General features: G+C 37.1%; 2 protein-coding genes across 2 annotated transcripts in view; one reads left to right on the top strand and one right to left on the bottom strand.

Annotated features, from left to right (window-relative positions):
- Nucleotides 1-19,239: 19,239 nt before the first annotated feature.
- Nucleotides 19,240-52,807, bottom strand: AGL (amylo-alpha-1,6-glucosidase and 4-alpha-glucanotransferase; the record flags this gene model as incomplete). Its single annotated transcript, XM_079535674.1, has 33 exons — nucleotides 19,240-19,357; nucleotides 20,418-20,551; nucleotides 20,638-20,725; nucleotides 21,258-21,355; nucleotides 21,998-22,209; nucleotides 24,107-24,219; nucleotides 25,659-25,794; nucleotides 26,174-26,285; nucleotides 26,669-26,894; nucleotides 28,117-28,219; nucleotides 30,042-30,217; nucleotides 31,297-31,430; nucleotides 32,217-32,353; nucleotides 33,171-33,301; nucleotides 33,568-33,702; nucleotides 33,829-33,941; nucleotides 34,050-34,174; nucleotides 34,873-35,023; nucleotides 35,102-35,254; nucleotides 35,554-35,655; nucleotides 36,170-36,333; nucleotides 37,404-37,527; nucleotides 38,522-38,709; nucleotides 41,827-41,966; nucleotides 42,520-42,617; nucleotides 42,709-42,811; nucleotides 42,964-43,084; nucleotides 43,530-43,641; nucleotides 43,886-44,067; nucleotides 48,668-48,871; nucleotides 49,321-49,487; nucleotides 50,328-50,538; nucleotides 52,726-52,807. 33 exons carry the CDS (start codon nucleotides 52,805-52,807, stop codon nucleotides 19,240-19,242), a joined length of 4,593 nt encoding a protein of 1,530 aa, XP_079391800.1.
- A 13,238-nt stretch (nucleotides 52,808-66,045) lies between these two features.
- Nucleotides 66,046-72,089, top strand: part of FRRS1 (ferric chelate reductase 1) — a gene marked incomplete at both ends in the record, with an annotated part of 10,329 nt that continues 4,285 nt past the window's right edge. Inside the window, 7 exons of the mRNA XM_079535629.1 lie at nucleotides 66,046-66,241; nucleotides 66,463-66,599; nucleotides 67,429-67,523; nucleotides 68,144-68,294; nucleotides 69,151-69,330; nucleotides 70,279-70,377; nucleotides 71,697-71,844. Coding sequence (XP_079391755.1) covers nucleotides 66,046-66,241; nucleotides 66,463-66,599; nucleotides 67,429-67,523; nucleotides 68,144-68,294; nucleotides 69,151-69,330; nucleotides 70,279-70,377; nucleotides 71,697-71,844 — 1,006 coding nt within the window. The remainder of the gene's footprint in view (nucleotides 66,242-66,462; nucleotides 66,600-67,428; nucleotides 67,524-68,143; nucleotides 68,295-69,150; nucleotides 69,331-70,278; nucleotides 70,378-71,696; nucleotides 71,845-72,089) is intronic.

Genomic DNA, 72,089 nt, shown 5'->3' with positions numbered 1-72,089 from the left:
GGATGTAGTCTACCTTGATTTCAGCAAGGCATTTGATACTGTCCCCCACGACATCCTTATAACAAAGCTGAGGAAGTGTGGGATAGATGAGTGGACAGTGAGGTGGGTTGAGAACTGGCTGACTGGCAGAGCGCAGAGGGTCGTTGTTGGTGGTGCAGAGTCCGGTTGGAGGCCTGTAACTAGCGGTGTTCCTCAGGGGTCTGTGCTGGGTCCGGTCTTGTTCAACATCTTCATCAATGACCTTGATGAGGGGATAATGGCCACCCTCAGCAAGTTTGCTGATGATACGAAGTTGGGAGGATTGGCTGACACGCCTGAAGGCTGTGTTGCCATTCAGCAAGACCTGGATAGGCTGGAGAGCTGGGCAGAAAAAAACCGGATGAGGTTTAACAAAAGCAAGTGTAGAGTCTTGCATCTGGGGAGGAATAATTGCATGCACCGGTACAGGTTGGGAGATGACCTGCTGGAGGGGAGCTCTGCAGAGAGGGACCTGGGTGTCCTGGTGGATGACAGGTTGGCCATGAGCCAGCAGTGTGCCCTTGTAGCCAAAAAGGCCAATGGCTTACTGGGGTGCATTAAAAAGAGCGTGGCCAGCAGGTCGAGGGAGGTGATCCCCTCTACTCTGCCCTGGTGAGGCCTCATCTGGAGTACTGCGTCCAGTTCTGGGCTCCCCAGTACAAAAAAGACAAGGATCTCTTGGAAAGAGTCCAGCGGAGGGCCACGAAGATGGTGAAGGGCCTGGAGCATCTCTCCTATGAGGAAAGGCTGAGTGAACTGGGTCTGTTCAGCCTTGGGAAGAGAAGACTGAGAGGGGACCTGATCCAGGTCTATAAATATCTAAGGTGTGGGGGGCAGAATGGCGAGGCCAGACTGTTTTCAGTGGTGAGTGGAGACAGGACAAGGGGAAACGGCTGGAAACTGCAGCATAGGAAGTTCTGCACAAACATGCGCAAGAACTTCTTTACAGTGAGGGTGACGGAGCACTGGAACAGGCTGCCCAGGGAGGTGGTGGAGTCTCCTTCTCTGGAGATGTTCAAGACCTGCCTGGATGCCTACCTGTGCGACCTGGTGTAGGGAACCTGCTTTGGCAGGGGGGTTGGACTCGATGATCTCTGGAGGTCCCTTCCAACCCCTACAATTCTGTGATTCTGTGATTCTGTCTTCCATGAATTTAGAATCTGCAGCTCTGAAGTGAAATCATATCATACAAGCTCCAAACATTCGCTTCCAGCACAAGGAATGCACCAACAATGATGTATAAACAGACATCACTAACAGATTTGTACAAGCCTAGAGCTGCTTACTACGATAACAGACATTTTGAACTGAGAATGAGCCCTGCTTTTGACTCAGTAGGCAGTGCCTGTCATCAGGGCCTACCAATCAGCACAGAAAAATGTGAGCTTGGCATGACTGAGGTTGCATTTCCACAGCTGGAGTGGAAAAACCAGAATGGGCAAGGTGGAGACTATTAAATTCTGGCCTATTTCTTCTACTGAAATTCTCAAAGAAGGATTTTACAGGGATGAGGTAGCATACAATTAGCATGTAAAAATAGTAAAAATACATAACTCTTCTCAAAAAATGTTAGGAAGGAGAATGCGTATGACAAGTTTCACGAATTTGGATTTCATAAAACTTGGGAAAATGTGAAGAGGCATCTAAGAAACTAAAGAAAAAGTTGATTTTGCCCTAAATCTTGCTCTTGACATTCATATCCAGCTATAAGAGTGGAGGAGAGGATACAATATTGTATACGCTGCCCAGCTCATTCTCACACTCTCCAGTTGGTTCTCTTTCCTAATTGCAATTATAAGAACTTAGTAAGAGTATACCATACCTTGTTGCTACAGAAACTACTATGCCAGCACTGTAGAACTCTTATAATGCATAAACTCTATGACTTGCTCAAATGTATAAAACAACTTAAATATGAAAAATAAAAGATGAAAATTGGAGCTGGTGAAGCAAGTAATCTTCAAGTCCTCCAGTGGACTGAGTCCCAGGAATGAGAACTGTAAGCAGCAAGGAATTTCCAGTTTAGTATTTTTAAAGCTTCAAGACTGTGTGACCAAAACAGCACTACAAGATTGAGAATTCTACTGTCTTCAAATACAACTCTTTCGCATTCACCTTTCAGTACAACAAGCAGGTCTCTGAAAATCATCAACTTTCCATCTTTCTCCCAGTGCAAAGCCTCAATGCAGACAGTTGCAAAGGCAAATCATACGTAACAATATGATTGTTGACCTAACTGCTGTTTGAATGAAGCTTACTCCTTTTGTCCTGCAATCACACTGAGTGTTCAGTAGGTAACCATAGGAAAGTAATAATATCACATTACAAAAATTAAATTTAATTGTTAATCATATTTGTGATGTAAGTTAATAAAAATTTTAAAGTAGGAAAATTAATATTCTTTACAATTCACATATATAACAAATCTGAAAAGGTGATGTTTGTGTGGTTAGCCGCAAGCTATTTAAAGTTTTGCATGTTTATAATTTATACTTTAGAAGTGTTCAAATGACTTTTATTTGCAAAGCGCTGCTTTGTTGGAAGGGTGCAACCCGAAATCCAATGGCTGACCCTGACCTGGTGGTGGTGATGAGTTGGAGCCCTAGGGAACTGGGATGTCCCTTAAATTATTATGATGCTGGCTGAGACATCACAAGATTTTATGACCTCTTAGTTAAGGTAAACTTTGTCCTCATTCCCTCAGCACAGAAACATAGCATTAGTATATACACTTTCCCCAGTATACTGTAGCAGACTTATGCAAATAAACTGGAATGGAAAAAAAAAACAATCAACCAGAAAATTCAAATTAATTTGGTGGCTTTTGCAAAATAAATAAATTTTAAAAGAAGTATTTTAAGAAACACAGTATTGTCAGTTCTCATAATTCAACAGTGAATCTCTTTAGGCTGAGAAGTGATTGCATAAGAATATCAACTTTCGTCTTTTAATTCTAGTTATATAAAAAGAAATAGAAAATTTTATCTGTTTTTTAAAGACTGAGGACAGAAACTACTGTTTTTAAGCCTCGTATATTTTCAAGGCTAAATTTGCAATCCTTGACATCACCTCATTGCTTTTGCTTTGCAAGCAAAAGAGTCGACTCTCCTGCTGCAAAACCCGCTCGCAATAGATAGGAGACCGGGCAAAAATGTAATTGTGGAAATGACAACCTGAACAACTTCTAAGTGGCTGAGAGAACTCTTTCAAACAACTATGTAGTAATTTCCTATATTTGTTACTATATTTAAGAAATGCAAACAATGGTAAATTAGAGAAATGTTTTCTGTGTGCCGCTAGCACAGAAAGAACATGTTCAAACATTTCCAAGCACAAACATTTAGGTAGATTCTTATTTTAATCAGTCTTTTTAATTCTTTCTGAAATGTGAGCAATATCAGACCCAGATTCTGTACACAGGATGCAGTATAGCTGAGCTAGACATTTTTTACCATGGTACAAAGTCTGGAATACAGAGCTACTGTGAGTTGTTATTGCAACATGGGAGCAGGTTTAACCCTTCTGCTCCTGAAGAAATAATGGTCCAGTACAATCCTGATTTTCTACTAAAGCAAACAGGAATGGTGGAAAACATTTTAGTGTCTAAAATCAGAAAAAGGACAAAAAGATGGGAGGCACATAAAAATAACATCTATGTAAGACTCAGTCTTCAGTATTTAACAACTACAGCAACCTAGAAACTAAAACCCTAGTGGCATTCTGATTCCAAAACGTCACAGCACATTTATTCTGACTCTACACGTAGGTGGAAGGGGGAGGGATTCAGTAGGGAGGGATTTGTGAGAGGGAGTGCTTTGTGTTGAAAACAGGATATGGCGAAACAGCTTCATTAGGCTTACCCTATAATTAACTTTAGGAGCACATTGGGCAGCACCCTAAGGACACTGATATCTACTCTTTCCTGGCTTTGTGCTCCAGAAGCTCCCACTGAACTATTATAATTCTAGACCACAAACTTTTCCAAGCCCTTCAAGGTCAATAAAGCAAGTTATTCACTGCATTGCAGAGTTCTAGACCAAAGTATTCATCTTGAATTGGACTACTGTGGACTTTATAACACACCTTGGTAACCTGAATTACTTCCCAACTAATGACCTATCACCTATTAATATTATTTTGGAGTTTAGGATAGGAAAAAATGAACAATTGGTTTGCTTGATACGTGGAAAACCAGTGAAACCTACCAATTTATAGTGTTAATGAAGAATAAAAATTAAAAGCATGACATATACTCTAAGATGGTCTAATGTAATTTCAGTTAGGAAGACTGGAAATCACTAATAACCTGTAGAGAAGTTCAGTAAAAAGCAACACTGGTATTAGAACAAAGATTAGAAGCAAATTTAAAGGTACAGAATCTTCAGATACCTCTTATTTTTCCCCAGTAAAAGAGTTAGTAAAAAATAATTAAAGGTTAAACAATGTGAGAGAAAGTGCATTAATAACTGATGGTGTCCTTTTTCCGGTACTCAAAACCAGGTTCCAAAAATGAAGCTTGGGAACAAGTAGCAGCAATGCCACTGCTAGTACTGAAACAGTGATGACACTTCCAACTTGTAAGCACATCAAAGTGGGACACAGTATTGTGATAATGAGAGGGCATCCGCCTCAATCTGTCTGTCAGTCTACATGAAGGACCCTTCTATGCTCACAATTAATGGAACAGGAGAGGTGTGGATAAACTTTCACATGCAAAGACTATTTACTGATGTGGTCTGGGAAACAAGAAGTTAGGTGTGACAGGCTTGAGCAATGCCTGTTACCATTTCTGCAGATAGCTTGCTGCACTGAAATCAGTCCTGTGATGCATATTTCCAAGGGCTTGATTGGGTGGAGTTGCATTGTAACTCATTTTCAACTTTGTACCCAAACTATTTTTGCAGTTCCAAAAGCAGTTTTATCCAAAGCAGCTGACAGTTATATGACAGGAAATGTATTTTTAAAAAAATGATGAGGAAGAACACAAATGGCACAGGAAGAGCCAAGTTACAGTGCAAATGCTGTGCTTATTCTCTGTTGATCGTCTACGATAAGTGTGCTGCATACCAATGCCTGCACATGATGAGATTGGTAGCTGTCAATAACAATCTGCACTTGTTTCTTCTGAAGCAGCAGAAGAAAAAACTGGCTGGCTCAACCAACTCAGTTATACAGTTGAAGATTTCTGAAAGACCTGGAACTAGAACTATTTCTTGAGCGTAAGCTATTTCAAACTTTCACATTTAGACGTGAGTGCATCTCAGATAGCTAAGATTTGTTATTGCTGACAGTCAGTACTTTCCTCACACCCTTAACCTGTGATAGCTGTAGTCTGTGCAAGGGAGCATTACTGCATAAGCAATCATACGACCCTGACACTAACACCAATTTTACGTACTTTCAAAACAAATGTACAAAATCAACAGTCAGGAAATGCAATTTCTACCTGAATCTTCACTAAGCTTTTCAAAGTCATATAGAATTCAAATTTGCAGAACTTTTTACAGTGACTATTGTTGGATTACTCCTAGATTTTCTGACATTTCTGAGATTACATAATCTGACTTTATTTCACCATTTTAATACATGATAATCAGTATGATGGATCTTACCACAGAAATGCAGCAATTAGAACCACAGAAGAAAAGAATAACAAAACAAAACATGTTCCTTACGGCCTTTTTTCTCAGAGGTGTTCGATTCTCACTGTACTGAATGTATTTTCAGAAAAAAAATAAAAATAAAACCCAAACCATTGACAACAAAGTAGTGAAAAAAAGATAGCAACCAGAAAAGACATGGTTGTGTTTTTAAGATTTTGGAAACACTACCATCATGAGTCTGGTTATTTTTGAGAAATAAATTACATATCCCAACTTCACTGTCTTCAAAAAAGAGATCTGTATTCACACTTTGCATAAATGTGCATGAGTTCAGATTTTTTCAAAGTCTGGAAGTTGCTTCATTAATTGGTCTGAAGCTCACTTGGGTGACTTCTTGAAGTGAAAAATTTCTGTTTCATATTTCTTTGAAGAAGGCTATTGATAAATTACAGCGAGGGGGTACCATGGAGATGTTACACGTATCTATTGGGCTGTGCTTCCACTAGAATGATTATTTTAAAGAATTTTAAATTTCATGGGATAATGAATTAACATTTTCAACATTAACGTTTTGTTTAGATTCTTTAAGTCAGCAACAATAAGAAGAAATCTTTTAAGTAAATAAAAATGACATGTGCTATTATGACTAGCTTACGCTGAGGACAAGAAAACCTGGGGGCTTTCACATACTACCTTAATACAAATACATTAGTGTTCAGATTCGGACTTGCAAGGCATAAGACAACCCAAAAAATAATCTGTTTAGTTACAGACTTTCTCAGTAGAATCAGCTGCTCTTTGTTGTTTAATGTTTAAGGGTCTCCTACTAATATGCCAGAACTGGGATGCAAGTCAACCAGTTAATCAGTCTAGAGAGTTCCACATGTATTTTTTGACTGCTTACCAAGATTTACCATGATCTTCCATTCAGTCCACATAGCAGAGAGAAGTCATCACAAGATGTGCTCTAATGATGCTGTATAATTAGGATTGCATGGAGTTTTCACTTTCAAGGGCAGAAGCAGGTGAAGTTCCACCCCTTCATTAAGGGAATACCAACACAACAATTTCTATTCAGAATTCTTAACATATTTTTTCACAATGAATTTGAAATCTCTCTACCAGAAGGAAAAAAGTAACCTACTCACTACAGTCAGTTCCCCAAGATTGGAACAGTCTTCTATTTTGTTTTAAAATACTAAGCAAAGATGGAATCATAACTGAAATAAATAAAAAAGTGAAACATGCATGACAAGTCAAGCACAGATTCATTTTGCTTAGAAATTCCTGTAGGACATTCTATCCTGGAATAAAATGAAACCTCTTATTTACTTCACTTATTTACTTAATTAATGTAAAAAATATATAGTATTTATTATTATTACTAATTAATAATACTATTATTATTACAGTAAATATAAAAATATTTAGTGCACCTATTTTTATTTTTTTTTTTAATTCCTATAGCAATAGGTAGTAGTGGAGCAACAGATGGAAGTATTACAGAATCACAGAATAATTCAGATGGCAAAGGATTGCAGGCAATTAGTAACCCAACGCCATGTACATCTGTTGGATTACAGGTGTGAAGTCATATCTCACATAACCTTGCTAAGGGTTATATCTAGTTGGTGCCAAAAACCTTCAAGGATAGAGACTGTGCAACCTCTTTGAGAAAACTCTTCCAGTACCTGCATACGTCTCTTTATTTTAGGAGAACTCTGCTTATTTTCTGGAAGTTATATACATACATACAGAACTTTTTTTTCTTGAAATTAGCCTCAGAATTTTGACTCAGAAAATGATTGCTTCTTCTGAGATTGGAAAACAGGAAAGAATACAAGAAACGTATAACATAATACAAGAAAAGTATAACATGAAACGTGAGCTTGACTGTGATGTTTTGAAGACATCTTTGAAGTTTGAAAATGAATAATTACATTGCACTGGAGTACTAACTAAAGGCTGAAACATCTAAATTTAATCAAATTGGAATTAAATGCTAGCAAAATATAGGCTTCATCTATTAGGCATGCAGAGTTGATTTACACTTTTCTCTATATTTCAGTGGTACATGACATTTTGTTTTGATACAAATGTTTTATCACTCTTGCAGTACTATTTAGACAAAGAGACAGCTGGGTTCATGTATTTCATATAAAGATGTTAATAATAAGGTAGTTCCTAAACCTTACTTTCAAGTGCTATATTTTTGCTTTGAGTTTGGATCCAATGTTATCCTGGGTTTTAAAATAACATTCAAGCCTAATTGTATGCCTAATGCCTACAGCATTTAACTTTTATCATACAAGTTAGCCTTGTCTTTTTCTCAAACAACATGCTTAACTTGATGGCACTAATTTATCTCTGTATGCTTGAGGCACTAATGGTTACGATTTTATAGGTCTAGGGAAAAACTGCTGATAGAGAGAGGAGGCAAGAGCATTCCTTGCTTTATTTAGTACAGTTACACTTTCAGACACACGCGTACTTACCAATCTGCAATTGTCTGATTGGGATATAGTCTGTTAATGCCTACCAATATTATCCCAAGCCCGCCCATCACTTCATCGTCATAACAAAAGCATCTAACTTCTGTTAGTCATTCTCACTGAACGGCAATCAATACATATCATACAACCTGTTTTGGAGGACAGAGCCTGTTTACAGGAAAGCACAACTCATAGGGAAACTTCCTGTGAAACTGAGGAAGCTTGTGAGGAAGGTATGTATAAAACAGCCCTTTTGCAAGAGTGGTGAAATGTACATGCTCTGTACATCGGATAAATACAGCCGTCCTTAAAAGTTTTCAGAAATAGACAAGTAAAACATTTCACACTAGCAGCACTTGCTCTCATATATCCTTCATAAAAATTGTTTGAATTCAGAGTTTACTTTATTACAAACATCTAACAAGTTAACCAAGGTAAAGACTGTGGTTTAGTGTTGTTGGCTTATTTTCTGTTTGTTTGTTTGTAAGTGGCCACTCTTCTTCCATCCAATTGTCCCCTTGTCTCTTGCTATCACTTGCTATGCCTAAACATATGATTATCACCTTCTGGAGGCAGACACAAGGTATTTTGTCTTTGAAGCACAATGAATCCTAATTAGGTATAATCAATAGTAATTACAGTTATGTAATGGAAAACAAGATGAGGAAAAGGAAACAGCTGACATCATAACAATTACTTTGTTTTATGACTGGTAGGGAAAAGTGTGAGAAGCCGGCCACTCATGGAAGCAAATGCCTATTTATTTGGCTTTCCAGTGGAGTAGAAAAAGCAAAGTTCAAGTGTATTAAGTGTCACTAAACATGATTTATAACTTTAGTGTTTACAAGCTCTGAAGTGAAGCTACGCTTTCTCTTCACCTGAGGTACAAGCAAGTACCTCCCTGAGTTTGCTGCTGTAATCTCTTTGGTATGCAGCAATTACCACTTACGTGTCAGATTGGAAGTGTTGCATTCCTCTGCTAATAATCCTCTCCTCTATTTAGCCAGAGGACAGGGAGGAGAAGGAGGTGACTCCAATGGAAAGAACAGTCAGAGCCACCCAGCGTTCCAGTGGAAGAGTGAAGAAGCACCAGGTGTTAACCTCTCTGAGTATGACTTAAAAGCTCTCCACATAGAGTGTAAAAGCCTTCTACACCCATGAGATGCAAGACTAATTGCTGAAAAATTGAATGGAGCTCCATGACACGCTTTATGTTTATACAAAGCACAAAATTTGGCATTCCCAGAAACATTGCACAATGCTGTCTTGCTAACACAAATCAGTTTTTTTTTATTTTGTTTTCTGACAGGCTCACATTTAAATGCTACACACCCGAAAGGTAATTACATGCTACAGCTATTTTTTGCTTTACAGACCATGGAGAAGTCATGCTAAGTCTGTATAATGGTATCAGCAAACACACACAGGTATGCATTTATGCATACATATAAATACATACATACATTTGCTAGTATGTATCATCACAATACTAGCATTTCAGAAAATCAATAAATAAAAACATGTTTTATCTACGTAGCTAAGGATAAAAGAATTTCAAAATAGATCAGTAGTTTAAAGGAAAATAAATTAATGTACAGGTAGAAGTTTAAGTTATTTTAAGATTCTTAAGTTAATAGACAACTGCGTTGTTCTGAACGAGATGGCAGAGCTGGGCAACCTTCATATTTGATCTTCCTAGTCCAGTTAAAACAAGACAATACATGGAAATCTCATCTTCTTAGTTGCTGTTCAGCAGCCTTATGCAATCTTCAAGACCAAGCAAAACTGCTTTTAGTTCTCTAATTTGATGACTATATTTAAATCACTATTAAAAAAAAACAACCCTGTCAAAGCTATGTTTTCTCCACTGTCTTTACTACTGTTGGCTCATATTCTGTTCTTATGCTAACAAAGAAGTACTCACGTTAATTTTAAAAAGCTTGTTTAAAATAAGCTCTCTCTATTGCACAAATTCCTGCACTTGCTGCAACTTGTAGAGTTATATAAATGCTAAACACAGCATTGTGAAGACCTAGAAATACCAGACTCAGTTCTGAATAGGTATAAGAGATGCTGCAGAACATGGTGTCAAGGAAGACTAGATGATCTTAAAGGTCCCTTCCAATCCGAACCATTCTATGATTCTATGAATACTGATTAGTTAATTGTTCCACAGAAAACCTGCTGACCATGGAGGCTGATGGTACAGGGTTTCAGACAGCTATGCTAGATCTGTGGTGTGTCAGCTTATAACAAAAATCAGCATAATAAGTAAGTGTGGGGAAAGTTGGCCACTCCAGGTTTTAGATCCTCTTCCAGAACTGTCTTGTGTTTTTGCTCTGCAATAATAATCTACTGTCCAGCCTTCTCCAGGCCATCAGATCACTGCAATCAGGTAAAGGTTTAGCTCGAAAGGACTTGGAAATCAACTTTGTGTTCTCCCGGTCTGATGTTCCATCTATTAAACAGACTCTTTAGAGAATGATTTTTTTTTTTTTTTTTTTTTTTTTTTTTGCAGTGAGTTTGAATGCAAGTGTATGATGTGGCATACGCAGCCTAACTGATATCCTAAATGATGGTTACAGTGCCACACTATGTTGAGTACAAGGTGTAATTGCACAATCATCCTTATGAAGAAGTATTCATCTAAGCTAGTATTTCAAAGACTTTCATGCTTAGTATGAGTTTGTTGAACAAAAGGATAGCATCCTTTTAGGAACTGTAACAAGAAAGAGTAAAATAAACATTCTTCATATGTCTTTTAAATAGGTTTAAGAAGTGAAAATATTTGAGAGAGTCCATTAATGGTCAGATATCTAAGGACCTCCTATTAGTGATTTACCATCCTACAGCGATTCACAGATTGAGAATTTCTGCAAAAACTCAACTATTAACTATAGCTCCATACTCCTGCCTCTGTTTGTATAACCTATGCATAAATATGCCTGCTTGAAAGGCTTAAACCATGTCCAGATCCGCAGTGTGTGATATTAATTACATACTTGAAACTAGGTCACTGCCTACAGCTTTCAACAACAATTCAAACTAAGTACGAATAAAAGGATAAAAGAAATGAATAATGGGATCTGAAAAGGTAAAGAGGAAAACATTTAATAAAGGTGTCTCAAGTCAGAAAGAAACAATGGAGTAGTCTTGTAGTTAGGTAAGCCACAGGATTCAGCTTTGGAGCCATTCACTCAACTTTATATCTGTGGTCACAAATTTCAGGCTTCAGCTTTAATTTATGAGGGTTTTTTTTTGTTTGTTTGTTCGTTTTAAAGATTTCCAACCATTCCTCCATCAATGTGAAATCAAAAGAGCCAAGATGAGCTCATTGCTTCCAGTAATATCAATATAATAATTATTATTATTATTTGCTTCAGAAAACATAAACCTGTTGTCTACCGACATAAATTATGGAATTATCTTTAAAAAAAAAATTATTCCAGCCACACTGAAGTGAAATATAAATTTCATACACCAGCCCCTTACATGCCAGAAATTATCTACTGAATGCAGCAGGACAAATAACATCACAAAGTCATCTGATGAGCGTTTGAGTACTTCATCAGATACTGCCATCCAACAATCAAGAGACAGACCTGTTCTGGACCTTTAGAAAACTATGTGACATTTCACAACTCAGCCAGATTGTGTCCCAGAGTCTGATCAGCTGTACGGACATGACAGGATACAAGAGCAAAGCAGCTGTAAATTCTAAGAGAGCAAGAGTTAGTTCTATAGAGTTGGTTAAGTCATTAACTATAGGCAATGATCTAAAGACATCCACAAGTAGACCTCAAGACCTACTGCAAAGCAAAACGTGAGATTGGGCATGGTGTAAACTGCTGCGTAATCTTGCTGTCCACCTGCCAGGGATTACACGTGAGGCACATGCAGAGGGTGTACCCAAGGTCTCAGCACTTCTTATGATAATCCTGCTAATAGCACAGATATAAGTAACTCCTGATGAGTATAGCTCATAGAAGAATATACTGGTGTTACTGATACGTTGTTGGGCATGATCTGAGCAGGCAGAATTGAAACTGTACAGGAAATCAAATCTTGACATTCTGTTTTTAAATGTTTGAGTTCTGCTGAACTTAACACTGTATGTTACCTACAAACTCATTAATATGAGGTACAACATGACAACAAAAGCAAAACATTTGCTGTTAATTATACCACTGGCAACAGAAGCAGCAATATTTAGAGATCCCAACCAGGAGCAGCAAGAGTGATAGTTCTTTGCTTAGACTACATCTTTTTGGCCAAGCAGCAGTTTGGCTAGCAGTATTATTTTAGTCACCAGAAAAGGATTACTGATTAACTGAGAGGGACAGTGAAAATGATGGAGATGTAGAACCGAATCAAAACTGCTCCCAAAGAAGTACTTTAACCAGCTAGCACAGCTGCCACACACTTCCAGATGTCCTGAGGACACCAGAAGTTTTCAGGGTGCAACAGCCACAGTTTTCCAAGAAAGAAAACTTATGCTGCAGAGACGCTTTAACGTATTGTGCAAGCATCTCTTCAGGTAATTTATGTCAAAACATAAGTTAACCTTAACTAATGAAAATAAACTAGTGTTAGCGGTATGTACTAATTACTGTCACAGCTACTTAGCATTTCAAAGCTTTCTCTGAGTTTCATACCAAATTTATAATGTAATGTAACATACAGTAAAGCATTGATACTAAAAAATGCTTACAATGTTGTATCCATCACTTCTATTTTTTCCCCCTCATGTTTGAAAGCACGTACACCAAACGTTGAAAGAGTATATTTATTACCATCAAGTATATAATCATAAATGAAACATAAAGTTAATTCTGAACATTCTCTAAGACAAAAGTTACTATTATTGTAATTAGTATTGTGAGTCACTTTTGTGTATGACATTAAAAGACCCTAAAATGGGAAGTTCAAGCACATGAAACCCTAGGGTTTGACGTAGCACTTATGTCTTCACATAGTTCAATGATTTCGGGGAGAAATTCATAGGAGTAAATTTACTATAACGAAGGGTGAAGTGAAGGGTAGATAAATTGAGAGTCCAATAAAATATCACAGTGAACTAACTGAAGAGCTTGAAATAGAGCTTAGAAAATAATACAGTTTTGACCACATTCAGATGGAAAATGTTTTTTTCAGCCTCTACAGCTCCTTTTCTCCTGAACTTCCAACAGGAAAGTACTTATTTTTCAAGGATGAAAACTGTTTTACAATTGAAGCAAGTTTGGAAATGCACCTAGATTATAATGACTTTAGCATAAGTAAAACCAGAAAAAGAAACCGTAACTTATTTTCTAACCATACTAAAAAATATAATTAAAGTTTAAAAATTGTTGAAAAAAGTTTCTTTGCAAGGTTTTCTCATAAGCTGTAACCCAAGCCCCATCTTTTTGTATTCAGATGCCTCATGTCAGAATTCATCTCTACAAATCCCCCCCCCCAAAAAAACCCCTCAACAATAACAAAGCAATATTAAAGAGATTATTTCAAAGAAACATTAAAACAAGTCAAGCAACATCAGCTCAACAGTTTCAGTGAGACTACACAACGAACGAGGAGCTAAATATGAAATGCTAATTTACTTGCCAAAATCATTCTAATGAAAGCCTTTTGAGCATGAAACTAACTAAAAGCAGAGTTCTTATCTATTAGAAACCGCTAAGCATTTTCATTCATACAACATGAATGTGACAATCCAAAATGCTACCACACAGTTAAAAACACAAGTACTGTGGAAGATAAAATGCCCTTTTATTTTCAAGGCACCTATGATACGATAAGCCATTGCGGTAATCCTGCTAAACAACAGGCTGCAAAACGCTGCCACACAGGACACCAGGTTTGCCTCCTTCCTGCTTCCTCCATTTGAAACACTCTGGAGCTAAGCCAACATCCTCCTGATCCCTCCTTGCTATTTTCATTGGCCTTTCTCTTGTATCCTGCCCCTAACCATCACCTCATCTCTCTCTATCCAGAAGGATTTGCTGACCATCAAGCAAAAGGCCGCTCTGCAGAGAAGCAGTCCAGATTAAAACAGAGGTTCCACCTCACAAGAGATTTTAACAAATCCCTTTCAATTAGCAATTCTGCACCTCTCCTTCCCAACAGAAACAACGAAAAATTAAGTGCTTCATAATTTGAACTCAGGCACCAAAAGTGGAACACAACAGACACCCCAATTAAATGGGGCCTTTTATGCTAAATGAAGAAAGAGAGAAGAGGAGAAAGAAGAAATGGAGTTCTGAATTTCCACATCACAGCAACTTTCAGTTTAGAGCAGTTAATTCACCACAGATACAAAATATGCATCAAAATTTGAGGTTTAATTGCCTGCCTCAAAGCTTCAGCTGCCAGACTAAAACCCTTCTTTTTTTGAATGTTTTTAACTTTTAACCTTCTCTAGTCAACCTTCCAGCAGAAACAACAAAACTTCCCAACAACAGCAGAGCAAAACTTTTAACACTTACACCTCATTACCAACTAACTTTTAATATTCTTACAGAGAATGTTTTTTCCAATTTGATAAATGCACAGTATGAAATCTTTTGGGAACACATCAGAATACACCATCTGTTCGTTAGACTCCCCAGAGGAACTGACCTTCCTCTTCATGGAAGGAAAAACCAGCTGTGCAGGCCTACTTTAAAGAACCTACCATGACAATGCACCTGATCACAATGCAGGCTCCAAGCCTGGAGCAAACAGTAGCTTGTAGTCTTAATACTTTTGTTTTCTACTGTAAGCACTGTTTGTAAAGGTGCCTAAAGCCAAAATCATACAAAAGTCAATCTGCAATAACTCATGAGCTGAATGCCATAAAAAAAAATCTGCATAGCAAAATACTTAGGTTAGAATTACCACTGTTATTATGAAAGATCTTCAATGTATAATTATTTTCAGGTTTCATATTAAGTATGTTTATATATAAACAAAACATCTAAGAAGACACATGAATGTAAGCAATTATAGAATAATTTGATGAACTACAGAGCAAACAAATTAAACGTGTAATGTATGTCTGGCTTTAAAACCAAGCATTTCCCACTCTGTAAACAAATTCATGGACTTAATGACAAAACAAATAAGCAATTTCCTGATCTTTTTAAACCAAAACCTCTTCAATCAATACTTTAAAACATCAAATCAAAGACGTAAACCTTTTCTCATCCCCTATATAGAAATTTATTACTGAAACATTTTCTAAGCATCTAAAAATTACGATAATCTTGAACTGGGGGAGTAGGAACAGAGACATCAGACATTACATTACAGACAGGCATACATGGCTGTACAGAAGCATGGAGTCTTTCTCAGATGAAGAGCTGGAGAACTGAATTGCACAAGACTTCACAATGGAGTGCTGCAAACTGGCACCACCTTCTGATATCAAGCAGGAAATATTATTTTTTCAGCTATGATAAAATTTCATGTAATTCTTAATATATACACCATTCCCAATTTTCTATTGAGATTTACTTCCAGCCAGCCCGAAGTTTTAGTCTCTAGGTTACCATATTTTCAAGAGAGATGGTTTCTAAAATGTCACCCACAACACTGAAGCCATTCATCAAAATCTCCAAAATTTATTTATCAACTTCTTTAAAAATCACATTTATTCCAAGATGTTTTTAGAACGATACTATAAAGCATTTTGACAACTGTTAAGCTACTAATGCCCTTTGACCCACTATTCCTGCTAAAGCAATACAATCTCATTATTTTCATACACTTCAGAGTGTTATGGTAGGAGCCATAAGTCCTCCTCCTAAGCCCCCTATTTCATACCTATCTTTCACTATATGTTATTAAAGCAGATGCCCCTCTCCATACATAGGCTGCACGTAGGGCTCTTACATTAAATAGATCTTGTCTGTAATTTCATAGTACAAAAAAAACTTTCCCAGTGTACCCTTCAAAAGAGCAGTATATAACAAGACCCAATCTCTCCTCCTATAGAAGATAAATAATTTTATCAAAACATCAAATCTACATTTCGCGTAAAAAAAAAAAAAAAAAAGGAATGGATTTGTATTGTCTGGATAGGAAGTGATAGTAGGCACTCTTTTACCTATAGTGCTACATTCCATGCAAATGAATCACACTACTCAGAAAGGCATACGATTGTATAGAAGTGCATTTCTTTTTCGAAGAAGCCTATAGATAGCAGCAGTCCAGAAGGTTCCAATAGAACTAGAATATAAAACGTCAGATCCAGACACACCCCTGAAGCTCTGCTTTGAGTCACAGCTGTGCCTACAGTCTGTGGAGAAATTGTAAACAACTGCTTCAGAAATGCAGGTTGAAAAGCACGGGGTGTATTTTCGTGGAAGCTCGGCAGTGTGAAACGGACCTTGCCCACAGCTGTGCCGTTGCACAAGAGCTGACAAGCTGCAGCCTTGCTTACTAAGAACCTCTGTGAAACACAGACCGCACGGTAAATCTCACGGACCAGAAGCAGCAGTCTACGCTGCCGCGTTAACCAACAGGTACGTAAGCTCCAACGTTTGCACATCAAGCCAAATATTCACAGGCAAAAGCAAAAACCAGAGCACTTCCAACACACCACGCTCCCGCACACCGCGGCCCCGCCAGTCGCCCCTGCTGAGGCAGCTGAGCCTCCCCGCGGCCGGACGGGGCGGTGCGAGCCACGGAACGCCGGCCAGGAATGACGTTTCCGCAGCGACTTACCGCACGGCCGCTCTAAGAGGGGGATACGGGTGCGTGCCGCCCGGAGTTTTAGCGCTTACCGCCCGCCCGCCGCCGGCTCCGAGGCGCTGGCATGGCTGCCCTGCCGCCGCCGAGGCAGGAGGCGGGCAGCCGTGCCCCAGCTCGCGCTCGTGCTCCCGCGCTTCCCGCCCTCACCGGCCCCTTGGAAAGCATCGCTAGTGATGGAAATGGTGCACAGAGAGCTAACGCCTGACTGTGCTGCGCTACAACAGCTGTTAGTCAGTCGATGGGTGGAAAAAGGAAAAAGACAAACGCTCAGACATAATCTTAACTCTTCTTCTGTTGCTGCTATACATTAATTTTCCCTCATATTAAAGCACTTTTCTATGACTAGAGCTATATTTATCAGTGCAAAAACAATATAATAAACAAGAATATATCCTGCATGTATCTACATACGCAGGTAATTTTATCTTTTAAAATATTATTATTACATTAGAAAATGAACTAGCAGAGGCAAATAGACACTCTTTCAGGAGAGGAATTTGCACTGCAGTGAAGTTTCCTGTAGCAGCATAGGGACATTCTGATGAGCAAGTTCCCAACACAGAGAGTTACTGAGAACGTATGTAAGCTGACATCTTGCAGATTGCTTTTCAGTCACAGCTCTTCAGATGCACTTCTCATTTTTAAGCATATCCATCAGATAAGAACAATTTATTGTGCCAGAGAAGCTAAAAAACATACCTTGATGTAACAAAGGAAATATTACCTGGGAAAACTGCAAATTCTAGTGACATAGTAAGAAATAAACCTCAATATGATTAACAAGAATTTTGTGAAGATCACTTTTTTGTGTGTGTAAGAGGCAAAGAGGCATATAAAACATTTCTCATAATCCGTTCCTGACATTTTAGTAATTTTTTTCATCAACAGACAGCTATCATGCATTATGCCAATAAAAGTCTCCTGTACCATGCATCGCAGCAGCTCAACACCTGAGATGTAATATACTCCATCTTCAATCATAATTTCAAGTACTGAACACTTTGGCAAGGGAGCTCGTAAGTTTATTAACCTTTCAAAGTGCAAATATAGCCACTCTTACAGTTCATTTGTCTTCAGTCTAACTTGCCCTTAAACCCATCTGGAACATCTCCCTGATGAAGGCAGCACACCTGTACTCTACTTCAGACAGCATAAACAAACTTAAAACACGGATAAAATATTTTCCTATAATAGTTTGTTTCAATTACATCCTGTGCATATTTTATTTTCAGAATGTTGTTCAACAGCAAGAAATACATCATCAATTTTGCTCTTTCCCTTTATCATAAAAGAAGCAGTGTAACCTTCTGCCTGTTTTTGTCATTAATCACCAGAGAGATGGTAATTTCTGCTGCACTTCTGCCAGACACCCCCTCAGACTGGGAACAATGAACAGAAGTCAGTAAGGGTGTCAAAATAATTAATAACGTATGTGTGTTGCAACTTGTTTGGGAATAGCTTATAGTGAACAACTACATACAGTTAGCTTGCTTATTCTTACTGGTGACATTTAAAGAGGTCTAGAAATCTCATTTTCTCCAGGGGTAGGTTAATATCTTTTCCTACTGACCTTAACTCCACTTGCTTCAGAGCCAGGATTTTACTAAGAATCAAGGACTGAAGTGACCATGTATCTTCAGTAACAGAAGATATATAGCCATCTTCGACATGCAGGCAGTGCATTTTATGCACATGCATGTTTCTTATGTTCTTATAGTGAAAAACAGATTTAAATTAAGAAATGTTGAAATGTTTGCTGCTTGGCCCACAGCATATAAATCAATTTATCAGTGGATTATCACAGGATACCTCATCACTGCTCAAGAGTTAACTCAAGAATAGTTTAAGATTTTTAAAATATATATTTAACTGCAAAAGTTCACATATGTAAACTTCTTTCTGTAGTTGCATGATGGAGCGTTCAACTGAACACGTTCAAAAAGCCCATCCGTAATGCAACTGAACAGACAAAGTAGTCTGTCTTTATTAATGTACGGTGCCGTAGCTCAATGCATACCAAATTCAGAAAGGTTCGTCTTTAAGCGTGCATTTGCAAACATCCATTTAATCTTAAACAGACAAAGAAAAAAAACAAAAACAAAACATGAGCCCTCTTCCTCATACATTCAGCTCAGTGAAGAACCACTCCAGTTTGCTACGTGTAAGATTTTGATTTGACAAGTCTAAAAATCATAGCTACCTAAAGTAAGTTTGTGCATAATTAGTCAGCATAGGAGCCAGTGACTATCAGCATTTTTTCTAGTCCAGATGCAGTTTAAGTGATAGTGCAAGCAGGACATTTCTGTTGCTATGTAAGCAAAATGTTCGTTTATGCCCCGTGATGAGAAGACCACAGAAGTTTCATGGAAAAAAAAAAAATCAATCAAAATAAACTTCTACAAGTCATAAAGAATTTCAAGGATAACACTAATCGACCAGGCCTGAGTTTCACAGCTAAAAGGACAATACTGCCCATTTTCATTGGTCAGTTCTGGGAGCCCTTTCCAGGATGATCTGATAAAAGAAAGAAAAACAAACAAACAAACAAACAAAACCAAGAGTATTGTTGTTAGATTACACACTGAAATGAACATTACATTGTAAAAGTTTTAAGAATAGTATTTCAGTAGGAAACTTAAACAATACCTGTATTCCTACAGTCACGGTATGTTATTTAATAACTAAGCTCCAACTCAATTACTTCTGCTGCAGAAAATTGCAGATTTCTGTGAGAATGTAGATTCTCTGACAATAATACCTGAAGTTATGCTACTAGAATGATACTCCTGTTTCCCATTCAGTAGCTTGAAGTACCAGTTTGAAGAACCTATGTTATCTTTGAGATAACAAATTAACTGGATTACCTATCCAGTTTCAAACTATACTTGAAACTTGATGATGGTGCTAAAAAGTGGTGAAGGTTGGAAGATAGTGTGAAACCATAAACCTTCCTCCTCCCCACAGATTTGTTTATGTACAAATCCCTTTTCTTCCTTACATGATTAGCTAGACAAACCCTTCCATCATAGACTACTGAATCCAATTGATTGTACCCCTCTTAGGGGTACAAATGAATGCATGTTTGAAGTACTACCAAACAGATTATATGGAAGGGTTATCAAGGGGAAGACTTTTGTTTTTGTCTCAAATTCTTAAGAATTAACAATATAATAGAAAAAGCAATTTGTTTATTTTAAGAAGGAAACCTCAAAATGCAAAGGAACATTTCTGTTGTGAATTCCTCTGTCTTCTTGGAACACCAATATTATTAAGTTTTTGAAGTGGACAGACTAACATATTAGATATTCCACAAAATTAGTTTTCTCTAGTCTTCACGTGAGTAAATATTATTAATTCCAAGTATCTATGAACAGCACTAGATCTCAATTGTACTTTAAACCTGACTTGAGATCTGCAATAGGATTCATAGTGGCCAACTTTGTATGTAGAAAACAGATGCTATTTATGTTATAGTCTTTGATGTAGTAAAAATAAGTAGTATATTACTGTACGTGCAATCAGGTAGTAGATACCACCAGTCACTGAATATTTTGAATCTTAGATGGTATTTTACCTTTCAAGGTGAACATAGTGGCGAGAAAGGACGTTCTTTATCATAACCACAGTTTTTGCATATATCTCTGGACCAATCAACTTTGAGAAGTACAATTTGGCACGAAGAAAATATCCAATCGGCCACACCCATTCCTAAGCAAAGATAGGAGATGATTATTATGGCTGTCAGTTCCAAGGAATGTCAGCACTTATTTTGAAATTCAAGAAACAGCTCTTACAGGCCCTTGGTGATAATTAAAACCTCTGGCTACGTTATAGTTGTCATTGTCAAGAGCATTATCATATACTCCGCAGTACACCATATCACTGCAAGAAAAACAAACAAACATAAGCAAAACATTAACAGAAATAGTGTACACTATGCATAGCAGAAATGAGCCAAAAATTTTTCATGGGATTTACATTTAATAGGGGTTTGGTCAGCAGGTCCCAAAATTCTACATTTTGCATAACAATAGAATTCCAAATACTATTCCAAATACTGTACTAACTAGGGGGAAAATTGTTAAAATTTTCAGATGACTTCTATAATTTCACTCCTATGTTTTTATTCAAATTGTAGTGCTATGCACTGTATGATACTGAATTTGCATTTTGATGCCTACTCGTATATTTTGTGATAACAAATTTGAATTGCTTGCTACATGGCATCCAAAAACACCTGGAAATTGTCTACATAAATAAGATCAACTGCATGGAGTTTTAGAACAGTAAAATACTCATTTCTTGAGTATTTATTGCAGCCTTATTTCACAACTATATACAGGGATTTTAACAAAACATAACTCCCCAGATGATAATTTCTACTGCCACTTATTCTTATGTTTGTTATACTTACTCTGGATCTAAAGTTTTCATGCCCAATGGACCAAGTAGTTTTTCCTCTGCTATCCTCAGAGCTTTCCAAGCTCTCTCAGGTGTGAACAACTCAGGGGCCTAATAAAACAGAGATTTACTGAACTCTGCATATGTACGCACACAAGACTATGCATATGAATGTTGAGGATGACAAAAACCTCTCATATTACTGAGTGAAAATACAATTACACTTCCAGAAACTAGAGACAGAGTAACCAAGAGAAAAGCTATAAGTTACTTTGGGTTTTATTATCTATTTTAAGTAGACTTGAAAAACATTTTTATAAAAATAAACAATCCATGCATTTTAGCTAATCTGAGGGGAATTCATTAGCAGGGGGTTGGATTTGATAATCTCCAGAGGTCCCTTCCAATCCCTGCAATTCTTGATTCCTTGAGTCTGTGACTCCCCTCCCCCCGATCTAACCTAAAACAGATAACCTGAACTCTCTGAAAATACCAAACTCTGCAAATTTATCCCAGTGATAAATTTCAACAGCAGTTTCATATAGGTAAGTTCTGGCAAAGTTACACTTTTATCAGATATTCTAATATGGGCCAATATTAAAAGCAAAGACAAGAAAAAACACTTTCAAAATTTCTTCTAAGCAATATTTATTCCTGATATAGTGCCATGCAGCTGAGTCTTATAATACATGTTTAGTTCAAGAATAAAATAATGTTACGGGTAAATGCTTCTTACTCACTACTCTTACTTACCACGACCATTGCTATGGTAAAATTTGGCCTGAGTTGGTAATCACACCATGGACTTGAAGCTCCATAGCTGTCTTTATAAATCCCACGTTTGTGAACTAGATTTGGATGTTTTTCATTTTGATCTGCAGGGTTCTCAGAGACAAAGAAGAGTCTTTCAAAGTGTCCTTGAATTTTTCTGTTCCATTCATCATATGTGATGGTCTCCTCCCTTCCTGCAAAATATTACACAAAGATTTTCTTCAAACCCCCAACAGATGCTTATGGCCAGCTCTGCTTACTACTGTTTTACTTAATATATTCCTAACACAAGCAAGGCCATAGAAGCACTGCAAAAAAAACTGAAATTGAATTATGCTGCAGATCAACTCTGTCACCTGCACAATTTCTTAGAACACAGCTTTTCCTCACTTCTTTTAACTAGCCAAAAATGAACAGTATGAGTTATTATGAACTATAGTAAATATTTAATTGACTAAGTCTAAAGTTTACGTTCAACATTTTCAGCATGATAACATGCCATCTTTTCTGTAGTAGCTTGTATACATACTCTAGGAGACTACAAAAGGAATGTCAAATCATCGGTACAAGTGTCCCTTTTAAAAGCTCTCGCCTTCTGAATTCCTGGCACTTAATGTAAGAGGAGCACACCTTGTCACCTCTCTCCACCTGGTGGTTCTCCATGTCAGGTGCATAAGCTCATAAAAGAAGCTCACTGTAGTTTCAAACAAGACAAGAAAGGTGTCTAGAAAACACCAGACAGCAACTGCTTGCAGGAACACTGAGACAGTATCTCCTTATTTAAGCACAAGTAAGTTTCTTTTTCAGTAGACCAGCACCACATAGCACAGGTGGATTGCACTGTAAGACACCAATGCAGAAGTTCCGTATCTAATTCTTAATTTTAAGTTAACATAGCCATCCAGAAATATTGTGTTTGCAACACAGATAACAGAAACAAACACAGAGTTCAAACAAACAATAAAATGGTTTAGTATGGGAAAGTAAAGAAAGTATGATTATCACTACTTCTACTACATTTTAATAAAAACTAACACTAGTATTAGGAAACTGAGATGTACATTTATTTTTGAAAAATTTAAATTCCTCTTACTTTTTCAGATGTTAGCCTGCAGACCTATGCTAGGAATATCCTTCCAATTGAGATACACGTACATCTTAGATAAACAGTATATCAAAAAGGACAATACTACCAAAACTGTGATATGGTATGCCAGAGGACAAAGGCAAGCAAAACAACCACAACTAGAAACTCCAGTGCTAAGCCTGCTATTATGAGCCAATAGATTGTAAGTCAGTTTTAAAATGGATTAATCAGTTAATGAATGAAATTTAAACTTAAAGAAAATGAAAGACAGTAGGGAACACACAAGCATCAAATTCAATCTAGAAAAATCACTTACAATTCTGGGATAATAGGAAGAAGTCTGTATCTACACTTCATAATAATGCTTCACGCTGAACCCTGAATTGTCTTTCAGATTTTAAGATATTTTGAAGTGACAGGTAAGTTCATGACCTTAGAATCTGGATGTATAGGAGAAAGCCCTGTACTCACATTTTCTAATATAGAATAAGAGAACCATTCAATGAAATGTTTTCAAGATTAACTTTGACTGAATGGTAGAACAGCTTTAGAAATCATTTATATTCACCTGAGCCCCATAAACTCACTGAAGTAACTCAGATCAGAGCAGCATCCCTATGAAACAGAGGGGACATCTAAAGATACTTAGGTCTTGTGCCATTTTAGTTCTCTTCCTTGTAATGAATGATGTGCACCATTACGATACATAATGATCACATCACCAATATCCATTTGAGAAACATGGTTTAGGCTCATTCTTTCAAAATTCTTTTGAAATCCACACCATATTATATGCAATAAAACATTTCATACATTGATCCAATAATCGACTCCTAGTAATTTTAGTAACAAAAGAGGTGACTTATACAAAATACTTTACTCAAGTTTGTTTTTTCCCTTTCATGAATAGTTTTGATAATCATTCCTGATGTAATATGGCCACCAGCTCATATGACTTATTTTCATACTCCCATAATAGATTCATGACATCTGTTCAATTTTACCGTATTTTTTTATGGTGACGCCATGGAACGGATATTCATTTTTCCTAGACAAATCCAGCAACCAGCGAACAGCCGACTTGCACAAGCCAACAATCTCCACAGCAGAGCCATCTCTAAAACAATGTTTTGAAAGTCCAAGAATTACTTTAAGAAGGCTATTTAATATACAGATTTTTTCCAGTTACTTGCAGAACTTTAAGCACCTTATTTAAGTAGTGTATTTTTTCCCCCACTGGTTCTGCACATTGTTTTTTATTTAAAAAAAAAAATGTATTTTTTATTTTGCCTCAAAACTGCATACCACATGTATGAAGAACTGGCATGTGCATCCCCATCATCATCTCCAGACATTTTCTAGTACATTATGATATTTTAACACAATTTTTTCATCACATTTTCCTTGCTATTACTTAAAGACTTCCAAGAATCTGATAACCTAAACTAACTTTGATTAGTAAGTAGTCACAAGCCATTCACAGCATCATTCACTTTCAGTTTTCTCCTACTAGCTTGGAATACATATTTAATGAAGAGGGCTAGAAGGGAGAAAAAAAACATAAAAACTACAATTTAGAGGAAGACAAAGTGTACAATATGATAATCTAAAAGGAAAATTGTACTTCCAATCCAGTCCCTCTTACTACAGCCACAGCCTGTAGTAAAGCATAAACCTGAATGCTGAAAACTGGTCTATGCAAATAAGCAAAGTAAATGCTTGCATTGAAGATATTATGTATTAATAAAATGAAACTTAATACAAATATTAGGTGAAATTGCAAGTCTGCAAAAATACTGCACTAAGCTTGCAAAAAAATGTCATTAATAAACACAAAGGCATGCATTAGAAATATACTAATAGTCGCTAAGACTACCACAAGAGCTTGTGCTTTTACTTCAACACTGTTACCATGAAGAACTGTTTCCCAGAGGAAACCTAACATAGATTCTTTATGAAAAAAGACAATGACACTTTACTGCTTTTAACCCAAGACAAAAGTTTACAAATCACACAAGCAAAAAAAAAAAAAAAAAAAAGCCAGAAACAGGGAAACAGCAGCACTAGACTGCTTTAAATCTGTCTGTTTGGATATATAATTTGCATACCACATACTTGCACACCACACTGCCACACTATTTCTCCCTATCTTATAATCTTATATAGACTTTTGCCATCAGTATAAAGCAAGAAAATCACAGGGTTTGTTTCACTAATCACGTCATATCCATAGAGTTGGTTACAGAAGAGCTTGATTTCTAAATATTTTACCCTTCATTTTAAACTTTAAATATTGCAGATATTCTTATATTTTAAAAAATAAATATTTAAACCAATTGTCAAAAGTATCTCCTGTAACAAGAGGTCATACATCATCAGTCCAGATAACAAATATTTCAACAATCTACTATTGCAAGTATTCAAGTTTTCCTAAATTGTTTTACTACTTGTCGTTCAAAGTTTACTCTTTACAAGGAGTGAAGTCCATGCTAGGAGATGAGCACTGCCCCCACTCAAAAAAAAAAAAAAAAAAAGCAAGAAGGCTGGGTTTTGTACCTTGGAGTAGCAGGGATTCCTTTGTTGCGAGCTCTGTCGCTCTCTCCCATTTTATCCATCCAAGTGCCGCAATTGAAGCGGTTGCCTCCAAAGACAAAGCCAGTTTCACGGTCAACACCTGCTATTATATTAAAACCTGCCAAGCAAAAATATCACGTGTGAAACCTATATGCTAAGAAAACACAAAACCCCAAGTGTCTGCCCCAGCACAAAGATCCTACAAAAACAAAAACCCTGCAGAAAAGAGAGATCGGAGGTGGGTTTTCACAGGCAGCTGCACTTTTTGCGTGAACCTCTAAAATAATTTATCACAATTGCTGAAAGCAAACAAGCACTTTCTAAGCATTAAGTGCACTTATAGTAATACTAGAAATTAAGAAATTTCCATTAAGAAAACCATCACTTTTTCAAAAGTAAACTCAATAGCTTAATGTAAAATAATCAGATGCAATATTCATAGTTTGAACTGCATAGCAAGCGTGCTATATATATACTTTTTTTTTTTTTTTTTTTACCTTCATCTCTCATGTTTTGATCTATTTGTGGACCAGCATTTCTTTCTCTGAAACTTATGCCTTCCATGTGTCGTTGCATTGCCTCCTGTATTACTTCATAGAGTGGCTGATCCTAAATTGGTTGGCATAGAGAAAGGTAAGATCAACAGACCTAGTAAAAAGGCTCTATATAATGTGCAAACAGTAGCAATTCTTAGCTTCTATGATACTTAAGGAGAACAGCATCTAGATTTTCAGCAGCATCTTTATCAATATGATACACTTAAAATAATTTTTAGAATTGTGCAATTATTAACATTAAATTCTTTTCAAAACTGAAAGGAAATAAAAATGTAGAATATATTTTTTCCATACTCCCACCTCACATCTGTCTAATCGAGTAATGCAAACGTAGTGGAAAGTATCCAAGACATAATTCTTGCGGATAGATAAGCTATAATCTTTCATAAAAATTACAGCTGTGTTACAGACTTTAAAATCAGAAGTCATCTTTACCACAGTGCCTGCAGGCTGAGGAGAAGAATCATCTCTTGGGTACATCCTAGAAACGGGACACCTGAGAATGTCTAATCCATTTGGAACAATCTTACAGTAGTCCTGGATACACTGAAGCCACCACCACACAGCATCACGGCAGTTGTATCTGGCATGTGTTCCTTGGCCAAGCAGGTTAGGAATGAGACCATGTCTTAAAGTCCCACCAAATGCTAGAATTATGTTTCTTAAAAGAAGAGAACAATCTTAAGTTACTTCCAGGCAATTAGTGGACCAAAGATTAATTACAAAGCATACAAGTTTATCTCAATAGCAAAGTTGAAGAGAAAAACAGTATCTTAAAGACGAATTTGTAGCTTCCAACAAAATGTTTCGGCATGACTTCATTTAGTATATACTTCATTAACAATAAAAAAAAAAATCATTACTTTAGAAACTTCCCAATACTTTTTTTTTTTTTTTTTTTTTTTTTTTTTAAGATGAAATATGTAACTCCTAATATGGTAAAGGTAATTTCCTTTTTCATGGGTTTGACTCCTTTGATGTCACAGGGAAAGGTTTCAAATGACATTTGTTGTTTTTTATTGTCATTTATTATCTTTATATCAATTCAGGTGGAAGTGGGAAGTAAGGGAGAGCAGGATCAAATGGGAAATTCCTATTAAAATACAAAGAGGAACCAGAAACTGAGGTTTTGAGAAGTTTTTATGCTTTGCATAAAAGATGAACTCCATCTGGCTTTAAATTACAAGATAAACATACTTGAAGACTACAGATGTAACTGCAGACGGGCAGTATTAGTTGATCAAGTGTACTGCAGCATAAATACATGCTAATTTAAACCAACTAAATTCTATATCCATATCCCGTGGAGTGCTGCACCCAAATTAAAAAGATTAATGCAAGATTAATGAAAATTGTCAGCTCAGTAAGTCTGGCTTATATCTGACTCATTTATCAGGTTAAACATTTGCATGTCACACACAGATATCAGATAATAACAATCCACAGTTAGCTGATTTCCAGTATTAGACTAGATTAGCAGTCACCAAACAAAAAATTATGAGAGGAAATAGTATCTTTCTGATCAAAATGGAAATCCCTTGCTACTTCAAATTTTTAAATAAGTTACTGCTCAGCAACAATACTTGAAATAATCTCGTGGTTTAAGGACAAGCGGTAGTGTTATGGGTTAGAATTGCCTTATCTATATTGAGCATCAGCTGAAATACCAGTGCTCAGAATGCAGAACAAAGCAATATAGAGTATTTTTCATTTCATTTACAAAGAACTCACAAATCCACCTGGGGCCACAGAAATTTTATACAGTACATCAACTGTTTCTAACAGCTTCCATGTTCTCTAGGGTTTTGAGAGCGTGTCTTTTTCCTAAACACCTGCAAAACTATTTCTATCAGCAGAAAGAACTAAGCACCAGATGCTCTTACCTTGCTTCTATATAACGTCCCGTAAGTAACATTAGGCCTCTAAGTGCAATAAAGGTGTCCCTTCCCCAAGAACGGAAGATTCCAGAAGAGAAGTGAGGTAAACCTAATAAGAAATGCTGTTAATCTCATTTACGGATGGGACAAAAATCTCCAGCAGACATGTCTAACACGTATACAGAAAACAGAAGTAAAAATATATCCGTGTGCAACTGTAGATTTTTCCTAGAATTGTTCTAAGAAGAGTTTGTTGTATTCTACAGCTTTAAAATCATGCAATAGACTATCGTAATTGATAACAGTCACATTCAGTTGCTGTTTTTTATTTTGTTTACACACTGCATAGTATAACCAAATGCCATCTTTTAATTAAAATAATGCCACCACAAAAAAAAAAAAGCCATAACCAGAAAAGGAACAAACAAAAAGCTAGAACAGTGACATGATATATAATGCTTTGTTGGCAAGAGTTTACGTTCAAAAGCCATGTCACTTCAGTAGTATAAAGGGAATGACTAGAGAGCTATGAATTTCTTCAGCCTAGAAATACTCTCAGTCACTATAAAAGGAATCCTGCTTCTCTTTTGGAGCGATTCCTAGAACTACATTTTACAGCAGACATTATGACATAACTTTATGCTTTAACTGTAAAATTTCTTTTCTTAATTGCAACAGTTAAAGTACATTTTTTGTCTTTTCTTCTATTTGTTAGCTTTCCCAATCTAACAAACAAGAAATGCATTATGGTGGTAAAGGTTCAAAACAATAGCCTGCTGTACATGCTTGTTTAAACAAAACTGTGGCTTCTGTCACTAGATCACCTACTGTATTTGCTAATGCTCCAATACAGCCTCTGCACATCTGTAATTTTACAGAATATGGCAACAGCAGCTTGAGAACAATGATCCATTTACTAGTTAAAAGTATCACAGGCTCAAATATGTGATGAGAATATTTAAGACCAAGTCCGTCTGTATAATTAATCTCTGTGATTAAATTAAGTGAGCTGTGCTTGTCTGTGCTTCCAGGCAACACTAAAACAGCCAAATGGAATGTTACTCGAAACCAGAAACTAAAAGCAGTACAATTCTATGGAAAAGACATACAGCAGAAAGAGCAGGAAAGGAAACCCAGCCAGCCAGGGGCCATGGAACCTGCAGATGCTAAAAGTTTCTATGGTTTTTAAAAAAAAAAAAAAAAAAAAAAAAAAAAAAAAAAAAAAAAAAAAAAGGAGTGGGCCAATTTGGAGAAAAAAATTAAAAGCCACTAAACACAGTAAATAATACTTCTGGCACAGCAAAGTGCCCACTTCCAAGACATGCTGGCAGAACATTTGGAGAAATAAAATGCATCTACTGACTGCTTTTATGGTCTTTCCTAAGCAACTATTGTTGCCCCTTTTGGAGAGAGCTCAAGACCAGAGATTCTTTTGGTCCATTAATAGCTCTCATGTCACTCCTAAAAACTTGTAAGCAGTAAATCTACGCTTGCTATTCATTACAACTCAGTTCTTAAATTAACATTTTAAAACAAACTAGAACCTATTATGGGAAGCATTATTATCCCAATCAAGTCTTTTGGACAGAAAGAAAACATGCTTGTGGATCTCCGTAAATGGAAAAACTGGATAAGTTAAAAGTGTTTTAACAAAATACTGAGAAGCTTTTTTTTCCCCCTGAGAGCAAAAGTAAAATGGTTATCCCCCAGAAGTACTGCTAGACAAAACTCCATTCTTTTTAAACAGAGAAACATTCAACTTAAAGGCAAGTTAAAACACAGGGGAAGAGTAAGGACAAAAACAACATTTGAAATACAGCTTCTGGTATTTAGATCCCAAAGGTAGTGAAAGCAACTCCGATAGTTTCGAAATAAATATAACTGTTCTATAAGAACTTATTTTTCTTGATGTAAATGTTGTTCTCACTTACCAGCTGCTAAAGTAACACAGCACTGTTCTTTCTTATTTGTAATCTCATTCAGCCTATAGGGAACATCATGTAAGGAAGGAGACAGATCTGGCAGACACGCATATTTTCCTATCCCACACATCTGGATTGAGCCCAGGGAAAGGTGTTTAACAAATGTTGATCCATTCTGCACAAAGCTGTAATACAATATAATCAAATTAAGAAATATGTGCATACCAAAATATCAGTGCCCTTTTTTCATTTGCAGAAAAGTAAAACAAAGGTTATTTTGTTTTAATAATACACAATACTATAAAGTGACAGAATCAATTAGTGGATTATGCATTAACTTTGCACATAAGATTTAATTTTTAATTTACTTTTTTTTCCAAAATAGCTGTCCAAAGTTAGCCTTAAATATTTAACTTATTAATGCAAATGGGAGTGTTTACACGTTGAATACTTTTAGGGAAAGGCACAGCAAAGTGAAATTGGTTTAATTTATTTGATGCCTACATATTGATCTCAGACCGCAAAATAGGAGAGAATATTTTTAAAAAGCATTTTTAAAGACCTCTGCATCTGTATATATATCTGTATATATATCTGTATATATATATATATATATATATATATATATATATATATATATATATATATATATATTCTTCTCACATAATAGAATCCTAAGTCATTAACTCATTTAGCATTTTGGCTAATATAACACAGCCTGCAATCCTGACTTTTTTCATAAAATACACAGTGTTTTCCACATGGTATCACAGCAATACCAAATCCAACATCATTACTTTTCATGAAACTATTTGTTGAGAATATTCACACCTAGAATAGAGCTGTCATTAAATTGATCTTCCTTCCTTTTCCAGGAAAGGGCACTGATAATTTCCAGAACTAAGGGCAAAAGAAACATTGAACAAAGCACCAGAAGAAATGCAATCTCTTTCTCCCAGAAAGCACTGCAGCTTCACTAAAAGCAGCACCAAGATAACCTCTGCAATGCTTCAGAAAATGCTTGTTATAAGGTTTTATCCTCCAACAGTACAATGCCAGCAATAGTTATAAATCCAAATCCAGGATAGAAATAGCAATTAAACCTTCCAAACCATCGCAGCTAAAAGACTGATTTGATTTTCACTACCATATTGCCATCTTCCATTGGATAGCACAAATACAAAAACAACATTTAAATGTCATTCTTCAACAGATCAAACATAAAAGTTGCAATATCTCTACATCACTGACATGCCAAGCATACCTAGACATCTGATGCCATCCCACATCCAGAAGAGTTGTGTATGCACCCACTAAAATGGCATCAAAGTAACATGGAATAAGGTAACGTGGAATTTTCTTCAAATACACAAACATGGCCTTCAACCATTTACCAACCTATTAAAATATAACACTGTTAGAAGTTGACAACACTGGAGTTCAAAAACAGTGCTTATAGGATATATTTGGTTAAAGCATTTATTAGATTTTTAACAGATATGAGAATGCTACAGTCTTTCTTACTACATTAATTACCTGAGTTACCCAAATAAAATCTTGTGAAATGAATAAAGCAATTCTCTTGTAGGAAAGTAAAGATGTTTTGTAATGTGGGTATGCAGGTAACTTGAACCTCAGTGCTTGATGGGGCAAATCTTACTATAACTGCATCATAATCATGTATGCCTCAGTAGTATTTAGAGCCCTTTCTGAAAGAACTCGCTTAAAAAGATGGCTACTTCATTTTTATTTGATGGGAAGTAATTAACAGGGAAGGAGGCTTTCAAGCTTTTATGTACGAGCTAAAAAAAAAAAACTCTCCATGCCCTACATATATTCTCCAGCTCTCTTTTGTAATGTATTCTTAAATAAGTTCAGTGCAAAGTAAGAAAACCACATTATTGTCTTAGTCTCCCAGAAGAAACTGCCTAGAGAAGTAATATTTTATCGACAGACTGAATCTGAAGGGCAGGTTGGATCTGGCCCTGGGCTGCCTAGTCTAATATTAAATGTGGAGGCTGGCAGCTCTGCCTGTGGCAGGGGAGTTGGAGTTTGATGATCCTCGAGGTCCCTCCCAACCCAAGGCATTCTATGATTCTATGAACTTGTTAACAGTAATAATGAAAAACAAAGCAAAACAGTCATTTGAAACACTGAAATCATGAAATATATCTTTTCACTCACTTCTGCACAGGCTCCTGCACGTGAAATCAGACGATTACTGACATAATCAATCATCCAGTCTCCAGATCTTAAATTATTACATAATGGATGTCCCAAATCATTCTTTGGTCTAATGTCTGCCATTACTGACATTAACCCTGAAGAGATAAATCCAACACAGTATTATAGGACATATAAATAACACAAACAGAAATTATGTTTCCAAGAGGAAAAGTTACAAAGCAACAGATAACATTAATTGGCTTTAACTACAATACTTCTCTTGATCTGCAGAGAGAGTTAGGATACAACTCATTTGCTGTTTCCTCAGAGTATATCCTACACAGTCACAAAAACCCCCATGGAATAAATGTTGCTTGATGAAATTCATGCCTGATAAATGACTGACACTCCTTAGTTATCCAGTAGTGCCTCTGGTTTAATAAATGACTTCTCATATTAGTTTCACATACATTATATGCATTTGCTGTTTGTTTTAAATGCCAGAGACTGGTGTTTAAAACATGTTGAAATTAATTTTTTAGTCAGAGGATGGTGAGGCACTGGCACAGGTTGCCCAGAGAAACTGGATGCCCCACCACACCTTGGGGTGGGTTCAAAGCCAAGTTGGATGGGGCCCTGGGCAGACTTATCTGATGGGTGGCAGCCTTGCTCATGGCAAGGAGGGTTGGAACCAGATGATCTTTCAAGTCCATTCTAATCCAAGCTAATCTATGCTAATTTTGTGATTAATTTTGAATTCTAGAATACTGGGAAAAAGTTGTAGTTCAATTATGTTTCTACAATTTGATTCCCAGGGTTAAAACACTGATTAACATGATGAAGCAGAAAGCACTTATTTTTTGTCTAAGTAGTAGCACTAGCCATTAAATAGTATTAAAGAATGATCTAGAGGGAGGAGCTCTATTTTATCCATTTCCCTGACAGAAAAAAATAGAATTCTGAAACTATTACCTTGGAGACCTGCATACTTCAGGGATGACCAGTTTGGTATATTGTAACAACCTCCACCATCTTCTTGTTCTTCTGACTCACACCTATACAGCACTTGATTTAAGTCAGCCAAAGTTAGTTTAGATGCAATTCTGGAAAAGCAGAAACAAACAACAAAACACAACACACTCCACATTAGGAAGTCTACTTTAAGTCACAGTTGCACAGAACAACAATGAAAGAGCCTGGAAACCTTTTAAGTATCAATTCTGTTCAGTATTATACATATGAAAAGAAAATCTCAGTTTTATAACAATCCAAAAATCCAACGATAAAAACAGCAACAAATCCTTTCTTTAAATTTTCAGACATTTTTGCCTCACTGTAGTTCTCATTTAGAAACCCAAAGAATACTTACGAAGAAAATAATGTTTTTAATATAGGTGCTGAATGATCATCAGGAAGACTCCCAGATTTAAAGTGAGGACTGAACTGAATCAGATGATTGCGAAGTACACCAACAGCTTCTTGTGCCTTTGGATCAAGACTAACTCTGAAATATGAATGTATAATTTACAGAATGAAGTACTTATCATAACCATTTCCCAAATCTCAAAAACAAAGAATCCTAGTATTCTATTTTAACTAGTACAGCCATTTAGCAATTAGTAAAACATACCTGAATACTATTACACTTCCTGGTGTTAAATTTTCAAATTCTATTTCTTGAACAAATTCATTTGGCCCTTTTATGGCAGTTCCAGCTTGCTTTATAATTTTACTGTCTTTAATCTTAGAAAAGAAAACATATTCACAACTGAAAATCAATGTCTTTTTTTTAAGGTAAAAAAAATCATAACAAGATATTACATTAGAACACAGATGAATAAGGATAATTACCTGGATATGCTCTCTGAGCTCCACTGTGAAATTGGGCAATCCATTTATGAAATGTTCATCTTTTTTGTAAGGACTAGTGCTTTTCTCTATAGTTCTAGCCTCAAATACTACTTCTTCAATTTTTCCTAAGAAAAGCAAAACCATGTTGCAGCTATTAATATGGAGTAAATGAGAGCGAACACTTTTGAATACATGAACTAAAAAAAAATCAAGAACTAAAAAACTAAATATGTAAAATGCAAGCCTCTATGGTACAACAAAAGACTAACTAACAAAACACATGGGAAGTGCTATAAATAACCCATAAAGCATTCATTACACACTCATCAACTATCTTATTTTAAAATTGCATTTCTTTTCATTCTATGATAAAATAAACCATTAAATCAATTATCAAATGGTGAACTAGAACTTGTTATTTTTATTGTTGTTTTTTAAAGCATTAGACTAGTTTCCAAGCTACAGATATGGATGGTGTATTTTCAAAGAGTAACAACTTACATTTACGAACAGTAATTCCTTCCAGCACCCTGTATCAGGTAATCAGCTAATCAACTTCCTCTTCTCTTACCATTTCATAAACACAGATACATGGGGAAGTTACAGCAGAAAGTTGTATGAAAATATGAAAACCTTTGAAAATCCCAAGCAAGTTTGTTGTTATTTCTTTAACCACCCTTGGTGCACACAGATTAGTACCACAAAAGTACTGTTATATGCTGAAAATTGTCACATTAAGTTTGTGTGTTAAAAAAAGAATAGGAATACCTTGAATTAATACACACACACATGCACGTTATTGCTCGCAAAGAAATCTGATTACCTGGGATACACATTTCAGGTACTTCTTTACTGTAGAAGGAAGTCTTCGGATCCCTGAAAGCAGTTCTGCTTACAGCCACAACAGACTGGTGGGTGTTAGGGCAATGTCGTGTCACTGCCACTATATCTTCATCAACTTGATCTACATACACCTAGAAAAGACATATCATTACAAACAGGCTCATTCAAAATATAGATATAGAAAATCAAATTGTTACCCCGTGTCTTGCCTGATTGAAGCCTTTAGTTCCCAGCTCCTGATGCAGTCTGTTCATGGCTAGCCTTCCAGCTAGAATTCCTGTCTGGAAATTAACTTCACCAGAATTCAGGTGTGCTTGTGGATTCCAGGTTGAATAAAATCTCTCTTCAGATACTACAGAAATCTGTAGGGAAATTAACTTTTTGCAAATATCAACTACACTTAAAAACAAACAAATGGCGATTCCAGTTATGTAATCAATTCAGATTTCATATGAAATTAGACAACCCAAGGAATGCTAACTAGTTAACTGCTTGGAATTTAAAACCAAAATAAAAACATGCTAGAAACGAACAAACGGACCCATGAAAAACAAAAACCAAAAGCTCACAAACCGATACCAGAAAAAACTCAGTATTAAAATACTTAGAATCAAATATATGTTTTTAAAAGTAATTTAGAAGTTAAGCTGTAAACACAGACCTGGTGTGGTACTAGTTCATCATAACCTTTGGTGCTTCCTGTAGCACAACACGCCATGGAAACAATCATTGCACTTGGAAGTGCATCATACGCAGATCGGTGCTAGGATTAAAAAAATAAAATAAAATCACATACAAAACAAGTAAGAAATATAATTCATCCCTCCTGATTCAGCACATAGAAGATAAACTCAGTTTAGTAGAGGAACTAATTACTTACCATGTGCTTATAATTTTCTCAATAACAGATTTATTGATGACTTACTACAAATGCACTAGCAAAAGCAACATAAGAGCAATCCTCAAATATAAGCATTTCAGTTCACACCATTCTCTCTCTTATCCTCTCCTGGAAAACAGGAGTGTAGGAGAACAGATGAACTATCATACAAAACCAGTTAGCAGCTGGAATGAAAGAACCAAAACAGCTCACTGAATAGTCAGTAGGACTTTTGTTTTTCACGTTTTCAAGTTTTCACCTCCAGTGAATCAGTTTTCTAAATATTGCTGAGAAGGGAAAAGAAAAAGCATGCAGACTGCAACAAGCCCTCCCACCATTCAGAAACATCAATTTAGAAAAGAATAAACAAACTCTGGTTTCCGATTTACATGCTTACCTGAATTGGACACTCATTGTCATGTGTAATATCCATGAAGAGCGCATGCGCTATTCCTGGCACCAAAGGCCGCAAACGTGGCTGAACAAAAGAGCCAACAGGCTCACCTCCAAAACGATAAACCAGCCTTCCCTCTTCATGGCTATTATAAGCTGTCATGGCCTCTACAGAACAAAATAGATAAGTGTTTGCATAAGAGTTGCTACCATACAGCACAACTGGCACAGATGTTAAATGCAGAATTTTACATTTTTTATTTTGGTGCGTTCAAATATCACATTAAAACTTTTTTTATCCAATATGGATACACAAACTTGAAGTACTCTGTTTACTATACTGCATAAAAGTAGGAAAGGGACAAAAGAGCTTTTTTTCCCTCTCTGGTTTCCCCAGAGGATTTAGGAAACTCATGCAACAAGTCAGATCTGATGCAGCACTTGCATAGCGGAGCTGTGCTACAGTTTCTTTTCTCCCTCACTGTAACAGAAGTGAAATATTTAACCTCCAGTTAATACTGTAATGTTTTGGGGGTTTTTTTGTTTTGTTTTTTTTTTTTTTGTTTTTTTTTTTTGTTTTTTTTTTGGTTTTTTTTGTTTTTTTTTTCTGAGACTCAAATACATTACATTGAATATGAAATTAGCAGCATGTAATCCAGAAAGAATCTTTTCTTCAATGAAAATCCCAATCCCATTCTCTATAATCTCCAGCTGGAAAGTTCACACCAATTTCTTGCATTGCACATGCACAGCAAGCCTACCTCTTATTAAGGAGGTAATGCCCAGACTATTCACAAAGATATTGTCCAGCTCCTCATTTCCTGTGAACAGTTCAGCCACTACAAACAAATCAGCTCGCAACTTTCTAGCTGTGTCCAGCATGTACTGCAAAAAGCACAGCCAAAAAAGCCACAGAAAGGGGAAAGGTAGACATAAAAGAGGACAAATTTCAAAGCTAGGCAGAGATTGAAATAGGAAAATGCCATGCACCAAGGATAAATAGAAAGCCAAAATTAAGTAATTTAAATAACAGTTGAGGATGACACAAACATAAGCAAAAATTAAGGTTTAAGATTCAACAGAGGAGGAATTAAGTACAACATGAAGAAGAGAAGATAATTGCATAAGCAAAGAACATAAATATGTAAGAGAAAAAAAAGCATATCAATGTTAGTTTCACATTAAAAACTCCAAACCATACATAACAATCCTCTACAACTTTCAACTGCTTATTGTACCTCTAATCAGGCTGGTAATTCCCAGGCGGTTGACAAAAACATTGTCAATGTACTCACTGCCCGTGAAGAGTTCAGCTATCACATAAAGATTAGGTCTGACTGATCTGGCTGTAGCTAGCATCTCCTATAGATCATAATACATTTTTAATGGAAGTCATCCATTGTCAGCTACGTACAGGCAATCATCAGTGTGAATGTTAACCAAATATAAATGCGTTCTTCATACATGCGATTCATGAAAATAATCATAACAGGTAGCATTCATAAAATTGTTTTTACTCTGTGGAAATTTACAAATTATCTAAATAATTCTAGAAAATATCCTGAAGATTTTAAGCCAACTACAACTTTGTTTTTAAATAAATGGTGCAAATGCAAGAACAGGATGGAAAAGATCTAGTAAGCCTTCAAAAGTTACTATTCCGAAAACAGTAACAAGTGTACAAATGGTGCAAGTGTTTAAAAAGCTGCATTTTAGAATCGCAACTTCTGTGCGCACACATCAGCTAATTTGAGTTCTTCACAGATCTAGGTAAGCTCTGTGCCAAAGCTAAGACATGGCACAGAAAACTACACAACTCAAACCTGTGTAAAACTACTTTACTAGTTAAGTACAATTTCTGGATGTAGTCAGCTCCGTAGGGAGCAAGCACTAAATCTAAGCAATAAGCCTGAGTAAACTTTCTGCTGATGTTTTTGCCAACATTTGAATTATGAAATGTAGAAACCTTCTGGTCTAATTCAGCAACAGTGAAACATATATGGCAAATAAACACTAATAATGTTTACCAAGTCTTAGAAATGACCATGACTAGAACTGACATACTAGATACCAGCAGTGATTGCATTTCAGTCTGCAGCTGCATGAGAGAAGTTTCCCATACCCATCACTGCCTTTGGTGTTTCCGCTGAAATAGAGAATGAAAACATACAATAGCTACACCATTTTGCTAACTGTTCAGAGTAACTAGAATTACATCTAAATATTGCCAGTCAAAAACATTGTCTAGACTGAGGAAGCTTTATTCACACAAACCCTGTAGATTTTGTATAAGCAGAGGACAACTTATTTCCCATTCAGAAGCTGCTTTACCATCAGTGTGCTTAGTTTCACGTACCTCAGCTACATGAATAGGTGTTGAGTGACAGTTGTCAAGACGAACACCATGGAAATATTTGGCAGTGATTTCAGTGTATTTTTTCATATGTGCCCAGAGGTACGGGCAGTCTTCCGGTTTGTTACCATACCGCAGTTTCACACTGTCTCCCCAGCAAATAAGCTCTCTTCTCAAGTACACATTTGAACCTGAAAGGGAAATAAATGCACTGTAGTATACATGTTGGATCGAATGTGTACCAAAAGATGTGGCATTTTGTCTTCTACTGCTTAAGAGTAGGAGGATGCTGTGATTATGAGTAAAAATTCTAACAACAACCACATTAACTCAGAATCTATATACCTTCTACCATTGTATAATTTCAGACCACTCCAATGGAATAATTGAATTCAGTAGTAATACTGAAATTCTCAAGACTGACACTAAATTACATTTATTTCTTTAAATATGGCAGTTGTACTCGAGAAAAAGAGCAATGAACGTGGCGAATTCAACAGCATAATACTTCATTTCCAGAAACTTTACAAAGTTAGTCATTTATAAAACAGCATACATATGAACAGAATCACTAGTTTGGATGTCTATGCTGGTCAAACTCTAAAAAGCACTTCACTTGTCATAAACAAACTGCCACAGCCACAGTTCAGAATATAATCTTTTGCTAACAGCAGATTGCAGTGTCATAAGCCAAATTTCTTAAGTACTCAGGTGGATAAGTAACTTAAATGGACGAGGTCTCTAAAATATTTATCCTCCACAGAACCTAGTTTTATTTTACCTTCCTTTTTTTGGTTTTAACTTCTTTTTGATGTAATCTACTAAAAGAAAAATAAACAACACTGTATAAATTGGAGTTCAAGTGTATATAGAATAAACCTCAATTTATGCCACAGTTTTAACTGTGGCAAAGACTTAAACAGTCTTATCTAAAAAAGTGACTTATCTCCCATATAAAACAGGTATTTGACATGGCAGTATTGAGATATTTTTTCCAATGTTATTTGCAACAAGTAATATCTGAGCACAATAAAATGGAGTTTTCAATAATTGAAGTGCAGCAGGAGAAATACTGTTGTCTTTGAGCCATCAGTCTTCTGAAAGTCTGTTTATATTCACTGTATCAAAGCCCAGTCAAAGCATGAATAAGCTCAGCATTATTCTGGATAGCTAAGACAGAGCTGCTGCATCGCTCTCAGCTATTTCCAGATTAGCTATACTGATGTTACTTTAGTGGTTGAACCTTGGATTAGATAGGAAACTTATTCATCCAAAAAGCAATCCTGCCTTAGCAAAGAGATCATCATTCAGTCAGACTAATTCCATAAGGCTCATGTCATGGGCATATACAATGACAGATACATAATAAGAACAAGCAGCTAGCAGGAAGAAAGCAGGGATTTTAAGATGCTTCTGCTACCAAAAATGTTAATTTAGGCACAGTCTACACTGCAGTATCACAGTCTTGACATAGAAACTTAAACAGAAAAAAACAATTTTCTTTGGATATACACTAAGCTTGTTTAAGTTACAAAACTAGCTGCGTTTCAACTGCTGTACTCATGCCCTTATGTATCATCTCCTTACACTGCTTTATGGTACAAACTATTCCTACTGAGACTAAATGTGGGACACAAGTACATGAAACACAAAAAGCCATAGATCAATTCAGAGACAACACAATAACAAATTACTAAAAACAGTGGCCAAAAGAAAAAAAATTCCCCAGGATTACCCAGAAAAGGCAACAGAAAAACACATACAAAACACTTATTATCTTTACTGATGTGTAAAGGAAAAAACTAATAGAAGGCAGTGAAATGGCTACAGATTATATTGCAAACATAAGGTTCCACTGGCACATTTCATTGTGGATTATCAAATGGATTATCTTCTAAAGCAGACACAGCAAAATCTGCCTTTTTTGAAATTTAATTAAACTGGCCATTATTTGATTCAGTTTACAAATAGCATTGCTATCCCCGAAGAAGTTAGTATGCATTTTCCTGAATGATAAATAAATACCCTATGATACCTTTACAAGTAATCCACATACTTAGGTGGATTAATTTTCTTGACAATGCCTGCATAAACAGGTATTATGAACCACACACTGAAGGTGCCCCTAATGCAGAGCTGACAAATACCTGGAATGAACTTAAGTCAGGGACAGAAATAACACTGTTAGCAGTCAGCTTTTAACACCAACATCAATATTTTCAGTTCAGTCACTAGCAATCCTTCACTCTGTGAGCATAAGGATGGTCCTTTCTGTTCTGATGCAGAATATGGGCTACAAAGAATAGAAAATAAATGGATCAACACAGTCTCTGCAGAGAAAGACTGTTCTGTCATCAATAGAAACTGAAGTTTGACATAAAGTACTACCTAATCTCATTCTCCTCCCAGTAAATACTGGGGTTTTTTTTAAGACATCTTTATTAAAAAAATATAATCGCTAAATGTCTAACTTCATAATAGTTAAGTGTAATTTTCAACAACCTCGCCCTCCTACTGCCCTAAAACCAACCCAACAAAAATACTCACCAGTATTCTTCATTCATTTTTTTAAATGTAATTGAGGGTTTTGAAGAAATTATCTGTGAGCTAGTATTTCAGAAATTAACTATACAGCCTTTCCTTTAGATTATAACTACCAGCAATTTTGCAATGACATACCAATGTTTTTTTTCAGTGTGGTTCTACTTACACAGTTATGCCGAGAGACTTCACAATATACCAGTCACACAGGGAGCAAAGGTGACCTGTTCCTTTGCCACCGATGCTAAGATGGGAGGAATGAGTCCCTCTCCGCCATCCATCCCAACATCATCTCAATTGCTCACCTCTCAACTGCCTGACTGGTGCACAACGGATATTTCAAAAAGTGTTTTTGCTCACTAATGCAACGTACTAATATTCATGATTCCATCATGTTACTTTTCTACTGCCTCATGGAAGTGCCAACAAGTAGCAGTGTTGGAAAAGAGCACAGGGTAATCAGCAACAGAAATAGGGGAGGAAAGATGTCCTTATTTCAGTGGCAGAAAGCTGGTAATTTCTGTCTCAAATCTTGTGAAATGGTATCTCAAATCTATTTTTTATAGTTACTCTTCAACGTGCTGAATAGAAATAGAAGTGCTATACTTAAGAGTATCTGCCTGCCATTTGGCTTGTTGTAACTTTATAGGAATATTTGTGGGGAAAAAAGTAGACTAAATAAAGTAGACTAAGCATTTAGCCTATTTGTTATGCTTTAGCTAGAATATTAAAAGGTTAACAAGACTATTCAAATTTATTTTACAAACCTGGTTCTGCAAAGTTTCTAAGAGGATCATCACCCATAACCCATCCGTTATGGGCCATGAAATAACAAGCTTTATCTGGCTGATGCATCATACTTTGTTCTTCCTCCACAGTCAGGTCTTTGAATGGATAAGTAAAATACCTATGGAATTGACAGGCAATTAAAAAAAAAATGCGTTAACTGAAATCCACTGTCTTAAAAATTAAAATATCTGCTATGAACTGACTTGAAGACAAAAAATACAACTAGCTGTTGTTAGAAAAGTCACTATTATTTATTGGTTTTTTGTTTTTGTTTTTTTTTAAATCATGTTTTGAAGGACAAAGGATGGAGGCAGTCACTATCTTGGTGTGAGGTGGTAGGGTAAGAATAAAGTCACAGCCCTTCAGATACATTAGTGGGACCAAGTGCATCAGACTTCAACCTTTCTAGTTCCACTCTTTTTCCACCTAGAAGAGCAATTGGCACTACATAAGGTTCTAGTGTGCTCTGAGCACATTTAACACCCTCCAACATCACATTTGTTTTTCAAATCTTTTTTCTTTAAAATGTAGACAGTTTATTGATGAAGTAACATTTGTCTATGGGAGAGAAAAGACATAGCTGTATTTACAAATGTTTACTGTTAGTGAACTTTACATTCACATTCCCTGAATAGATTCTAATAGTTTTTTAGCAACAAAAAAAATAATACCTGGTAACTAAAGGATATTTTCTACTGATAGGGCCTAGTTTAGGACCATGACCAGCCAGACGTTCATATACCACCGTTCCTGCAAGACAGTTGACAGCCTAGAAATAATTAGATTATGCATTATTAGAATGCCTAAATTTATTTGCAATGCAAAACAACACAGCATTTAAAACACAGAAGCTGTAAAACCTGCTCTTGATGATGATGAATCTGCCTGTATTGCTCAGCATTCAGTTCCTCAATTCTCTTGCGAAACCAGTTACAACATTCTTCTATTGCACCTGGTCCGTTGCTTAGCAGAAAGTAAAAGCAGAGAGCAATTAGAATAATTTAGTTTTAAAACAAGTAAATGAAGCAAGATGTTTATCTCTGATTTTTTTTTTTTTTTTTTTTGTAAATTTAACTTTACAAGTAAATTTTAACTTGTGGTTAACAATACAATACCTGTGTGGTATGAACGTTGCCAGTGCTATGTTCATATCTACAGTACAACCAAATCTTCTATAATCAGGGTCTTGAACTATTTGAAGATGTTGATTCGGATCAGACTTAGTGCCTATTTTGCCTGACGACAAAAAGAAAACAGTATCAATAAAATAGAAATTACATATAGAAGACAGAGAACTTACACTGTTCAAGCACAAGCAATATATGGGTAGACAAAAAACTTTGAAGGAATAAAGAGAAGAATATTTAAGGTATGACAGAGTTGGCTACTCAAAAATATTTGTGCTCAGTTACAATATTGGATTCTGATGAAAACAGTAATTTATATATTTTTTAATTCTCCTCTTTTCTACTGAAACTGCTTCCCAGACTACTAAGCATAGTCTTCAAAGACTTTACCAGGACTCAAAAAATCCTCATATGTTTAGATCAGCGTGGTAGATTTTTCACATAACAACAAGCAGGATTATTTGGTTTTCCAGCTTGGGCCTTTTAGAGTTTACCCATAAATTTTCTTGAAATATAAATAATCTGCCTGCTTTAGCAACACACTCTTCCTTTACCTTTAGTTAGAAGGGTTCTAAATTGCTGCACAGCTTTATTAACATCCACTTGGAAAAATTCCCACAGTTTAATTTTTGGATATATATCTTCCCAAATGATTTTACGGATACACTGTAAAAATAAAAACTATGTCAGTTGAGGCTAATGATTAATATAACCAAAGAAAAGCTAAATGCTCGTATGAATCAATCAGAGGGAAAAAATACAGGAATAAAGATTTGTTTTGTTAAATATACCTGCAAAGTACATTTGCTGTGTGTTTCCACAACAGGATTGTGGATTGGTAATTCAGATTGGTAAAGGATTCAGCTATTTACAATGTTCATTAGCTTACATTTAATTCTCATTTACTTACATTCAGGTGATGATCATTTTCTATCAAGGGAGGGACTCCTTTATCAATACACCTTCCATCAGCCACCATACAGCTCAGGTGCCACAGAGCTCTGTCTAAGACCCAGGCTGGCTTCAGGTGAGGAGAATTTACAAGGTTGTAGCCACATTCTGGATGCATCCTGAGCCACTCGCTGTTAGCAGCTTATTCAACAAAGGGAGGAAGGAAAAAGTACTCATGCTGAATACTGAGTTATTTTATGCAGAAATCTTAACAGAAAGCTAAGCTACTGCAGTATGTTTAAATAGCTCACATTTCAGTTAAAGTTTTCCATGCTAATAGACAATAGCAACTTAAGAAGATCTGTGCATCACTGATAGCTATTTGTACCATAACACAGTTGCAGAGATTGCACAGAATCTTTTTGTTACATCAAAATATGTAACAATATCAGCAATTCTAAACCAGTATGGAAAGAAAAGTCACATTTGTTTTGCTGGAAATAAATCAAATAAAGGATCTGAAAGTCCCATTCTGTGTTGAAAGTAAAATTTACACCCCAAATCAAGATTTATAATGGCTTAAGGTGTTACATATGTTTTCATTCTTACTCTTATCTGATGCTACACATGCACAAGCACACAGAGCAAGACATAGGAACATACACATCCCTCCAGAAATAATCAAAGTGTATAAAGTTGGACTTGTAAGAATGGATTAGCTTGTGTTACTAATCAAAGGCAGCTTGTGTAAATAAATGAAAGTATAGTGGTGGGAAGGAATGCCAGAGCGTCTCACACTGTCTGTACGTGGCAAACTGAACTCTAGTTCAGATCAAACATGAATGTGTCTATTTTCTGACTGTATCCAGTGGCATCCACAAGTACCATTAGGTATGAACTCAAAGTTAAGAAATCTTAACTTGAAACTGAGTGTGAAATTCTGGTGTAATTGTATGCATACAACAATAGGAAGTTAAAGCATACAGAGCAACAGGAACTTTAATTCTTGAAATATGACAAAGAAGAAAAAGGTTTCAATGATTAATTTCTATTTTTAAAACTGTTCTAATCATATAGCTTAACTGAAAAAAAATTCAATGCACTTTTTAAATGAATCTCTGCACCTTAAAAACAACATATGCAAAAAAATAGGTGGTGTGTAACAAAAAGTTGCTGCTCATGTTTTATGAGAGTTTTTAAATCATTCATCATAGAAGACATCTTAATAACACAATAGGTTAGAAAAGCAGATAAAGTATCAAATAGAAGAAATTAAGTAAATATTGCACTGAAAACAGGAATAGTAATTAACATGCCCCAAATCGTAGCAGAAAAATTAACAACTAAAAAACCAGTTTGCTTACTTCCAAGTCCATACAAAAAAAAATATTCGAAAGTAAAGAAATGAATGTACTTTCCCACTCCGTAGTTTAGAAGAGCTATTCATACACCCTCCTGCATTACATTTCAAGACCATTACGAAGATGGCAAAACTCCATGTTTATAAGGTCAAACTACTTCTGGAAGCTAAGATCTTCTTGGTTTAAAATGTCACGTACAACTAACAGCACTGTACTTAATTTAAAGCTACATAAAGTAGTGATAAATTCATGCTGATAAAAAATATTCTGGGCCAATCAGATCACTTTTTTTTTTTTTTTTTTTTTTAAATAAAGTATACGTACAATTTGAAAAGCAAACAAACAAAGTGACCTCACCCTCAAAAGCCCAAACTATCCTCGTCTGCTCTTTCAGCAAGAACCACAGTTTATTACAAAGGACTTTCATGAGTAAATACAAGGAGTTCTAAAAAGGCAGTACAGTCTAAATCTACTATGATCCTATTGGGGGGGGAAAAAAAAAGTCAGCAGGCCTTCTACTAATTCTGATGCATAGAGCTACATTTTGTGATAAGAAGAAATGCCATCTGGTTATGCCAAAAAAGGTTTTGATGGAGTATCAGGTAGTATTTCTTTACAGAAAAGTAGTTAGGTATTGGAAGAGTCTGCCCAGGGAAGTGATAGAGTTGCCATCCCTGGAGGCATTTAAGAGATGTGTGGATGTGTCTATTAGGGAAATGGCTTAGCAGTGGACTTGGTGGTGATAGTTGGACTTGATATTCTTATGGATCTTTTCCAGCATAAATGATTGTATGATTTATAGCATCAAAAAAAAAAGTCTGCTTCTGGAGAAAAAAATTGCACAAAGCAAAGCTTGTGATTACATTTGTTACAGATAGCAACAATACTCACAAACAAGTACAAAAAAAAAAATTCAATAGGAAGATGGAGAATTAGAGAAAACAAGTTCTAAAAGTCAATACATCTTTATGTAAAGAGGATTACCCTATTTCATGCTGCTCAAAAGACACATTTATTGTTATATAAACTAAACAGAAACAAGGTCTGGTAGTGATGCTCGCTGCCTAGGACTTGTTTTTCCCTTTATGAAGCCAAACAAAGGTGGTGTTTGATGTCACTAGCCAAGGGCTTGGAAGTAAGATTTACAGAAGTGTTAAATTATTGCATTTAGACAACAGTAGTCTCTTCTGAAAGAAAGAAATGTTTTACTTCAGCTCAGAAAAGAATTATCCTTTTTCTATCTTTGGGAAAAAAGTAAATGCAGGTGAATACAGTATTCTTATTTCAGGTTGCTTGTTTGAATACACTGAAGGGAAAACGATCAACAGGGCTCATCTAGGCAGTTACCAGGCAAAGGTTACGAGTTTATCTATGACATTCCAACTAACGTGCCAAAAGTGCATTCATCTACATCACACATATGGTCAGGCCATGGTTGCTGCTTTCAATAGAAAATAACAGAGACATTAACATAAAAAACTGACTCCCACCACTCTCTATTATAGAAACATTCTATACCTCTTCCCAGTGGAAGAAAAACACAGACATTTAAGCTTAACCACTTCATAATGAAACTCAGCTGGCTGACTGCACAGTAGGAACAGTGGGGAAGCACTGACATTTTATACAGCAGTCTTAGCTAGAAAGAAGAAACTAGCACAGGTACTGACTGCTGTAAGGTGACAGCTCATGAGCTGTGTTACAGCTTGAGAGGATTTGTCATGAGACAACTCTGTGCTTTAGGCCTTTAATGCAGCCATGCTGTGGAATTAATAACTGATGTGTAGTATTCACAATCCACTCAAAATAACTGACTACACATTTTATGTCCTTCACGTCCAAATAAATGTGAAACATTTTATAGTTAAATTATCAAAAAAAGCAAAGTCAAATTTCCTTCTAATCAAGCTGTACATAAAGAGCATCCTAAGTACTTATTTTTGCATTTCAGAAGCACCTAAAATATCTACCTCCACCTGCATGTGCAAAACTACAGCTTTAGCAGTCAGTGATCATTTACACACATTTCTGCTCATGCTAAATCTGGCACTTAACGAAGTTGGTAGTCAGCTGCAAATCAAGAGGTTCTGATAGTTAACAACCAAAAGGGGGAAAAAAAATCATTCAATTCTCATTGTGAGTTCAGAAGCTTGAAGCTAAATACAGTTTGATTAATAACTTAAGACAGAATCTTGGTCATTTCAAGACACTCAAACATCCATGCACCACAGTATAATTTTAAAAATAGTTTACTCATCCATCCCATCAATGAAAAATAATATGGACTCTGCTTGAAAACTGACAAAGTCCTTCTGCTAATGTAACCAAGTAACAATGTGTCTGCTTTCAAGTATATACTGAAGTTCAATAATTAGTTTTGACTTAAATATTTCTGTCCACAAAAACATTTTCCTTGGTAGCATACAAATACACAGGATCTCAAGCACGTGTGAGACAAACTAAATTCTTTGTTAGTTGTTAAAGTGAAAGAAACTTTTTTTTTTTCTGATGAGAATGTCAAAAACCAGATTCCCTTCAGACACAGGGTTAATCACACTCAGAGTAGCATTTCAACAAACAGACAGGGCAAACAACAGGGCCCGTTTTACATTGCTGACTGATTGGCTAAGAATGTTTAGCAACAGTCAACACCAAAGAACTAAAGCAAATAAAAGCTTGTAATTCACAGAAATCTATGATTCAGGGTTTTGTTTTTTTAAACATCAGAGGACAGCGACATGAATGTTAACAGAAACTTGTTGCTCTGTCATGTCACAAGAATACTAATCAGTGCAGTCCTCAAGAGTGTAAGATGAAAAGTGCATTTTAAACATAATAAAAATTCTTGTAATCCAAATAACTAAACTTACAGATAACGAAATACTATGACTGACTTCTCAAGTTTGAGAACAATCTCGCTGTCCCTCTCTGCAGGGCAGACAATGTTAGCTACAAACAGCATTTAGATGCAAGACTTCAGTGCACCAGCACATTTATGCTTAAAAAACAAAACAACAAAACTATCTACTTCACCACCAACACACAGCCGTAACATTTCCTCCACTGCTTAATCCTAGTCCCTTGTCTCTATTCTGATTGTTTTCCGTGCATTTGAAACAATTAGAGCAGTAAAAAAAAAATAAATAGCAGCAGTAATAATTCTGTTATCAAGAAAGTAGTCAGTTTAAGCTTGTTACATTCATTTTATAGGCTGAAAGCTGCACAGCACAGATCATAAGCGTGGTATGAAAAATACAGACACACACAGTTCTTTAATTCCATCTAAGAAAGGCTCTATTCAACTCAAGCAGCAATACAAAATACTCTTACATCTGTTATGGAGACTATGTAATATCAATGATTTTTTGAGGGGGAAAAGTTAAAGGAAATAATGAAATAAGATTATAGGACAAACTTGGTTATTCACATAGAAATCATACCAGTATGATTGTAGACTACATCTGTGATGCAAAGCATATTCCATTCATTTTTCATTTTTTCCACAAGAGCTCCTATATCGTTCCACGTGCATTTTTTGTTATGGCTTGAAAATTCAGGATTAACTTCTAACTGATCAGCCAGTGAATAGCATGATCTAGACAGTCCAAGCTTCTGCAATGGTGTAAAATGGATCATGTTGTAACCTATGAAATAAGAAACCATTGATATCATAAGAAAAATCAAATTTCAATATAAGAAGTTAACAGACAGATGCATAATAAGTTACAGTTATAGCATATACATAAGCCTAGCATTTGAAATAGCCAGTATAAATTAAATCTGAATCTTTACTTTAAAATTCTAAATAGTAGTTTAAAAAATTATCCTCTATTTTCTACAAACTTCATATCTATCTGAAATCAACAGAATACAATAAAAGTATTAAGAAATCCTGATTTTTTGCACTACTGCAAATACTTAAATTTGATTACTTAAATCTACTGACTTAATCTGTTAATTAAAATTAAATTTGGGGGAAGATATTTGATCTACAAACTAAAGGACTAATGAACTGTGAACTCAGTTCAACTTTGTTTGCTTGTCACAAGAGTAATTTAAAAAGTGCATCTTTTGATATCTATATTGGCATTACCTGTTTCTTTTGCAACTTTAAGCCTATTTTCCCATTCATGGAATGGTCCCAGACACTTAGCGAGGAATGTCTGGAGTGTAACACAGTCCAAAGGCAACACATGGTTATCGGCTCCAACACGCAGAATAGGATCCACAACTATGTAACCTCCACCACTTTTCTCATTACTAGGAGAAATAATTTTCATTGGTATGATAAACACACATTGCACCAGTCAGTTTCAGAAACAAAATCCAACAAGCACAACTATTTCAAATGCACAGTAACTCAGAGGATAAAGGATTGCAGGTGGGTAAGCAGAAACACTGGAGAGAGGTTGATCTCCTAGGCAGCATCTCTCTATTGGGCTTACAACAGCTGCTAATAAGAACACCATTAGCACACAGTTTTAAACTCTATGCAAGTAAGATAACTTTGTTACCTGGGGAGACAGAATACTGCTTCTTCTTTTAGAATATGGATGGAAACAAAGAAAACAGGACTGCCTATCTTTTACATAAAGACCTCCATTTGGAGCATTATCCAGGGAAAGAGATCTGAGCTAAATGTCCTTTTAAGCCAGAGGGAATCTAACCACCAGCTATCTTACAGGAGCTCAGAGTACTAGGCCATTACAGTTACCCTCCTCTGTTGAAACAAAGAAGGAAGTAAATAACGTGAAGTAAAGAATGACAAAGCCTTTATGCTAGAAAGATAGAGAACAACCTCCTATTAAGTGAAAAAAGTACAAATTAATCAGTTATGTTTAAAATCTAATGACTGAAATCTGGGAAAACTGTTCTGCTTTTCCAATATTCACAGCTGCAAATTCTCCAGAACATATTTGTATCAGAAAGTTTTCAACAACCTCAACAGCCGTTGCTATTGAGCAGATTCAGATAGATTTCATTGTTGTATATTAAAAATGCATAGAAAAAATTATTATTTTATTCTTAATAGCAATTTCTTCAGGTTCAAACAAACCAAAGGAGCAGATTGCATTATGGCTGTAAGTATAGTTCACTTACCCAAGACTAAAATAGTACTGATAGGACCCAGAAATTTGGAGATCTAACTTGCAATATTTGTCAGAGTCATCCTCTTTTCCTGTGGGATTGTGCCATGATAACGTTCTGAACTTATGGCGATCAAATACTTCTCCAGAAGCTGGATAGTTTGTACACACAGTAACATGCTTGCCTTGAAGAGTTGGGCCCAATCGAAACTGGAGTTCAAACCCTCAAGAAAAAAAGAAAAGAAATCTCAACAGGAGGACTGGACATTCCTACTCTCTAATAACAAACTCTACTTCGGTTTTATGTTAAGAAGAAAATGCACTAGCATATCTGCCAAGACCTTTTGCAGAATGGTATATTTCTACAGCATCTTTTCCTCCTGCTTTCCAAGTTTTTTTCTTTGCACTCTCTATTGAAGTCTTTCTCATTTCTTACTGAGCGCTTTTTGTCTCCTATTCAATTTGTTCTACTTTGCTTTATAAAAAGTGTTGGAAATAAAATGCAACAGAAGTCACAGTCATCAGACTACATACAATGATGAAAATATCTGGAAAAAAGGAACAAATTTGAAACCATAATAATTCAATTTCCTTCATTCTCTACTGAGAGAATTCGCTGAAGTCTACATTCCTTACGGTTTAACTGCAAGGTGATGGATATCTGCTTGTAATCTACAGGGTACATACCATTGAACAGAGCTCAGCAAGTTTAAGTGAGCTTTGTATACATGCTGCAACTCACACACACTTCAGGGAGAGCTGTATTTAGAATAAAGATACCCATGATAAAGGCACTACAATTAAGTTCAAAATATTATAATGTTAAAACTTGCTGTAGTCTGTTCAGCTGGCTATGAAGAATACAGTTTAGCTAGCAGGTTTCAGAGTTGGTATTACTTGAAGGTATGAGAGCCTCTTACCATGTACCTAGCTAGTCACAGGGTCCTTTCAAGTGACTGACAGGTACAAGTGTTTGCACTCTGCTGCTGACTTTTACTGAATTACACACCAGTCATGAAGGTGGCTGTAATAACAGTAGTAGCTACTAGCCCTAATGGTCTACAAAATTGTAATTTTAAGTAAAAGAAATTTGTGTATTTGTAAATAGAGAAATCTTTTAAATAATGAATTTAAAAGATTGAACAATCCTAGAACATGCTATCTTAAATTGGAGCAAAGTAAAACAGACAAACCAACCCAAATAAGCGCTCATCGTATAGAATCCTAGCAGATCTAATATGAGAATTCAATCTCTGCGTAGATGTAAATCAAAGTCTCACCAAGCTTACACCTTCTCTTATTAACAACTACTACACCAAGAACTTCAGGTAAAACCAGTGGTTTTAGGATCAGAATGTCTGATGTCACGTAAAATGAAGCTCATTTTATTGCCAACAAAAACAAATCTTCCATGAAAAAAATCACTTCTGAAGGCTTAGTGCACTCCCTCTGGTACAGTCCTGACATTTTATTGCAGGGATGACTAAAATTAGAGCACAGGGATATATGGCATCAATATCTAATTTCCTGTAACAGTTATACTGATATGAAGAACGCCGTGCTCAAAATTAGCCATGCCCTCTCAGAGACTGTCACCAGCAGAGGTGTTCTGAATGTTTGATAGGAGTGCATTGCCGAGTCCCTCTGACAGAACTTACACAACTGGGAGGAAGATAATAAGGGTTGGGGCCAGCACTGCACTTCTTCCCTAATGACATTTTTAGATTATGTTGTCAGAAAGTTTTAAAACTGATATACTTGAAGGGAGTTCTTATTCCCAAGAGTCAAATCTCCATCCTCTTTACTGAAGTACTTAAACATGAGACTCCAACATAAAGTGAAAATAAGCAAAAGAGTTTCATGAGCAATAACAGTTGCATCATGAGAAAAAGGTTGCTAAATAGACTGGCTTTGACTTTAGAACCTGAATTCGCTGACCAGCATAATAATACACCAGTTCTAGGTGGGATTGTCTCAGGGAATATACTTAAGAACACTTTCAAAGAGAAATATCAAGTTCATATTAGTATGCAGCCAGAACACCAATGCAGCACAGGCTCGGGAAATCTGACATGCAAGATAAGATTTAGGGTCCTGTATTCTCAAACGTTGCCTCGAGCATTACAAAAGGTTTCTATCTTTACTCTGTTTCAATATTATTGTATTAAAGACGAGGTGTTGTATAACACAGCACAAATTAACACTACAGTTTGATTTATGAGGACGTTTCAGGGTCAGTACAGTCTGTTCGTGCAGGGAGAGCCTCGGTCCCACAGGGGTCGCATAAAAAAACATTAGAAGAGGGAGAAGCGCAAACAGAGCCCTACCACAAACCAGCCCCGGCCTCCCTCCCTTTCTCGCTGTCCGAGGGCGGCGGACAGCCCCCGCCGACCTCCCACAACCCGGCCCACCTTGCTCCAGCCTGAAGAGGGTCTTGTCCAGCTTCTCCATCTCGTTGAGGTGCAGCACCCGCGTCTCCTTATGGCTCTGCATGGCTGCCAGCGGCCGCTCGCGGCAGGCTCAGCGCGGGCGAAAAGCGGCGAGCCCTGCCGGGAGAACACACACAGACACACACAGCCCCGGTCAGCGGGCACCCGGCAGGCAAGCGGCCGGCCGCTGGGGAACGCCTCCCGCCTCCGGGCCAGCTTACATCTTCCCTAGCCCCGGGGCGAGAAGAGACGGGGCGCGGGCAGGGAGGAGGAAGGGAGCACCCCGCCCTCCCCCGAACGGCGGCACCCGAGAGCGGTTCCGACCCCGCAGCTGCCGCGGCCGCCCCCGGGAGGGGGAGCCTGGCACCTGTCACTCCTGCCCGCCGGGCCCCTCACGCAGCCCTGCCCGCGCGCCCCGGCGCCTTCCATACTCACGAGCGGCCCGCAGCGGCGCGCGCGCGGCTCCCGGTGAAGGCGGCGGCGGACGGGGTCGGGACAGCGCAACCGCTCGCGGTCCGCAGCTCCGGGCCGGGCGGCCGCTCGCGCAGCCCGTAAAAGCGGCGACAAACGCCCTCAGAGCGCCTTTCCCCCGCCCCTTTTCTTGCTTTTCTGAAATAAACTTTACCGGTTCCGCCCGGCCCCGCTCCGAGGCAGGCGGTGCCGGCACGGCTCGCGCGAGAGCGATGTTCCCGCCCCGAGGCTGCGGCCGGGCCCGCCCCGCGCTGCGGATGGAGCCGGAGCTGCCGCTCGAGGCTCAAGGAGCGCGAGGTGGCGGCGCTCTATTTTGCAGCCGGGACTCCCGGCAGTGCCTCTTCCGTACGGTGCGAGCGAACGAGCACGAGAGGCTGCCCGGCGGGGAGCTCGGGCTCTGGAAACAAAAGTCTGCGCGGTGTAAAGGGCGTTGATGACAGCCTGGACACCCGACGCGGCTGCCGCGTTTGCTCCCCGAGCGCCGCCGCCTTACAGCCCGCCCCGCCTAGGGGAGCCCGGCGCCGAACGGCGTGCAAAGGGCTGTACGCAGCGTGTGCCGAGGGCTGCCAGCTCTAGACAGCTTTCGCTAATCGAACGCGAGATGTTTTCGAAGAACGCTGTTGCCCGAACGGCTGTCAGCAGGCGGCCCCGCGGCGTAGCGGCTGCCTCGGCCCTGACGCCGTGAGCTGCTCCCGCTGAAAGGTCAGTCTATTTTTATGGTCTAGAACTGCATTTAAAAAAAAATTGCTTCTCGATTTACAGCCCCTTCGCTATACTGTTTATTTCCAAAGATAGTGTACTTAGGGAACTGGAAGTCTACAAGACCATTTAGATTTAACCATTTGCTTCCAGTCACCCAGTACACCTCATAGCTGTGTCTTGCTGCAGGGCATTCCTCCTGCTTCATTGCCCCTAACTCAGTTTGCTAAGCAGGCACATTCTACGTGCAGGATGACTTGCTGAAGCAGAAGCGCAGTTCTATGCACACCCTGTTCTCTCTGCATTGGAGTAGATCTAGCAAAAACACAATGTAGCCTTTGAGTGCTTACAGAGGATTTTAATGAAAGAGTGCAACTTTCTTATACCAGCAAATAGCAATAGGACAAGAGAAAATGAGGGGAGGTTTAGGTTAGGTGTTAGGAAAGATTTGTTATTCAGAAGGCAGTGAGGCACTGGCCCAAGGCTGCCCCATCTCTGGAGGCAGCCAAGGCCAGCTTGGAGGTTGGATGGGATCTGGGCCCCCAGATGGTCTCTTGGGCCACTTCCAAACCAAGCCACTCTATGATTCTCCTATGAATTTTCAGGAGGTATAGAAGTAAAAAAAAAAAAAAAAAAAAAAAAAAAAAGAAAGCAAACTCAACAGACAAAGTTAAGAGATATGACCATATCTGGTCCTCAGTATCCAGAGATTGCTGTGCTACCACAGAGCCTTGCACCAGTGCCTCTGCCTCCAGGCTTTCTAGAGGCCTATCACATACTGCAGACAGGGAAGGATATAGAGATCTCATGAGATGTCTGCATGAGCAGTGAACAGTTCCAAGAGAGGAGGAGCAAATAATACCTGTGTAATCACATCCTTTGCATATATAACTGCCCTGAAGCACATGTTTCTGAAAAACAAGAAAAGCTAGAAGGCCATTCCTGGGTACAATTTCACTAGTACTAGTAAGACTGTCTTCTCTACTTGAATTTCCATTGTGAGTAGGAAAACTCACTTCAGTAACTAAATCTTCACTGACATCTGGGCAATGCATACTTTGAATTCAGACATATTTTAGAATGCATCCAGGTTTATGTTAAAGAATTTGAGTCCACCAGGAAAAAAATTATTAGGAAACAAAACTAGCATACAGCCTCTGATTCCAAATCCTGAAGCTGTTACATTGGCCAAGATTTATGGCAGTAGCTAGAACAGACATCAAGAATCTAAATGAAGGACTTGATGCACTACAGAACAAAAGTTCAAGTAACATTAAATAACATAGTAATTAAAGCAGTGTAATTTCACTGGCCATCAGTAAGAAAAAAAGACTATTAGAAGGTTACTGAATGAATATCCCAGCTTTTCTAATCCTCTATGTCCATCACTTGATATGCTGGCAAATCTTTAAAGACTTCGGGCCTGTTTATATTCAGCAGTGATAAATTAAGCATGCTTTCTCATTATGGGAATCACACCAGCAAAATCTAGCATTGTTAACATTGCACAGAACACAGCCAACAGCAGTTACACATAGCATTTATTGCACAGACATCTAAATGGTGAATTTCACAGTGCCATTTCATCTTCATGAAACACGTGATACGCTACAGTAGGAAAAAGTCAATAACAGCTTCAGAGTAAGAATGGACACCATATCAATGTCATTTCAAGGAATTTTTTTTTTTCCCCAAGCATATTCAGAACCTTTCAGGTTCCCCCCTTTCCTTCCATACACACCCTCCTAGTACTATGTTCCTTTCTACATTCTGTTCCACAGCACAATATTACAGAATACTTCTCCTAGGAGTGGCCTCTATACACTTTCGGGTCACACTTGAGTCCTATTAGTCATGGCTGCCTTAAAGATTAACTTGAAGGTGCAGCAAAGTAGAATACTTGCAGGACAGTATTTTTTTAAAGAAAGAAACAACTCGCAGAATAGTAGCTCCCTATAACAGGGAAAGTAAATTAGCACAGAGAACTTAACTGAACTTCAAGCTGCCTATGTACAGGAAATTATTTGATTTCATAAAATCTAAAGTGGTTTTAGCATTGTTTTTCTCAACGCCTCACTGTCTGATCTGTAAATTGATGAATACTGCACAAAGACACAAACAACAAGAATCTCTAGGTTATTTTTAATATCTCTTCTAGATAGAACAGATTGCAATAGTTTGATATGAAAAAAGAATAGTAGGCACAACTAAAATAGCATTCATAAGTAAGAAATCATATGAGATGGAGAGGCTAGGGCAATAATTTGTTCTTACCAAACAAATAAATGCCTTTTGCCCCACCCGGTCATCTGGAAGCAATGGTTCAAACCGCCAGAGCTGAATTTGGAGCCATCACAAAGTTTTGTACTCCAGAAAACACTTATTTTTACGGTTTTGTTTTTATTCCCACCTCTGCCATTCTCTTACTCTGAGGTTTCAAACAAGTCATACTTCCTGCCAAAGCATCTGTATAAAGCTACACTGCCAATAATTATTTGAATATAAATTTGTGAAATTTAATGCATTATCTTTAAATAAGTCCAAAAAAGATTTTACTGTTGTTAACATAGCTATTCATGTACTTGATTAAGATATATTTGACCACAATGTAGCTAACAATGTCACACTGATTTGGTATTATGTTCTACTGAGAATGTCATGACTTGGCACACACGATTTTAAACTAAGGATTCGAATGGTATTCTTGTATCATTTAACTTAGCTAGATGTAAAATAAAGCCACAAGTGCCAGACCAGATTTTTTTATTTAACAAGTAGAATTTATTACACCAACTTGCAGCATTTTCATTTTACTGTAGATTGTTCCAGTTAACTCTAGTAAGATATACTGAGACCTAAGACTTCAGATGATCTATTCCTAATGTAATTCTAATAATGTTTTGTTGAGTGAAACTGCTCTTTTTTAATATTTCCTCCTCAGAAGTAAATATTTGAAGTGCTTCTCAGGCACTCCATTTTTCTTCACAGTGCTCCTTCTTATTGTATCAAACTGTCACAAGAGTACCATGGATGTTTTCATGGTCTATTGAAATAACTATTCTTAAATCTTATCCAGATTTGAAAAGCCCAGCACAGCTGATATATTGCAGATGAACAACATGGAACAGTTTTTAGGTACTTTAAAGTCTCTGCAAATATTTGTCTGAAACTGGCTAAAGTAACAGCTCTTGCAAGCAGTCTCAGTCTCAAGTCCTTGCAAGCATACTCCGCTATTACCACACAATTACCTCACAGGGGTGCTGTGCAGGTACTAACAAGCATGCCACTGCATCTTGCAAAGAGCATTGCTCATTGAAATCCCCAGGGAAAAAGTAAATGTTCTTTAATTTGGAGCATCCACACACACAAAAGACATCTCAGTTCCAAACAAAGAATGAACAAATTCTCAAAGGAGACAGAGTAAGAATTACTCAGAGAAAGGTGGAAAAACTGGACATTGGTTTCTTGTGGAAAGCCCTGTAAAATCAGATTGGAAGGAATAGAAAATTAATTCTCAGTCCCAGAGAAAGGAAGTCAAAAGAAAAAAGAAGGGCCAGCGTGCAGAAAAGCATTATACTAGATCTCAATTCATTTTGTAGTTTCACATGACAGATTGTGTCACCAAGTGTTAAGTGCCATAAACTGAGGCACTTGTTACTCAGTGCTTCTACCAGCAAGTTGCTCCCTGAGAATTAGAATAAAAGCATCTCAGCACATCTTGCAGGTATAATGAAATTAATAATAAAAATAAATACCTCACAGAAGTGGTGAAGAATACAGAACCTCAAAGAAGTTAACTGTTCAGTACTTTTTTTGAAGAAGCTTCATATGTGCACTTCAGATAAAGTGATGGGCCACATCCCTTGAAGTGGGCAGAGTGATTTTATTGCAGTACTTCATCAACTGACTTAATTATGTTGCATGCTGAGTTAGGCAGGAACTCTAGGAAAAGCAGCATGTTGTTACTGTATTATAATTCCTGGACAGACACAGCTCAAATTGCTGTTAGCAACCAAAATCAATTCTATTATTTCAGGTAAACAAACAAGTAGTTTAAATTACTTTTATGCCAAAGAAGAAGCTCATCATGATACAAAGATATTCCATACATATGAAACAATATTATAGAAAACACAGCAATAATAGTAGGATAGTTAAACCCTAGGCTACAGTAAGGGAGAATAAACCCAAGTGCAGCAGCCACAGGCACACAAACAAAGGAAAAAAAAAAATCACAGAATCACAAGGTTGGAAACGACCTGCAAGATCATCTAGTCCAACCACCCTCCCATTCCCATTAGTACCACAAGCACTAAATCATATCTCATAGCTCCTCATCCAGGCGCCTCTTGAACACTGCCAGGGATGGCGACTCCACCACCTCCCCGGGCAGCTATTCCAGTGCCTGACCACCCTTTGAGAGAAAAAGTTTCTCCTAATATCCAACCTAGACCTCCTCTGGTATAACTTCTGGCCGTTTCCTCGGGTCCTACTATTTGCCTGGAAGAAGAGGCCAGGCCCTTTTGCACCACAACCTCCCTTCAGGAAGTTGTACAGTGCAATGAGGTCTGCCCTGAGCCTCCTCTTCTCTGACTAAACAATCCCAGCTCCCTCAGCCGCTCCTCATAAGACTTGTGCTCCAAACCCGTCACCAGTTTTGTTGCCCTTCTCTGGACACGCTCCAGGGCCTCAATATCTTTCTTGTAGTGAGGGGCCCAAAACTGAACACAATACTCGAGGTGCGGCCTCACCAATGCTGAGTAGAGGGGGATGATCACCTCCCTGCTCCTGCTGGCCACACTATTTCTAATGCAAGCCAGGATGCCGTTTACCCTCTTGGCCACCTAGGCACACTGTCAGCTCATGTTCAGCCAAGCATCAACCAACACCCCCAGGTTCCTTTCCTCTTCACAGTCATCCAGCCACTCATCCCCAAGCCTGTAACTCTGCATGGGCTTGTTGTGGCCAAAGTGCAGGGAAAAAAAGGTGCCTACCTTCAAAAGGCCTCTGGAACAAAGGAACCCCCAGCAAAACACTCTTACTACACCCCTACTGACCCTTAAATGAGGTCTGGGAAGGGTGGATCCTGTCTTCACGCCTCCCAATCACTCAGCAGCATTGCATACACCTGAGCTCCCCTGGGTTGGCCCTGCCTTCTACCAGGGGCTCAATCAGTACTTCAAGTTGTGACTTAGCATTTCTGCTACTGGGTATTTAAGCTGTTGATGAATCACAGCAGGGACAGAAAATTGAAGTAATTTTTTGTGGTGTGGGAGTTGTTATTTTCCTTTGTGGCTACTGCCACCAAGTGGCTAATTAGTGTATTTGATTGTAACCCATAAATACCATTTCTCTTTTACCTCTGGATGGGAAATATTTTTATATATATTGTATATATTATGTATTATGTATAAATATGTTTCCTAGAGCTGTTTTTTTTTTTTCTTGTATGTGATGCAAAAAAATTAAAAATAATTAATAAAGGAAAGATGTTATTAGTAGATAAGAATTGAGCCCAAAGGAGAACATATGCAGAAGGAGTTTCTCTGGAGGTCAAAGAATGCGTTTATCATTTTGTTGGTTAAAGGGTAAGTCAGCTGATAAAACTGCTGAATTTCAACATTTGCTGAAGTTTAATAAAAGGAATTAAACATGGAGAAAAAGATTTCATCTTCCTTTGTGACTTTTACCTTCATTTGTTGTCTTTTAGATGGTTAAAATCATTTCCATGACTCAAGTTTCCCTTTTGTTTCCCTTTTCTTTGTGGAGGGGGAGGGAGAAGGAAAAAAAAAAAAAAAAAAAGTGAAAACTGCATTGTAGGAAAAAGACCTCATCCTAAAGTAATTTTTTTTTTACTATTTTTCTAATATGGACTTAGCTAAGGCAATAAAGCTGAAAAGCTTTAAAATCACTTGATTTAAATTCAGGCACGTCCTGCAGTGATAATTTCACCAGTAACACAAAGAAACTGTTTGCTTAGTGCAGATGTATATAGAACCTGAGTGTGGGATGGCCTTCTAGAATGCCACAGTTTTACTGCACAGTTAGATTAATAGCTAAGAGGAAAATTGATTATAGGGAACTACATAATAGCATGGGGTCTGTTCAAAGCTGGCTGTATGGCTTATTGTTTTCCATGTTACTTTACGATTAAAAAACAACACAGGTATCAGTAGATGCAGTGGAATCTATAATACTTAATTTTCAAAATTATATGTTTTGCATGCTTTCTTAGTTCTTAAGCAACAGAGATTTACCTTTATGTTCTTACTGTGCAGTTATCTTTGCTTAATTACTTTTGCAATTATATGCTTTTTCTTACTTTCTTGTAGCCTTGTCAGAATCTATGCAAAAAAAAAAAAAAAAAAAAAAAAAAGAACAAAAACAAACAAACAAAAAAAAAAACAACCCACATCAGCTCCTTTTTATATCTGATGTTATGTTATTTTCTGTAACAAAGGAATTTGTTTGCCATTTGACATAATCTTCCTCTGATGTAGTTCAGTAGCAGGTTACACAACTTTATTTCTCTTCAAATTTGTAGTAGGAATAAAAGCTGACCTCCAGCCCTCTATGTCTTTAACTGACAATGTGGTTAAGGTAGAAATCCCTGCTTAGCAATAAATACAGTATTGTTAAAATACATTAATACAGCTATAATTGCAGTACATTTTACGAAGATACGTTTGTGGCCTTTTATAGTTCATGTTTGAATTTGCTCCCTTGATACTACTTGAATACTGATGCTTAAGAACAAATTAACATGCAGTATTACTTCTGTATACTTTTATATTTCTAACTGTTTCAGAGGCATAGACCTCATTCTGTCAATGGGTCAAGACCTTAAAATAAAATCTTCAACATTATTTGGATATTAATTCATACTTAGATTGTGTAAGCTGTGAACTCGGATTTTGGAATTCTGCTGTATTCAGGTGATGAAACTTACAAAGAAAAAATGACTAAATCGATGGAGTTTGACACCACTGGGAGTGCTCAGACTTCCTAATAGTTGTCTGAATCACCCGAGTCTCCCATCAAGTATTCATTAACACAAACACAATGCTTCTGTTCTGTGGGAAGGTGAAATTCCTGTTCTGCAGAAAGCAGGTAAGGGCAAACTTCTCCTTTCTGCAAAAAGCCAGAAAGATGTGTCTAGAGGTGTGTTTGTTGAAGTGTCTGACTTCTCTGTGAGAATCTTCTGGAAAATGCTTAATAGGTGCTTCTGTTTCAAATGGTTGCTCTCAACAAACAAACCATTATTTTGTGTGCCAGGTAAAACCAGAGGATCAGTTCTGCCAACAGAGGTCACGCTGTAAGCTCAGCCAGTAGGAGTTGTGGCGGCTCTACTCGTGCTTTGTAGGGTGGGCTGTGTGCAGTAATGCTGTGTTTCTAGGAAATGATTACTCTTGTTCTGCTGTTGTGTGTGAGCAATTGAAAACTGGGTAATATGAAGAGAGATAAATTTCAGAGCAGGCTGTGTATCTGTCAGCTTTGCCAACAAAGATCCGCTTACAAACAATACATAGTTGCTTCCTTGATTAGTAAATCTCGACTGTGCAAGCACGTCTGTACGAGCATGCAAACAGCACTGCAAATAAGCTCGGCACGGCAGTGCTTTTACAAGGATAAGGTCTGGCTAAAACCTGTGGGGCGAGACTAGCTGCAATCAGTGCACCCCTCACCACCCCCGGTTCTCGGAGGCAGGAGAGAAATCCCGTAGCCGGGAAGCCGCATCCTACAGACCCGTGCCGAGGCAGCGACGAGAGCTGCGCCGCTGAAGCCCGAGCTGCAGGCGGCGCCTCCCCTCAGGCCGCTCCCGCCCCTGCGCGCCGCCAGAGGAGCGCCCGCGGCGGAGGGCGGAGCCGGCAGGTGAGGGGCGGTCGCGGCAGCCCGCCGTGCGGGGACGCGCTAGAGGGAGCGGGCTGTGGGAGCTGCTGCGCTGCCGGCCGGACGTGCTCGAAGCATAGGTACAGCGAACCTTCCGAAAGCTATCTGCACTTACTAGAATGGCTAGAGCAATTATGAAGCAGATTAAAATCTGGCGAACTTTTTGAAACGCCTCTGAACTGCTACGTTACACGCAGGCGTTTCCGAATCTCTGTAAAGAGCTTCTGGGCGTGTTTTCAGTAATGAGGTTTAAGCATTAAATAAGAGCTGTAAAAGTAGGCTCGGGCTTAATGCACCTGAAAGCACAGCGCTCGAGTTCTTCTGGTGTCTAGCTTGCTTCTTAGTCTTCTGTAGCCATTGCTATTTACTTTGTTTTGTTGTTAATATGCAGTGGATGTAGCTAAATGAAGGCTGTTACAGTTGATGCTGTGCTTGAAATTGTTAGGGTAACTGAAACAGGGCCAGTTCTACATCAGCCTGCAGCTTAGTTAACAGGGCTTTTTGCATAGGTACAAGTTTGTAAGGTTGAGGTCTTAATGGTTTATTCACAGAGCAGCTGTTCAACAGAAGATTAATAAAATAATTAGGTTGAAATCTTTCGCTCTTGTTCATTCTTGGTAGAAGATATTGGGAAAGAAAGGGAAAAAACAGGCAAAACCTTATCACGTTCCCTTTTCGAGAATGCCTACCCCTCTTCTAAAAGAAAGTATCTTTTCAGTGTAATCTAATAAGCTATAAAATCATGCTTTCTATTTGTTATTTGTTGTTTGAGGAGTAAGGTATGAAAAGTTTGTGGCTATTTATTTATTTTTGTTATCCCTGTAATTGCACCAGAAGATAATTGCAGTAATGACTTAATATGAAATTGCTCTGTGGAAGTTCAAACCAAAGAAGCTGTGGGGGTAGTGCTTCGTTAAAACTTTATGCAATTCAGCTGAAGTCTAGAAGGTTGTGGGCTTAGCTGGGGGGACAACCATAAGATATGTGCCTTATCACTCATAAATGTTTTCTCTGTAGCATCTGGGTTCTGTTTGTTGTTGTAGAACTTCCTCTGATCCCGATAATGATAAAGATTAACACTGAGATGCAAGTCAAGTAGAAGTTAAATGCATTATATGTTCACTTACTACAAGTAGAAACTTAAAGGCAATCATATTTAGACTTCATCACTGTAGCAGAAAGATTGGCTGTAATGTAAGTACTTGTATTTAAATTTATAAAAGTTTGTTTAGAAAGAAGTTAGAAGTCTTAAATTTCTCCTTGAATGTCTTCAGTGTAGGAAGAGCATGAGGATGAGGCATGTATGTTTTGTCGTCATGTGAGTCTAGGTGTGTGTTCCTTTTTCCATTTTGAGAAGTAAGGAATTATTGTGAATGTGAATACTGTCTGTTTTCTGCCCTTGCTTGTGCAGCTGTTCTGATACCACAGCATTTAAGTGAGCAGGAGAAATTAACCCGAGCTCCTTTTCTCAGAGGGAAAAATGATTCTTGAACAGTATGGTTCTCTGTTTCTGTTTTTTAAGAATGTATTTCAAAGGAAATGTGGCAAAGTATCATGTGGGCAAACATCTTTGGTTCTTACAGCTTATTCTGCTTTAGACAGCTTTTTCCTTTCCTGCTTGCCCCTTTCTCTTATGGTGCTCAGGAGATAAATTTTGACCATGATGGCTTTTATTCCTTTTGATTGGCAATGTCTTTGTCTCGCCTCTCTTCTCCCTCTCTAAAACTAACCTTAGGTTTCATACTATGCAGCTAATGAAGTTCTGTTAAATAATTGAAAGACAATTTCTGCAAAGAGATCCTATGTTTTTGTGGGCATTGTGCTCATGTGCTCTTTGAGTTGCCAGGGCTTTCTAAGCTTTCTGTGCCTGCAGAGACTAGGAGTCTTTTCAATACAGGAAGAAGTAAGCTTAAAGTGTGCAAATTTAGCATGGACCCTGGTTCCCTGTGTTTTCTTCAGAGATACGCTGATAACACAGAAACACTGCCATACAAGTGCTGTGTGTTTATAGATAGCTGCCCCAAGAAACATCTCTCTAACTTTTAATTCTTCAGTTGTTTTGTGGTCAGTTCTGAAGCCACATGGTAAATATCTAAATCAGGCTGCCAAATTAGCCAGCTGAAGGTGAGTAACTGTGACTTCTTTCATCCTTTCCTTCTTGGTGGCTGAGGGAAAATACAGCTGCTTTTTGTCTTTAAAACTGGATGGGTTTAATGTATCCATCTAATAGACCACTGAACTCCTTCCTGTGTTTTATACAAAGCCTGTTGGATAATCCTTTGCAATCCAGTTACTAACTAAAGCTGCATGGATGTTTTTTGAGACTTTTCATAAAGATACAAACTGATTAATTAGCTACAGAGTGACTGATGTTATGATAGTGTTTCCTGTCTTCATTCAGCATGTTTTACTCTGTAGGTGGAGAATGTGGAGTGCTGGAGTATATTTACAGGTTAAAAGGGAAAAGAGACTTTTCAAAGCAACTGCGTAACAAGTTAAAGAATAAATTTTAATCTGGAAGGTGCTATTCTATTTAAAAAAAAAAAAAATTCTCTCAATTCCCTGGAAGTACATAGAGAAGATTACTACAGTTAATCCTCTTTCAAAAATAAGAATAAAAAAATAATTTAAAAATTGCTTCTCAGTACAGCACTTCTTTTCCCATTGTGGTGTTGGGCATTGTTTGTTCATCTGCAAGCTTTTGAGTTGAGGGAATCTGCCAAAGAATATTACTTGTTTCAAATCCTTACCACATCCTCTGCTATTTCAACTAGAATGTGAACCTGCTCTTTTTTCTTGTCTCGTTGATATTCAGCTTTATCTCTTCTGGCAGCAGCTTTTTTTGAAGATTTCTTTAGATGTATAAGTGAATTTAATACTGCAATTCTTCTGAAGCTTAGTTTTTAGTCTCCCAAAGACTTCCTTAACATACAAATCTCCATCAATGCAATTTATTTCATTATTTATTTTATGTATAATATGTCTATAATAAATATATATATGAATATATATATATTTATTTCACTAATGACATCTTTTTTTTTTCTTTTTTCTTTTTTTCTTTTTTTACTTTAGATATCAGAGCTCAGCTTGAAACAGCTCTGTGCCCTTCTTATCTTCACAACCATATGTGCTGTCAGGGAACTTCTTTACCTGATGTTTCTTATCACTTAGTGCAAAATGGACATGACTCTTCCATAAAGCAGACTCGTTTGCCTGGTACATGGTTAACAGCTCCAGCAGAACAACTTTTATTTGGTCTAAGGATTGAAAGGATGGTGTCTTAGTTCTCCTAGCCCATTGAACATAAAAATTCTGGTTGACCTAATCTTTCTACAAATACCGGGTGCAACTGTAAGGCCTTCATGCTGCTGAGTAATGAAAGATACCACTGCTTTTCTGAAAACAGTATTGTGTCAGAGCAAATCATCACATAATAAATTCTGAGATTAAAGGGTTCTTTTAACTGTAATAGGCTATTCAATAACATGACCTCACATGGTTTTTCATGTTTCTAGTTCCTTAAAGAAATCATATTGCTTGGATTTCCAGCATCCAAAAGAATTTCTAAGATAGTATTTTGCTTTTCTGATAAAAATATATTTATTTGTCTATCTCCTCGTATCAAATTCATGCCCTTCTTCTTGTATAAAATCTTTCAGACATCTGGTAACTTTAGTCTTCTGAAGAAAGAAGAACTTGTCACCTGAGAGTTCTTTGTCATATGTGGAGAAATAGACACGAGTTGTGGAAAGAAATAGCAGTCTGTGGTGATACATAGCTTGGAGCTATGATTAAGAAATGAGTGGGAGTGATGTTAGCTTGGTATTTCCTCAATACTGTGGACCTTTATACATAAATGAAAACATTTTAAGATTTCTCTATACTATATATTTGTTTAAAGGATTTATTTATTTATTTATTTATTTATTTTATTTTTTTTTAGAGAATGGTATAGCTGTAAGTAAAAGAATTTTTTTTAGTGATCTTTAAATTTGCTAAGAAGAATAGCCCATCTATTCGTTATTAATACTCTTGAACATAAGAATGGCCTAAAACTCAATATCCAAGAATGTTCTTGCAATGCTCTGGTAGTTATTAGAATTACAATAAGGGATTAGTGTTTTCTCTTATATACTTTTGTTTGTAAACAGGTTTCTAAAAGTTAGTATTGAACTGACTCTTATAAGATGATTTGCAACCTGCAATCCAAATGTTTATTGTATTTAATTGCTCATTCAGATGGAGCTGCCTGGCCTTGCTTTTGTTGTTCTGATGTTTGTTTGCTTCCATGCATCTGTGGATGGATATCCAAATGGAAAAGTAAGAGAAGCCTGCACTAGCATGGTGCCCTGTCATGGTATCTCTCCAAAACTGTCGCCTGAGCATGTCATTACAGTTAATAGGACTGAATTTAAACCTGGGGACAGTGTAGAAGGTATGATCCCAATTATAATTTAAAAGCTTAATTAACTGTTTCTTTGTACTTTAGTATGTCTTTGCATGGGTAACTACGCCAGAACTGTGTAAGAAATTGAGTCTTGTTCAGTTGCCCCCTTCAGCAGCCACTCAGTGCTTGTGAAATGAGCTGGTTGTTGTGGAAGCATTTCATTTTTTCTCTGCAGGATATTGCAACTTCCTTTTGTTTTTATTCTTCAGTTCAGCTGTCTGGTCCAGATTTTGAAGGATTTTTCATACAAGCTCGGGATGCAGAAGACTTGGACAGCCCTGCAGTTGGTTCTTTTGTATTAGTTGACCGGAGACATTCTCAGCTTCTGACATGTGGCCATACCACGGTACAGTCTACTATCTTAAAATGGGATGTTGGGCACTGTAGTATTTGTAGTAGTTCACATATGTAATAGAGCAGAACAAATCTTCCTACTCTTATTTTTGAGCTCAGTAAATCTCTCAGGAAATTACTATAACTTTTATTATATAGGCATGGTTCACTGCAATTTTGTCTGACTATTTTTATGAGCTATTTAAATTCTCTAGGTCATGTAATACTACTGTAGTAAGGTGTAGCAGGCATAACACAACTTGAGTACAATGAGTGTAATGTTCTGCATTCATATCATTGTGCTTGTTCTTAAAAAGATGAGTATGTGCTCTACTTGCTTTGAGGAGGAGAATTATTGAGGACAAAACGAATGTCTTACAGCGAGGAAAGTTTAGGCCAATTATTGTGGAAAACAAAGGCTAGAACAGGCCATTAACTGACAGAACTAATACAAAGGATAATGTTAGTGGAGCTTTCTTCTTAACAGGTTAGATCACAGTCTCGAGTATTTGTTTTAGATGAACTGGTTTAGCCTCACACAAAGGATTGACTCTGATCATTGTTTCAGCAACCAGCTCAAAATTTATGAACTTATTTGAGCTGGACTGAACAAAGTTCTCAAATTTGCCTGGATGCATTTTTCTTTCTCCTTGTCTTCCACTTGATACCTATGGAATCCAATTATTCATTAGTACTTTAAGGCCAATGGTATTGTTGATCATGATTAACTTAAGAAGTTTTTGCTGTGACTGTATTTGCAGGGTAATGGTGCAATAATTCAGGGTTTAAATTAAAACTCTTTAGTGTGTATTCTGTGTAACTTTTAATATGTTTGTTTTCAGAATTCAGCTGTTAGTCACACAAATAAAGCAAAAAAAAAAGTTGTAAAAGTTTATTGGATTGCTCCTGGAGATGCACCAAAACGTGTGCGATTTCTGTAAGTAGTCCTAATGTTAGTTCTGGCATATTAAAATGCAGAAGATGATGAACATGTAGCATTGTCTGTAGCAATTATTGACCAGCAACCGGGAAGGGTCCCTGGACTAATGACCTGAAATGTCAACACGTACACTGTAGAGTCTACATTAATGCAGGTGTTTGTTCTTTAGGGAAATCTGTGAGATGCTCATTTTATTTTTGAGATGAGAGTAGAATGGAGTTCTGCAATTTGGTATTTCTAGTTAACTGATGAATTCTTGTGCATATATGGTGCTGTAATACACAGTGTGAATCTTTTTCTCTGTACGTAATATAATTCTCTTCCATTATACTGTCAGCTTTTTTCTGGAACTAAGGGATATAAGTGAAGTTATAAATATCTGTCTTCTAAGACTGCTGTTTGTGCAGGAAGCATGAATGTAAGGAACATGCAGTAGGGTGCTTTAACATTATTTTTCCATTGGTATTTTTTAGGTATTTTCCTACTTAAAACACAAGAAATGATAGAGGCCAGAAATATGCTACAGGAACAGCTTTTTTTTTTTTTTAAATAACATTCAGCTGTTGATGTATATAGTACTGATCAAGTGTGTGTGTGTGTGGGGGGGGTTTCTTAAGAGCCACAGTTGTGAAGAAATACAAGACTTTTTGGGTGAAGATTCCTGGTCCTGTTGTTTCTCAGCCTAATGCACCATTCTCAACAACACCCTTGTACACAACATCAGAGGCTGTATCAACTTCACATTCAGCTTCCTACTTAACAAAGCCTGTAAGTAATTATAAACCCAGGAAGTGCGATTTCTTATGCTTGTGATGAATGGAGTTTAAGACCCATTGATGTGGTCTCAGATATTCTGCCCCTAGATTGGTAGAAGGGGGAAGATAAAGATGAGTAACTTGTGTACTGGATACTAAGAGCTTTAGATGTCCACTTTTTGCATTAGGTTAATTACATTGAATCTGTGTGGGTTAAATGTTTCACATCACACATAGGCTAAGTTATAAATGTTCTCTCAGCTTTTTAAAGGCCAGATTTAAAAAAAGAAAAATAAATTGTATATCTGAGAAAAGAGGTGAGAATGGACTTCTTCTGATCTTGATTCCAAACCTCCTATTTAGTAACTGCAGGTTCAGAAAGTTTTGATTTAATCAATAGTATTGACTTCTGTTTCTTGTGTGAGGAAGAAACACTTGTGGACTGAGAAAGCATCAGTAGTTGATTCAGAGTAACACTGATTTCTAATGCATGTATTGTCTCATTGCTTATCAGTGGGATTTCTACTTTTAAAAAGGAAACAAAGCTGGTCTTCCTTTCTTTCCTACTCTACAGCTGATTTTGACTTCTCAAGATTAAACTAGGATGTTTTCCCCAAAAATTTAAAGTTACTGAATGAAGTCTTTGAAGTGGGAATTCAGTTTAACTAAAAATACATCTTACTATGTAAAATGGCAATAAATTCTCCCCTTTGGTAACTGTAGGAGTGAATTAAGAAATTGGTATATGGGCATAGATAGCATACAAGGAAGTGGAAATAAGTGCCTTCTTCTAGAGTAGGTTGAAAAGGGAGGAAGGAGAGTGAAAAACCCTCATTGCTTATGTCATATTTGTTTGATTAATATTCTAGTTTAATGCATCAGATTGTGGAAATACAAAGTTCTGCCTTAGGAACCCTTCAAACTGTGATCCTGAGAATGCTTCCTGCTTTTTCCTATCCTTCCGTCAAGAGAGGAGATCAGTACTTATTGAAATGAGTGGTCCCAGTGAAGGATATTTAGCATTTGCACTGTCCTATGACCAATGGATGGTGAGTATCCTATTCTACTTCTCTAGCTTCTTTTGTAATCCTGTAATCCTCGTAGAGTTTCAGTGGTACCTTAGCAAAACATGCATATGGAAAACTGAAATATTTCTAAATTGAAAACAAAGGCATTTCTTTCTTATAGTGCCGAAGAAGAGGTAATGACTTTTTATATGTGGTGTGGAGTCTTAGCTTGAAGCTGACTTTCTGCAGTAAATCCCCTTATGGATATCTGTCTTCACAGAATCCAAACTTAGTAATAGTACAGTAGCTGTTTGGAATTCTTGGTAAGATCAATCTTGCTTTGCTACCTAGAAGAGAAAACCAAATCACTATTTGTTCAAAGCTATGTTGTTAAGTTTTCTGAAAACCACTTGAATTTCAGCATCGTTAACGTGAGGGACTCAATTCAATCTTTAAAATGTATTCAGGGACTTTTAATTGCAGTTGAAGTGAAGGGAAAATGCTGCTGACAAATATGAAATCCATAAAGTAACAGTTGTACAAAGGAGATACTTCTTATTTTCATGTTCCTAGTAAAAGAGAACTTTGTTCTTAAATACTTTATATCTATATGGCTATGAGAAACCACTTCTAACTAAAGAGCTTTTTAAAATACCATCAATATCTGACTCCTATCCTTTTTGGTAAATTTAGTAGAATTATAAATATATAGAAGAACTTCTAATAATGTTGTCACTTAGGGGTAGATGGGTAGGGTAAGTCATGATGTGCCTGTGACATCTGTTTGGCTTAATGTGGGTCCCCTGTAACGCTGAGATGTTTGGAAGATGGGAAATAGCTTAAAAGCTAGAAAACTTTGTCTCGAGTCTTCTACTATACCTCTGATCAACACTACCAATTTGCTGTATGTATTAAATCAGTGTGCTTTAGGAGGTTGCCAGTAGGAGTTTTTACTAATCTATAAATACTTTTTCCTTTTAAACTTTCTAGGGTGATGATGATGCATATCTGTGTATTAATGAGGACCACCATGTTAGTGTAAGCACTGCTTACCTGAAGGGACGAAGTCCTCCTGTTCTGGATTCAAAGGTATACAGAAGCATCTAAACTTTCAAACAAAAATGGGTTTGAATTGATGAGTAGTCTATGACTGCTTTGTGCTTTTATTTTGAAAAGCAGTTTTAAATAGTAAGTTAAATGTAGAATTCTTTGAAGTGAGAATGGTTAGGCTTTTTCTTCCTAGGAAACTTTACCTTTGGAAGCCTAAATGTATTTTAAATATAAGTGATATGACGAGAGAACTCAGTACACTATGTCCCACTAAGGAGAGCATATTTATGAGTTGTAAAAACTTGTGGTAATAAATACAAACCTTTGGTTGCTACACTGACTTACTGACGTACCTTCTAAGTTATTATACAAAAGATTTTTCTTTCCCCAGATCATTGCCTCATCATTTCTTTGTGCAAGTGATACTTGCGAGGCTAACTTAAAACTACTTACTCTCAAAATTTCTTTGGATGTATTAGCACAGCAAAAGGTGAAGCAAAATGAAGTCTTGACATTTTAGCTAGAAATATTTGCTTAACTAGGGGGTTTAAAGCAGAAAAGTGAGTTAGGACCTCTGTAGTACATAACCTTGTTAGAGTGGTGAGGTGCTGGAACAGGTTGCCCAGAGAAGCTGTAGATGCTCTATTCCTGGGGTGTTCAAGGCCAGGTTGGATGGGACCCAGGCAGTCTGATCCAGTGAGTGGCAACTCTGCCCATGACAGGGGGTTTGGAACTAGATGATTTTAAGGTCCTTTACAACTCAAGCCAGTCTTTGGTTCTGTGACTGCTGATCTTACTCTTAACACTTTCTTATGGTTGTACTGGGCTTTTACTTTGTCTGTGTTCATGGTTCTACAGAGAAGGCTGGTCATTTATTTGCTATTAATGTATATCTTATCTTGAAAGCAGTTGACCCAAATTGTGATGGTCTGACACTAGAGTTAAACTAGATATTAGGAAAAGTTAACTTACTATGGGGGTTGTCAAACACTAGAAGAGAATAACTGTTAAGGTAATTGATACCTGGTGCATATCAGTGTTAAAGAAGCATTTAGATAATGCTCTTGATGTGCTTTAACCTTCAGTCATCCCTGAAGTAGTTAGGCAGTCGAACTTGATTTTTACCTTCCAACTGAACTGTTTTATATCCAATGCTCTGTTACTGTATTACGATCATCTAGAACTGCAGAGGTGAAAGAATTACCTCTTGCTTTTGTTAGTGTAAGAAATGCTTTATCTCATTACTTGAGATATCATAGGAATACTGTTTGTGTTGCCAACTTGAAACAAGCTCAAGCAGTGGTCTTCAAAGCAACAAAAGAATTGTTTGTCTGGAAAAAATGTTTTCTGTTTCACAGAATGCTCTTGAAGATGTGTCATGGAGGCTTGTGGATGGTGTTCTTCAATGTTCTTTTAGAAGGAATGTTAGTCTCCCTACATATAAGGGGAGGTTTAACATGAATGCCAGTTACTACATCTTTCTAGCAGATGGGGAAGCTAGTGAAGGTAAATCTGATGTGTGGTTGCTTTTATTTATTTATTTTTTTATTAGCTCTAAATGAGTTGCCCCAGTATAAGATACATTATCTGTAAAAAATTAGTATCCAAACTAAGGAGTTGATTTCCAAGCTTGTGTGAGTCACTTTGTCCAGTCATCTTTATTGTCTCTCAGGTTTGCTCTTGGAAAATAAAGTAAGCTTACTTGTATACTTGTGCTGCATACCCACTTGATCATAGCAACTTTTATCTTC

Source organism: Tetrao urogallus (genome assembly GCF_951394365.1).
Source record: "Tetrao urogallus genome assembly, chromosome: 5".
In the NCBI taxonomy this organism is placed as follows: Eukaryota; Metazoa; Chordata; class Aves; order Galliformes; family Phasianidae; genus Tetrao; species Tetrao urogallus.
This window is presented reverse-complemented; position numbering and strand designations above follow the sequence as displayed.